At 34.4% G+C, this 72,089-nt stretch overlaps 1 protein-coding gene across 1 annotated transcript; it reads left to right on the top strand.

Annotated features, from left to right (window-relative positions):
* The first annotated feature begins 32,513 nt into the window (after positions 1 to 32,513).
* LOC141392964 (uncharacterized) lies at positions 32,514 to 48,333 on the top strand. Its single transcript, XM_073965928.1, has 3 exons — positions 32,514 to 32,559; positions 47,015 to 47,104; positions 47,180 to 48,333. The coding sequence occupies exons 2-3, from the start codon at positions 47,090 to 47,092 to the stop codon at positions 48,170 to 48,172; spliced, it is 1,008 nt and encodes a 335-aa protein (XP_073822029.1). The 5' UTR covers positions 32,514 to 32,559; positions 47,015 to 47,089; the 3' UTR covers positions 48,173 to 48,333.
* Positions 48,334 to 72,089: the final 23,756 nt, after the last annotated feature.

The raw sequence follows: 72,089 nt of genomic DNA, 5'->3' as shown, positions 1-72,089 counted from the left end.
GATATTCCGTTGCAACAACTTTTTCACTTATAGTTTTCCTATTGGCGAATATTTTTAGAACATTATATTAAATCACAAGGAATTCCAATTGTGACATAACATTAAAATAATGTTATATTGAATATTACAACATTTGAAACGCATATAAACCGCGGAATAGTGAAATGTACATGATGCGCATCCGATTTTCCAGCGAATCAATCCCTTTTATTTGAAGTACACTTTGTGAAATTCCATTTGGCGACCACGATGTAGCATCAGTTGCATGTTAGGGTGCAAAAAACAGTAAAATGCCCATAATTTCCACGAAGTACATTTGCATTTTATGCGCATCCGATTTCAATGATCACCATTAAAAAATACATCATCCTATGTCATTTCAATGCGATCCATCAAGAACCGTGGATGTAGAATCGAACTCAGTTTTTAGAAAAAATCTATTATATCTCCGGATTCGCGAACGTTTTTCAAAATCTGTTTTCGCACATTTTAAATATGCGTATCGCTCTATTTATCTAAGTAGGAATAACACATCTAAAACGCGTATAAATACGCGATATTTTCAAAAATATTTTTTGCATATTTTCGAAATTTGAGGGGTATCATATCCGCCGATCTAGTGGATGGATTTAGACGCGCAAAGGCTTGTTAGAATCAGAACGTAAAAAAACTAAATTCACGCGGGTTTCCACTGAAATCGAAAGGCATTTGTAAGTTTTGAATCCAAAAAACTGGTTATAAAAAAAATATTACGCACAAAAATTTCGACTTTAAGCTGAGATTGTTGTGAACCTTCGAAGGCTACACGTCCGAGTTATACATCAAAAAATGCGTAATCGCGAGTACTACAATCTCATAATCAGTTTTTAAACGAGTACAGTTGCGCGTTCCGATTAGAGCAAAAATTCAAAAAACCCAATTTTTCAGTCTTCAAAATGTCATTATCCGTTTGAGATTGATGCGGTGGTTATATTAAAAAATCATACATTAGAAACTTCATCTCTGAAGTGTATTCTTTAACTTCTTCTTTGAACATTATACTCTACATTGTATTGTAAAGCCACTAATTGAAAATTGACTTAAAAAAACTCGTTTCCTTCAACGATTTTTTTCTATTTTTTTACATTAATATGACCACAGCTTCCGCTCAAATTATAATTTTAAGAAATCCATCGGTGAATCGTGCTAAAACAGTTTATTTTACCTAAATGCGTTCAAAAGTTATGGTATATTACAACAATTCGCGAGATACAATACCCCATACCTCAGTTTCAACAGAAGTAAATTTTCTACAAAAAGGCCGGTATGCTTTATTTATGTTAAAATAAACGGTATTGGACGTATGAAGAATTTTCCGAAATTGATTGTATTCAATTTCAATAATAAATTGCATATTTAATAAGAAAAAAACTGCAATGAAAAACTTGTACGGAATCGTTGCGGAAACTTGTTTAACGGTAGGGGAAATGTGATAATGCATTTCTTAATATTTTTCAATGCTTTATACGGCTACGTAGTGGTATTTTTGATATTTGCAAGAATGCAGAAAACTTATAACCCTAATGAACATGCATATGTACATACATAGCGAATGAATGAGTAAAATATTCGAAAAAAAGACAATAGTGAAAAACAAACAAAAAAATAATTGTTAGGTCTACAATATAATGTTTTTTTATCATCGAACAATATTTGTAAATGGGGTAAATGTAAATAGGTCCATAATTTAGCTGAACTTTGAAGTAAATGTTTACCACTTGATATTACCGACATTATAAACTTTGGTATTCAAACCCATCAATTTATTTCAATCATATTTTGCAGAGTTTTTATTTACCAAGGAAAATTTGAAGGAAGTGGTTCTATGCGATGCAATGATTTCATAGGATCTTTTGCATTGGTTCAAAGGAAGTCGTGAAAGATCCGATCTTTTCATCAGCCTTTGAATCACCATCGATCCAATTGTGATGCATTTTTCCCCTATCTTCGAGCTTAAAATGGAATCGGGCTGCAGTCTCTGGTATAATAAAAATTGCACTTGTCTAATCCAGGGCTGGATTCATGTTCTATTAAAACTTAAAATGAAAAATATTTTCTTTATAATATTTTTCATTTGACATTAATTTCAACAAAATACATGTATTTCAAATTTTGTTTTTGTTTTGAAGAACGCACACGCAACACCCACTAATTTTGGTTTTGCCTTTATAATTTTTTTTAATTTCACATTTTCATAGAAAGAGAATTGAGCCCCAGGATGCTAGTTGCAAATATATTTTATACAGGCTTTCAAATATATGTGTTTGAACCCGATTTGTGAGTGAAATCGGACAATTTTGCGAAAAGTGGTTTTAGATTTCCATTATTTTCTCCTGTGTTAATGCTACTCGTCAGCAAAACATTTCATAATATTTTTGGATTTTTTTTTTTACTAACGGTTATTTGAAAAAGTCGAATGTTAAAACTAGATGCAAATATATACTCATAACTTCTTAAATAATTGTATAGTGGGTGTGTGGTACTTCGCTAGAATTCATTTTTCAATACAATCTCCTTAGGCCATGTTAGCTCGATTAATTCAATTAATTAATTAAAAATTTTCATAAAGCCCTCGACACATAAGAAGCATGCCATTCTTGCTTATGTCACATCTGGTAAATGACTAAAGGCCATGGTAGAACAAGGAAAGGTAACAGCAATACCTAGCTGACTGAACTGGGCTGTAATGTTAGTGGCAAATTCAATACGACATTTTATATTCACAGAAAAAAATCCGGCGATAAAAAAAAATTATCATATTGACGAAATTCGATAAAATTATTTGATCACAAAGTAAAAATACAACTGATTAAATATTTCACATATTGACTAAAATATTTATCGATTTTTGATATTGAACTGAAAGAATATCGTCACCATAAATGCCGGAAGACGTAACCGACATGAAAATCGAAATTCGTTTTATGGTGGAATCTGATACATTAATCTAAAATACATGCTCTGGCAAAATTTCAAAGTTCTGCGTTTAAAAATAGCGATCCTATTCAAGAAATGCCAAAAGACGTAACAGCATACTGTAATTTTCATAAAACACAAAAGGCGTAACCCACATTATTTAAAAATTAAACAGTAGTACAAACAATTTAGTCTTTGATTTTTGCAGCAATTATAATGCCAGAGGGAGGGTATTTTGAGCTGATTACGGAAATGTATAATTTTCTTTGGGGCGGATCCGGCTATCCGGTTATTTGATCCGAAAGTCCGGATTAAAAAACCGGGTTAGACCCGGTTCTACTGAACCTATTACTACAAAGTGGGTGTCGTTTGGAAGCTTTTGGAAATACCTATCACCTGAAATTCTAGGTTTTCGGATTTATTATTTTTAAAAAGTTTAATCGAATCGAAAAGTGACTAAAGTAAATATTGTAGACAAAAAACTTATCTATAAGTTCGGTCTTTATAATTCGTTTCCTAGAAGGAACCATTCTTGAGATATAGTTGTTCTTAAAAACGTATGATTTTAATGCACATATAAGGGAAATATGCACTTACACAGACGAACCGGTTTAAATAACCGAAGTAACCTGGTCTGTTTCCCCAAAAAATATAAATTTCCTTGAAGAGCGAAATTATACCTATCTTTTAAAACAAGTTCCAACAAAATCGGAGTTATTTCATGTTAGAGTAATTTTATGCAATTTAGCCCATTTAACCCACATGTGTAATCGAAAGCCCAACGGGAACGAAGGTAGGGTTTGTTGCGCTGATTACGGATAAATATAGTTTTCATGGGTGGCGGATCTGGAAGTACATAGTGTGGTTATTGTCACCCGTTCGCCCCAAAATGTACTTACGCGGCTAATTTTTATTTGGCCTTTAGATCGCGATATCTAAAAAACGGTAAGTAGTTTTGGAAAATAATACAGACCATTCATGTAGATAATTGTTAAGTCTACAGCTTTTACTCTAGTCGGCTTTTGCTAAGTCTTACCGTTTCAGAGAAAAATTAAAAAAAAAAAAACTGAATAATGCCTCCAAAAATGACCTTTGCCCCCGAAAAATTTTTGTTGCTCACATGGGATAGATGAGGACTTCTTGGACGTTGCTTCTAATGGTAAACCCTAGATCTCCACCAAAATCCAGCTTTGTGGGAATTTTTGCTATTTCCCCCTTATACGCATGTCTATTTTAACTGGGCTATTTAAATGTTATACAAATTTTTAGGTAAAGTATTCTTGGAATACATTACGTGCTCCTAATGGACATTCTCACTAATCATAGTGCTAATGAATTAATCCTTTGGAGGAAAGGAACACTCAACATTAATTGCAGTGCTGGTTGGAATAGACAGTTCTCCTAATTGTGATCCATTGAAATATCACCGTTAAGATTGGGAATTGAACCCAACACCGCCGGATTACTAGTTAAAAGTTCGCTTTGCCGCGTAGGCCAATAAACTAGTTCTAATTTAATTATAATTTTTCATTTATACTACTATCTTCAAATGAATACTCAATAAATTGTGGGTTACGTCGTTTGGCATTTCAGAAAAATGCAATACCAAAAGACGTAACCCACACAGCTTCTAACATTCTGGAAATAAATTAAATTTTTTTCCAAAAATAAATTTCTTCTCTGTCTTAAAACACGATACTAAAAATGTTCGATATTTTATAACACCGTTTTCATTTTATAACGTTTTTTGCTTCTCCTGTAAAGTTTTATTTTTGTGGGTTACGTCTTCCGGCATTTATGGTGACGATATGTGAAATATTTTGATAAATATTTTTTTCAATATGTGAAATATTTTATCAGTTGTATTTTTACTTTGTGATCAAATAATTTTATCGAATTTTGTCAATATTAAAAATTTTTTTATCGCCGGAAAATCGATAAATTTTTGATTGAATCTTTGAATTTTTTTTTAGCAAATGCCTAAAATTTTTTTCTGTGTATTTATTTCTATGTTCGATGTACACTCCGTTTCATGTCAATAGCACATTTCAAATTGCTTTTTGTTACTTCATTTTAGTCGATATCCGTGAAATAACCTCGGGAATGTTTATATATCTTGGTTTGTAATCTTATTAAGTATCTTTCAACAAAAAGTTTGGCTTTGATAACGTACCGTTATATATATACTAGCTGACCCGGTCCGCGTTGCTGGCCCGGTTTTAGTTTTCCGTGTAAACATTTATAACCCATCTACATATTTATATATCTACACCTTTTCAGATTCAATTCGAATCATTTTAGTTATAATTCGAGAATTCAATTTTTAATTCGTAACATTTTATTTGTAATTCGAGAATTGCATTTGTAATTCGAAACATTTCAATTGTAATTCGAATAACTCCATTTGCAATTCGAATTTATCTGTTTGTAATTTGAGTTATTATATTTGTTCCTTTTTGTTCCTTTCCTTTTTATACCCTACACCACACTGTGGTAAGGGGTATTATGTCTTTGTGCATTTGTATGTAACATACAAAAGGAAACGAAATAGACCCATAGTTCCTTTTGGGGATATACATATAATCACTTTCTGACTCGATTTATGCATGTCCGTCCGTCTGTCCATGTATTTTTGTTCGCAACGTACAGGTCGCATTTTTTGTCCGATTCAGCTGAAAATTAGGGACTACAACTTTTTTAGCCATAGGAAGAACGCTATTGCTTTTGGTGAAAATCGGTTCAGATTTGGATATAGCTCCCATATATATTTTCGGCCGATTTCACGTATTTTCTGTACCACACACGCTATATACGTCCGATTTTGATAAAATCTGGAATGTGTGACTGAATTCGGTCTAGAAATAAGTGTGCCAAATTATATCGAAATCGGTTCAGATTTGGATATAGCTCCCACATATATTTTCGGCCGATTTCACGTATTTTCTGTACCAAACACGCTATATATTTCCGATTTCGGTGAAATTTGGAATATGTGTCTGAATTCGGTCTAGAAATAAATGTGCCAAATTATATCGAAATCGGTTCAGATTTGGATATAGCTCCCATATATATTTTCGGCCGATTTCGCGTATTCGCTGCACCAAACATGCTATATAAGTCCGTTTTCAATGATATTTGGAATGTGTGACTTTATTCGGCCTGGAAATAAATGTGCCAAACTATATCGAAATCGGTTAAGATCTGGATATAGCTCCGATTTATATTTTACATATTCACAGTGGTGTAGGGTATCATATAGTCGGCCCCGTCCGACTTTGATCCTTCCCTTACTGGTTATAAATGGAATAATTCGAATTACAAATGGAATAATTTTAATTACAAATAGAATAGTCGAATTACAAATGGAGTAATTTGAATTACAAATATAATAATCGAATTACGAATGAAATTTTGCGATTTTCTAACCGAATTGACTTATTTATGCATTCTCCTTGAAACTTCATAAAATAAAATTTTTAGCAAAACTCTCATGTAATTGTATCTCCAGATTTAAAATAGAAAATTCTTTTAATTATATCCTCCACCATAAGATGAAGGGTATAACTAACTTTTTGTTTCCGTTTGTAAATGAATAAAAATAAATAAAAATGAGTTAATGTAGCGATGTTCTTCAGCTGAATTCAAGATACAGCCCGCAATATTTAACATTGAACTTTGTAATGACTTTCTAATAGGATGTTTGGTATTGGAAATGGGTTATACCGGTCCACGTTTTGATATAAACCCCATGGAACTGTACAACCCGATTTTCGGTATTCGCCATTAAATGGGGTATAAGCATTCCCAATCTGTGTCCAGTTTTTGATAAAGCACCCGATGTTAGGTATTTTCAAGATTTTAGCCAAATTATTAAACTGCAATGGCTATAATTTGGTTTGTTGGTGTCCGCTGGGAGTCGTAAATACTACAGCAGAGTATTGTCGCTACAGGTCCACTTTTCGATAAAGCTCCCATAGAACGGTACCTCATGATTTTCTATAGTAAAGAGGTTTTGCCTAATTTTCCCACCGAAATGGTTGTTGTTGGTCTCAGTCTGGGGTCGTTAACATACCAGCAGAGACTTGTCGGTATAAGTCCTCGTTCTGATATAGGTACCATAAACAGTTTGGAGGTATCCAACCGTCATGGCTACAATTTGGTATTTAGTCTTCGTTGTGGGTGGAAGACATTCCCACATTCCCACATAGAATATTCGGTACATGTTTAGGTTTTTATATAGACTACACAGAACGGTACCTCCCGATTTTCAGTATGTGCAAGGTTTTAGCCGCATTATTCAACCGATATGGCTATACTTGGTATTTAGTCGCCCTTGGAGGTTTCAGCCACATTATCCAACCGATATGGCTAAAATCTGGTTTCAATATAAATTGTGGTGAATGGTAAAAAACATGTAAACATCACTGGTTCATGAAAATGAATTCGAAATGCTAGTTGAATTTATCTAGACTTTGCTGTATAAAAAACGTGATCTTGATCGAGTTTATTCCAAACACTGAAGTCAACGTTCATGGCGTGTTTGCAGTAAGAATAACGTTTTCAAAAATTGGACGTAATCGCTGCATTCTGCTTCCAAAACACCCATTAAAGGCAGAGGCCACCATTGCTGACGTATTGAATACTAATATGTCTAATAATCTCTGAGATTTCGCGATCTGCTAAAACGCGATGTTGGGGAGGTCCCCCACCCACTCCATTTTCGGTATTCTCCAGCTGATTCGGAAGTTTAATTTAGAACATCATGTCAGTCTTAAAGAACTTGACATACATTTAGATAGATTATAGATACACCGCATTGTTGGACCGTCATTTTGGTGACCAATGCTAATTTTTTAGACGTTCTAGTTATTTAACCATCTTTAAAATTCGGGTTTGCCTGATTTCTCAATCGATTTTTGTGGAACTTCGGTCAAGCGACATTTAACATTATCGGGGTTGTACTGTATACCAAAATGTGGGGTTGATCGCGCTTTCCCACTTATGGAAGCCATTGTATATATCGTTTTTGTAGTCACTCTTACTAAAATTATGGATATTATCTACATAATAAATTTTTGAAAAATGGGGCTGACCACGATATTCCACTTCCGAGATGACTATTCAGAATCGAGGCAGTATTTACCATAGTATTGCAAGTAATTTTTAAACAATACGTTCAAAAATATCCTTAATTTCTCGTTTTCTTAAAAAAATTTGTGGGGGAGGTACCCTGGTCACTCCACTGACCAGTATAAAAAATAGCTAAAAACCTATTCTCAGACTTAAAAACTCCACATACAAAATTTCATCGAATTCGGTCCAGCCGTTTCGGAGGAGTTTAATTTCGAACATCATGGCAGACTCGAAGAATTTTATATATATATAGATTTTTAATTTTCTTTCAAAAAGTTTAAAATTTGTACGGTTTAAAGTGTTTCGTCGGAATAGCACATTCTTTAATAACTTGGGTAAAATGCAAATTTCGAATGCTTCTGGTAGGATTCTTTAAAATTGAAACAAATAAAAGCTATTTTAAGTTTGAAACGCTAAAATTGGTCGAACTATGAATTTAATAAAGGGAAAATAAGACCTTATGAAAGATGTGGACCTTAATTGTCTATAATACGTTAAAAATTTGGCATAATTTGACAGTTTCTTGTCAGATTTATAAAGATTTAATGAAAAATGAATGATAGAAGACAAATGGTGCAAAATAAACTTGAGCTTCTACTGAAATTAGGGTACATTTCTCCCTAAAACTTCAAATTCTTATGTGGCAAACAGGTGCTTCTTTCTTGTAGAATTGTGGAAGACTGTGTTCGCAAGGATCATCATAAGGAGCTTCATTTAAAATTCCAACTGGGGACAGGTATGATGATTCCGACCAGGTTATATGCTTTTATGTTTCGTGGATTTCATTCAATAGAAAGTTTTCATGGGTTGCATTTACATCTGCATAAAATATTTCGAGGACATAAAGCAGTTTATCAGTACTTTTCATTCATACATACATGATTTTGTTTGTCTCTTATGTATTTTCCTTCGGTTAGTTACAAGCTTCCCTTGTATTCAGTAAAGTTGTAATAGATCTTGTTTTGACCCATGAAGTCCAACAATGTTGTGGTCGCATGTATAGCTCCTATTAAAGTTATTTTTGGTAGAATTATATAATCGTCATCAAATGAATCTGAATTGACTTTGTCCCAAGGTTTTTGTTATACCATAAATACACAAATTGTTTGAAACGGGAGAATTTCTTAATCAAATTAAATGGAATTTGTGCTTTTACTCCGGATAATGGAGTTTATAACGAATAATAGAGGTAATGAAAAAAAATACCAACATTTCATTTCTATCCCGGATAATGGAGGTTCCCGGATAATCGATTCACGGATAATCGAGGTTCGACTGTAGTTGTTAATGGTGTTCAAATGGGATCTTGCATGGCTCAAAGCAATTGCTGGTGAAGTGCTATTCACATAAATTAAGCAATCATCTGGGTATAAAATTGCTTGAGAATTTTGACCGATGTGAGGAAAATCGCGAAGAAGCGTGTTGAAAATATACGGTGCCAGCACACTTCCTAAACCCATTGACGAAGCTGAATCATTGATGTAGACGAAAAATTCTCGTGAATTGAAAAAAATGCGCATTATCTTTACAAAGTATGGATCTATTCTAATCTCAATAAGCTTGTGAAGAATTCCAACATGGCATACAGAATCAAAAGCTTTTTGAATGTCCAATGATTTCTGCATTTATTGGCTTGATGTTGTCATTAACAGGTAAATCAACAGATATGCAAAAACACCCAACATTATTAAACAATTTCTTGTAGTAATTCCTAATTAACAATGTAAATTTGTTGACTATAACTGTATGTATATCACACCTCAAATTTTTAATTTCTTATTATTTATTTATTTATTTTTTTTTTTTGAAAACAATATTCAGCGAGTGAATTAAGTATTTGGCCTCTTTAAAAAATTGCAAAAATCTTAATAAATTCGTTAAAAATCATCATTTTAGAGGACAAACAATGGCATATTTTTATACAGTATATTTGTAGATAGTTTAAGATAGTTTAAGATACAATATCTGCAATACCCGCTCCAAAAGACTTATTGGTATTCTAGATATTGACCAAAATCTATAACAACACAAATTATTTTACCTCATAAAAGTATTTTGGCTTTTACATATTTTTTGAGAAAATTACTGTTTTGTTACACGCATAATCTTTTTATGGTAAAAATGTGTGGTTATTACATTTTATGAGCGTTTCGCAACGATTACGCCATCCTGCGGAATCCTAAAATTATGTCTTCAGCAATATGCAACATGTATTTTTGCCATTTCCGACATAAATCTCGAAATAATCGAGATTACTCCTCGCTGTCGTCAAATATAGCAAATGCGTTAAAAATAAATAAAAAGCGGAGATGCATCGCAAATAGTGAAATAAATAATAGCTTGAAGCTATGCAAATCAAGAACATGTTTTAAGTCATGTGTTGTTGTACAATAAACGTAACAGCAACCATATAGAAATTTGTTATTGTGCGTAATACTACCCAGTAGAAAGTGTCTTTAAGACAACACTGATGAATCGTGCACGATATTTCCAATTCGTTCACGACTCTTTGCAGACAGTCCTTTGGGATCGTTGACGACATTTTCACACAAGTGTCCCAGTATTCATGCACGACAACTTGGGCGACAGGGTAAGCGAAGTTGTCGTCGACGACTATCTAAATGACTAAAATGCTTAACCGACACTGTCTTGCTACTAGTCATCGATGACACAACTAAAGACAATTTCGTTTATTTTGTCGTGTGTCAAATTTTTATTTTTATTTAATTATAAAATATATAATTTTTACAAAATAAATTAGTTAAATAACTAATAATACTTAGCTCCCGTATGTTCTGCAATCCACCAGTTTTTTGAAGCTTTACCACGCCTTACACTTCTTACCCCAGCCGACCTCCTTTTATTTTTGGATATTGCAAAAAGAAATGATTTTAAATCAATATTGTAAATATCTCCTAAATATTCTAAAATCTTACCACATACCACAGGTGTTGTATTTTACAGTCGCTAGAATTTTCAATGTTCTTCAACCTGAATGCACCTATTCAAAAAATAACTACAGTTAATTTTAAAGTATTTAATTCTATTTATTCTAACTTAACGTTTTCTACATAATTCAGGTTGTATAAATAAAAATTGTTTAATTAATTCCGAATTTTGTGACTTTATAATTTTACATTTATTACAAATCAAAAATTGTATATCTGAATAAATATGTATGTATACAATTGTTTCAAAGCACACTTTGAGCATTTTTCGGTTTGTTGCCAAGACACAATGCAAGACATGGTCATGCAAGTTGTCGTACATGACAATTTCGGAACATTCGTCAACGAATCGTCGACGAAAATGTCATCGAAGACTCGATTTTCTATTGGGAAAGCACACTTTTGAGCATTTTTCGGTTTGTTGCCAAGACACAATGCAAGACATGGTCATGCAAGTTGTCGTACATGAAAATTTCGGAACATTCGTCAAGGAATCGTCTACGAAAATGTCATCGAAGACTCGATTTTCTATTGGGCACAAATTTCAATGTTTTCATTTTGCCTCTGTAGACTTTGAGAAATATTGTACAAGTTTTTTTTTTATTTTATGTTTCAAAATTTAAAGTAGAAGAATTATATTATTTTGACCAAATATGACTATTGATGTTATAATTTGTAGCAAATCAAGTTTGTGACAAACCAAAGTGCGCTGACAAACCAAACACTCTAATTTGCCGTAATAATTTTCGCCAATAAAAATTCGTATTCAGTATCTTCATTCATTTTTTCAGTGTACGCATATAAATTCATAGACAAAATCGAAAACAGAACCTTCCTTATTGAATGTTCAATAGAGACTGATTGGTAATTTTGAAAATATTCAAAACAAAAACAAAAACTCTCTTTTTAAATTGTGTGTGTGAGCAAATTGACACACACCGACCGGGGAAGTGCGCACTTTGAATAGCCTTGTACTAGTGTCATAGAAATATGTAAACAAAACATGAAAAGTATCAATAAATTATTTTAATTTCAACAAGTAAAAAAGCGTTAAGTTCGGCCGGGCCGAACTTTTCATACCCTCCACCATAAAATAGTCTGAACTAAAATGGAATAATTAGTTTTCATTCCTGTCCCCAACTTAAAGTGGGTACGTTAAAATGTCAGATAATGTACATAAAATGTTGACAATTTTTGATGGAGAGGTGCTGTGACCACTAAGAACTTCAAATGTGAAATTACTGCTAGTTCGGTTTAATATTGTAGCTAAATTCATCAAATTACTGAAAATCGGGAGGTTATATGGGGCTTTATCAATACATCGACCTTTCTTGACAATTTTTGATGGAGAGGTGTGGTGACCACTAGGAATTTCAAATGTCAAATGTTTAAAATACAGATAATTCGGTTAAAACTTGTAGGTAAAAATCTCAAAATACCGAAAATCCGTTATATGGGGATACCGAAATCCCTTATACCGAGGTACCGTTGTATGGGGCTATACCAAAACGTGGTCCTATGTCCACAAGTTTTCTTATATAAGTTTATTGGCACTTAAGAACCCTAAATGTCAAATTATAGCCAAATCGGTCTGAAAATGTAACTAAAAACGTCAAAATACCGTAAATCGGGGGTACCGTTATATGGCGGCTATACCAAAACGTGGTCCTATGTCCACAAGTTTTCTTATATAAGTTTATTGGCATTTAAGAACCCTAAATGACAAATTATAGCTAAATCGGTCTGAAAATGTAGCTAAAAACGTCAAAATACCGTAAATCGGGGGGTACCGTTATATTGGGCTATACCAAAACGTGGACCTATGTCCACAAATTTTCTTATATAAGTTTATTGGCACTTAAGAACCCTAAATGTCAAATTATAGCCAAATCGTTCTGAAAATGTAGCTAAAAACTTCAAAATACCGTAAATCGGGGGGTACCGTTATATGGGGGCTATACCAAAACGTGGACCTATGTCCACAAGTTTTCTTATATACGTTTATTGGTACTTAAGAACCCTAAATGGCAAATTATAGCTAAATCGTTCTGAAAATGTAGCTAAAAACTTCAAAATACCGTAAATCGGGGCGTACCGTTATATGGGGGCTATACCAAAACGTGGACCTATGTCCACAACTTTTGTTATATACGTTTACTGACAGTTAAGAACCCTAAATGTCAAATTATAGCTAAATCGGTCTGAAAATGTAGCTAAAAACGTCAAAATACCGTAAATCGGGGGGTACCGTTATATGGCGGCTATACCAAAACGTGGACCTATATCCACAAGTTTTCTTATATAAGTTTATTGGCACTTAAGAACCATAAATGGAAAATTATAGCAAAATCGGTCTGATAATGTAGCTAAAAACGTCAAAATACCGTAAATCGGGGGGTACCTTTATACGGGGGCTACACCAAAACCTGGACCTATGTCCACAACTGTTGTTATATAAGTTTATTGACAGTTAAGAACCCTAAATGTCAAATTATAGGTAAATCGGTCTGAAAATGTAGCTAAAAACGTCAAAATACCGTAAATCGGGGGGTACCGTTGTATGGGGGCTATACCAAAACGTGGACCTATGTCCACCACTTTTGTTATATAAGTTTATTGACAGTTAAGAACCCTAAATGTCAAATTATAGCTAAATCGGTTTGAAAATGTAGCTAAAAACGTCAAAATACCGTAAATCGGGGGGTACCGTTATATGGGGGCTATACCAAAACGTGGACCGATATAGCCCATCATCGAACTTGACCTGCCTGCAAACAAAAGACGCACTTTCCCAAAATTTCAGCGTCCTATCTCCATTTTTGTGGATGCTAGAGTGATTACCACAGACGGACGGACGGACGGACGGACGTGCACAGATCGACTCAGAATTTTACCCTGATCAAGAATATATATACTTTATATGGTCGCAAATGAGTATTTCAATGCGTTACAAACGGAAAAACAAACTTAATATACCCTCCATACTATGGTGGAGGGTATAAAAATAAATATTTTACATTTAATCACAAAAATGTAGAAATCATGAATGAAGATTCGATACATGTGTGATTCTAATGTTTTCCATACATTTTTCTAAATGGATAATTGCTTGGAGATGGAATATTTGTTACCAAAATGTTTGGGATCGTTAAAAATTTGTTTAGAATAGAAAATTAGATAATGTGGATAAAACCAAGGTACATTTATAGAAGGTAGAAGTGACAATCAGCTGTATTCTTACTTTTTTTGTAAATATAGTTTTCAAAATGTAATAGGGTCTACTCATGAAATTTGAAACTTCGAAATTTGCCTCCATAAAATACTGTTTTTCTTCCTAAACTTGTAGTAAAAATGACCTACCACAGTTCTGAATGCTTTATATTTACATTGTCATTCAAATTTGTTCTATTTTGGCGGATTTTCACAATGTATTTATGTTTTTCCTGAGGAAATTTTTGGAACGACCCTATTATTCAATATTTTCTTTGACAATTAATTTTCAATACCAACAATGTTGTTTTTGTAAATTTGTTAGTTGTTGTAATTCATGCACATACCTTCTATAAATTTACCTTGGATAAAACCTTCAAAATACCGAAAATCGGGATCGGATTCTATGGGGTCTATATCAAAACGTGGAACTATACTGACAATTCTCAGCAGTAATATTTTGTATTTCAATCAAACACTATGTACATATATGGCGAAAACCAAAAATGTTTTACAATCTATGAATCCGAGTTTCATCCATTCAGAATTCGCGAACTGTTAACATATTCTATATAGTATGACTGAAATTCTTTAAAATGAAGTGTTTTAGAATGAATCCCATAAGGTCGACCATTAAAAAAAATTTACGTGGAAGCTGTGTTGCCATCAATGTAGAAAAATAGATAAAAATGGGTTGAATCCAACAAGTTTTTTTATGTTCCCTTCCGATTTCTGGCTTAACCTTACATTTTATAGACATATGCCCAACGAAAGACTCAAAGAATACTTCATGGGCAATATGATACTAGTGTATCATTTTTCGATATATCCACTGCATCCACCTATAATTGATGCTGACATTTTGAAGCCGGAATTTCGGGGTTTTTTGAATTTTTTTTAATAATTCGGACGCGCAAAAAGATAATATTCAAAACTCATAATAGGATTATAGAACTCGTGATTTTATATCGTTTAATGCATATCTCATGAGTGTGCTTCTTACAGCATCCCAGCAAAAATCCTCATTACAAACCTCCTTTCCCACCCTTTATTTTAACAAGGGCATGTCGCGCGCGGAATATCTGGTTATTTTGTAACCACTGAACAAAGTAGATGGTAACCATTGAATGTATTTTGACAAATCGGCGTATTAAACCGCTATTTCTTTAAAATTTTTTCCATACATGGAATACTTTATACGCGATTATAATATGTGCGAAAACGCGTGTCATAAATTACAGAGATTCGCGAGTAATATCGGGTTTTTACCAAAAATATAATGTGGAGGCACATCCGCGGTTCTTGAAGAATCTGTTTGAAATATGTGTATATAGACGTATTTTTGACTGGTGCTACTGAAACCGGATGCGCATCAAAATCTTATGCAAATTGCGGGATTTTTACCCACTTTGAGGGTTTTGGCATTGTGAGATGCAACTGACGGCACACAATGGCCGCTGAGTGAAACATCGAAATATGCATAAATATTGAAAGAGATTGATTCGCTGTATCCAAAAACGGATGCGCATCAACTGATTTTAACTAATTCGCGAATAATAGGCTTTTTAATTTCCACATTTTTTGAATGATTGTAATTTCAATATTACTCTTAATTTCCTATCCTTATAAGTTATCAAAGTAAGCAAATAAGCTTTCACGATGGTAAACCATATTTCTTGATGAAGTTTTAGCAGTACACATAATTATTGTATGGGATTTTAGCGAAATAGTTGGAGAACTCCCAAATATTTTTTTCTAATTTTTCCAATCAAACCAAAAAATATATTTGCAACAATATTTTCCAACAATAAGTTTTTCTCTTTTGTTGTTGCTATAATTTGCAATTTTTGTACCCAATCTCTATAAATTCGCGCATCGTCCATTTTTTTTTCTTTACCTCTATGTCAAAAATTGTAGATGTGATCGCAAAAAATTTTTTAATTTTTTTCAAATGGAACTCCAAAGGATTTTTGTTTTTAGCCATATATGGAATTTTCCAATTTTTTTAAGACAATGCAGCTATGAAAATTCCGAAAATCGGACGTACGTCCTATGGGGCCTATATCAAAAGGTAGACCTGTGCTGACAAGTTTACAGGTAAATGTTTTGTGGTCCCAAAGAATACCAAATAACAAAGTCTTTGTGATACATATGTATGTTCCCACAACAATGAGTGCACGGCGATTCATATTGCCTCAATGGTACTTTTTATCGCCGAGTCATGGCTGAAATACTAAGGAAATGTAAACCAACATCACACCGAGGGGATTTGCCACAGTCGAAAATGTTGATGTTCTGGTCGGGGTGTGGGGGTGGCGCGCTTCTATAAACGATAATTTTCCTCCATTCGTCATCCTTCATTTGGAGAATGCGAAATTTGTGCAATTGTTCTGGAGAAAGAAATATCTAATTCTCGGAAAATTTAGCAGATATTGTGTTCATTGCTTTTTTGGAATAGGTAGGTTGTTGTAGCTTTTACACGAAGTGAGATAGTTTATTTCTCCTCTGGTGTTAAATTTTAGGGAAATTCCAATTTTAGTAGACTAAAGCTTTTGGGGAACAGCATGGATATAATTTTCGTTTTCGCAGAACGATAATAGAGTGTAGAGTGACCTCTTTCAGTTCATATATATGTACTTTTGTAGCCGTCCAATGTGTTTTTTCCATACCGTTTGATGAAAAATATGAAAAAAAAAATCAAAATTATTACTGAAAGCGGTGTTTTGACAAAAAAAAAAAAAAACGATTCTGAACCACTGTGTGGCGGAGAATTATCGGTATATTTCCACGTTTGGTATATTCCAATGTGTTTTTTCCATACCGTTTGATGAAAAATATGAAAAAAAAATCAAAATTTTTACTGAAAGCGGTGTTTTGACAAAAAAAATAACGATTCTGAACCACTGTGTGGCGGAGAATTATCGGTATATTTCCACGTTTGGTATATTTTGAAGCTTTTATCTTATTTCTCTAACCGAATTTGCTGTAATTAAATATTGAGAGTTCCCAATTATCAGAAAAATTCTCCGCCAAAAATTTTTCACAGGTCCACCCTTATATACCAGTACCACCCAAACAAATGTATTTTGGCGGTTTTAACCCATAAATTCAACATAAGTTCACATATTTTACTCTTCGTGGGAATAAGCTTGTCGTGGCGGGAGAGCAAAGTACTTTAATAAAAGAATGGAAACTTATTACTTCATTTTACTTCAGTGTAATTGTGGCGAAGGTTAAAAAGAAATTAACGCCGTTTTCCTTGTTTCAATTTTTTTTTGTATCAGTTGAAGAAAATTTAAGGAAAATTATCGTAGTTGTTCCTCTATTGGATTCTTACTATATTAAAACTTGACCTACTAGCAACAAAACATTATGCACAATGTTTTTTGCTTCAATTTCAATTCGTGACAAGTTGTAGCATCTTAACAGATTAGTTCGAGTAGCTACACATGAAATGACAAACTTAATTTCTTCACTTCATGGTGAGGGGGTGGTGGGCTTATGCAACTTTTCTAATCAAAGTAAAAGTATTTTATTTTAATATTTAGACCACTTCCACTTTTCCGCCTAAATTTATAGACGATGATCGTGACAGTCATTGGTTGCTAACATTTTTATCACCGCAAAACAATCCGCTGATAACCAAAGTCAGATTGAAAACTTGATTAGAAGTGTTAATATGTTGGTTATTTATTCCGACACTTAACACGATTCTAGTTCAGAGTTTAGAACCCAGTGTTTAAGTTACGAAGTCTTGTCAAAGTCAAGCTAAAACATACAAACAAACGACTATTAATTTTGTTTTTCGACACGCTTCGCTTAGCCAACAATGTTTATCGTCCGAATTTACTTCTGTGTGGCTATTTGTACATTGCTGCCAACGCTCCATGGGGCAATTTATAATGGAGTGTTTAGTGATAACACGATCCATCCCTCTTATTTAAGTCAATACCAACTGCAGGACTTCAATTTTAACACCTATCAACAACCCCAAAATATTTACAACTCTCAACTGATGCAGCCACAATTACCAGAATCAGGAACTTTATTTTTCCCTAATGGTTATTACCCAAACCAGGGCGTTTCTCATAGTCAAAATAGTCAGCAGCACCATCATCAACTTGACGACCATTATTTGAGGGAATCAGCTAAGGATCCTAAGAATCTAAAAAATGGTGTCTACCAGCAGGGTGCAGTTACATACGACCTGGGCCTGCCGCATTATGAAATTGTAAATCCCAACGATGAACCCGAAATCATAACTTCCGATCAACCACACTACCATAAACATCTGCAGGAATTACAACAAACACAAAACTATACCCTCGAAGATTTTGGAGTAACTGCAGCCACTCCTGGTGCTGTCACCACTGAATCTATCGAAAATACTACTACATATTACAAGAACGAAGAGGTAGACACCGAAACAGAACCTACAACCACGGAAAAGCAGGAAAAAACACTTGAAACTACAAAAGACCTAAAGTCTATGCAAAAATATATTGAAAAGGAACTTTCGAGAACCAAAGAGAAACTTGAGCAGCTAAGTGAACAAATAAAATCCAAATGCGATAAAAAGAAAGTTTTCACAAGTCGGTCGAAGGATGGAGATGTAAGCTTCGATGTTTCCCGCAAAAAAGATAAGCAACAAAACAAAACCAAGCAATCTACATTCCGAACAGTAACAGCCCAGGGGAATAGTATTAATGAAATGGAAGATTGCAAGTCAGAAAGTCAACCAACCGTACTAAACAAATCAAAACCCTACAATTTCTATACTCAAGAGGAGCAACCAAAGCCAACATACCCAAGTCCTGTCGGCTACACCGATTCCAATACACCGCCAACATTACATTCCCAACTGAAAAAAGTAAATAGGCATGATGACCACAGGGTATATCTACAAGGTCGGAGAGAAGAAATTGAAACGTCTTACGATGGTTCGGTGGCAGTGAATCAAAATGTCTACACCGAGCGTTCCAAATATCCTACAGCTAGCGTCTATCCGCCACCACAAAATGCTTATAATGAAGTGTACAATTTCCAGAGCGATGACCCCACCCAATTAAATCTAAGCAATATACAAAGATTGTATAGATCGGCATCCTTTTTGACTACAGCTCCAAAAGAAGAAGATAAAGAGGTGGTAGATGTGACACCAATAACACCAACAACACAATCATCTTCATGAGTTTTTACATTTCATTGCTTTAATTTACTTACATATTTAGTTATTGTTATTTTAAGTTATTTATTATTGAATTAGAAAATATTTCATGTGGATCAACAGGCATGGTAAAATAAAAAGGGTAACACAAGTTTTTTTCCAGAACCAGAAGATTTTACTATTTTTGCCATTTTCCCAACTATTTGCTTTCCCCGTTCCCATACTCCAAAACCTGGCAAAACTTTCTTCTCCCTTAAAACAAAAATGGAGTTCTTTACTTTTTATCCACATCGATTTACCATAGCATTTGCCTATTGAGTCGTCTTTATTTTCATAGTCATTTATTTGGGACCAATATTGAAGTTTTACGAAATCGTTGTCCAATTGTGGACACCATATTTTGAAATATCGGGAGTTATTCTGAACGTAAATTCCCCATGAGTTATCTCAATTTTTCCTTTAAGTTGAAATGGCGGGAAAAAACTCATGGGAATTTTCGTACATAATAAACCCATCAACTTAAACTAGGTCTTTCTATCGGAGTTTTGCCTTGCCGTCAACAGGTTCGTATTCATTTGCGCAACATCTATTTACCAGGCCACGTAAGTAGCACAACCACAACTCAATTTTAGCCGAAAATTCTTCAAGATGTCGAAATGTTTGTTTACGATATCATACCATTTATTCACAAAAAAAAAAAAAAAAAAATTGACAGGTTGAAACCACGACGCTAGCGTTTTACGCCACCTCATAATCTCATCATGCATATGCGTTTCTGTTAGGGGCATAATTATACACTCTATTTACATGACCTAGCCAACGCAAGCGTTGTACCTCGATACGTTTTACAATGTCGGTATATAGCTGATGCAACTCGTGGTTCATACGACAGTCAACGCAGATTGGTCCATAAATCAGCCCTGCTCAGAATGGTTAATTCTCTCTCTTTCGATTTTTGTTAAAACAGAAATAAGTGAATATTTTTTTTTTTAATTTCTTTAATTATACTTTGCAACATTTTTAAGGTATTTGTGTTCAAACAATTACTACTGTGGATTTTACAGACCCAAACGACGAAAACCATATACCGAAAATCGGGAGGTACCGTTTTATGGGGGCTATACGAAAGCGGGGACCTATACCGACAAATTTCAGGTGGAAAATACCTCCTACAAAGACTTAAAACCAAATGTCAGTCATTTCAGAATCTTTCCAAGTCCGTCATCCGTCAGTGCGAAAACTGCACCTACTCTGTAAAGAGTCCAGATAATACGGGTGCAGACCACGGTGCTCATAACGTTTGCTAAGGTCGTCAACTTTAAGATGGTTTCTCTTCTTTCATAGAAACATTTCTTCCAGACATGGAAATTACTATGGAAAAAAGATCGTGCCACCCTTAACCCGGGTGGCACGATGTTTTAACCGATTGCCATAAACTTTTATATATAAGGTTTTTCGATTACATGGAAAAATTGGTCGTCGTAATGTACCTATGTAGCTATTAGAAGGACTTCTTCGGTCCATAGTGACCTACTTTACCCGAAATAAAATACTAGCAGTTTTCTAAGCAATATGAACATTATTCTGAAATTGTTTATTTTCCCCTTGTTTTCTCTTTCAATTTAGTTACAACATTAAATAATAAATAACACCAATAAATAACAATTTTATTATTAGATTATTACAACTGAACTTTAATATTCGTAAAACAAAACAAAGCAACAGAAGAATAAATAATTTATGCGTAATGGTTTAAAAGAACATGTCAACAATGAAAAAAATTGGAATCAGAGGGTTGCTATGCCCTGCCATGTATATTTGTACCATGCATATGCATACATACATACTTATGTATGTAAATACATATTTTATTTTTTGACCATGTTCATATGCAGCTTTACGTGATTTATTTTTGTATATTTTTTGCTACATATTTTTAAACTGAAGTAAAATATATTAAAAAAGAATTATGAATGAAATAAATGCTAAATACGCAAATATTTTGCATAACCTCTTTGTTTTTGAAGTTTTGACATTTTTTTGTTCAAAGTTGGTCATTATTTTTGGTATTTATTTTTTATGTGTGACAATTTCTTATTATGTAATAAAATTGTATGTACCAAAAGAATTACATTAACTATGAATGTGCATTAGGGTGGTTTTATCTCAAAGGGAAGAAATCTATGTTGAATTAATTTGGCGGCAACCTCTAAAATATTTCATATTGTTTGATTTTAAGATGGCAAACGTTTGAGCACAATTGGATGATGTTAACACATGCCACTGGGTCCTCGAAAGTATGACTGAATTCGACATAATGAAGCCAATCCTCACTATTGTATGAGAAGTTTGACTTGGCAGCGCTAGCTATAGCGACGAATTCCTCAGGGTAAATATAATGAAATGTCCCACTAAAATGCGCATCGTTTAGTTATCCTTTACAGCGTATCAAAAACGCTGAAAGAAAGCGTATCGAAAGCGCATTAAAAGGAACGGTTCCGAAGCGCACCCATAACACCCCAAATATAGTCACAGTTTAAAACAAACAAATTTATGTATTTATTTCAATACAAAAGAACAAAAATATAGATATTAATTTTTAGAAACTATATCATTAAATTTATAAGGCATACCAATATGATAGGAACATATATTATAAAATAAATACTAATTTCAATCAAATTTATTCGTGGTCCGATGAAGCGTCCTTCTCAACTTTTGCCTCCTTCGTGATTGCAATATTTTTATGATAAGAATTTTTTATGAGTCGAATGGTCTTTTTCATTAGTGAATACCAACCCACGGCATCTTAAAAAAGAGAGGAAAATATAAGTATAATTCAATATTCAAATAGAAGTCTACTGAACTTACGGTGTATAGCTCGCATACAATTTTCGTAATTTAGCAAAACCTTTTTTATTTGTTTTTCTTTAATTTTCTCTTTTTATAAAACAGCATACATAAACAGTTTAAGAAAACCATGCACCACCACACACATAAATATGTATATAAACAACTGTACTTCAATTATCTAGAGACGTCCGACCGCTTCAAGACTTTAATGATAATTAATTATGTATGTAATCGCCAAAATAACTCTCACATACTCTAAAAGCAAATTTACCTAGGTGGATGAATCAGAAATCTACCACAACACACACGCTCACTTACCTTATTGAGGAAAAGGAAGTGCTTGGGAATCAGCGCGGAATTCATCATTGCAGAAAGCGGTATTGAAGCCATGAAATTATTTACTGCTTCTAATTTCGAGAAAAATTTCTGCTGGGATGTCCCTTAGAACGTGACTAGGTACCCCTTGGGGCGAAAGTGGAATATATTTAAAAAAAAAACATTTTCTTTCCTGTATTATCAATTTCGGGAATGAAAAAAATTACGTACTTAAAAATCAAGTATAAAATAAATGACTTTTTCATCGTATTCTTACGTGGTAGCAGCTAATATATTGAGAAATTGATAGTTCGAGAACTCCTCCAAATTTGTGTACAATTAGAACATCGAGACACCGTGAGTCTTTTAGTAATGTCTGGGGTTTGGTGTTGGGTATTCCTATCCCGGGAATTCCCGAAATTTTTTGGACTGGATTTCCCGAGAAAATTTTTTGAAATTCCCTGGAATATGGGTATTTATATTTTCAAATATATGTACATATGTCAAATATATGTCTTATAGATATTTAATGTTGGAAATATTTATGGCACATATTTCTTACATCGGACGTTATAAGCAAATGATAACAGTAATCTTAATACCAAATCTCACGAATCCAGATCTATCCGTTCATCCAATACAAAATTGTACCATACATGGAACCATTTCGTACCCCTAAGTGTACCTAATTCCACATTTTAGGATTCGAGCGCTATAATTTCCTAATTGTAGAAAATGTAGTACTTTTTGTAAGCATAAGTACGCATTTCCAAAACTAACTCCAACAGTAATATTAACTCCAAATTTCAAGATTCCAGCTCAAAACGTTCGCTAAAATCCAAGTTGTACCAAATTTAGTTTCGTTTAGTACTTTTCATATATATAAGTTTGAATTTCCAAAACTTTCTCAATCCTACACCCCAACAGTAATCTTAATTCCAAACTTCAAGATTCCAGCTCTAGCCGTTCGCTCAAATACAAATTGAACCAAATTTAGTACTTTTCGTACTCATAAGCACGAATTTCCGAAAGTACTTCCATATCTCAATCCTACACTCCAACATTAATATTAATTCCAAATTTCTTGATTCCAGCTCTACCTGTTCGCTCAAATCCAAGTTATACCAAATTTAGTACCGTTTAGTACTCTTCCTACCCATAACTAAAAATTTCCAAAACTTTATCAATCCTACAATTCAACAGGTATTTTAATTCCAAACTTGAGGATGGCAGCTACATCAGATCACTGAAATCCAAATTGTACCAAATTTAGTACCATTTAGAACTTTTCGTACCCATAAGTACAAATTTTCAAAACTACCTCAGTGCTTTGTTCAAACAAAATGATTAATTCCGATTTTCAGGATTCCAGATACATCCGATAACTCAAATCCAAATTTGGTACCATTCGTATCCAAAGTACGAATTTCCAAACCTACCTCTATCAACACTCCAACAGCAATTTTTATTCCGAATTTCACGATTCGAAATGTATCCTCTCACTGAAATCCAAATTGTACCAAACTTAGTACTATTCAGTACTTTTCCTACCCATAACTACAAATTTCCAAAACTTTATCAATCCTACACTCCAACAGTCACCGACGTAGCCAGGGGGGGGGGCCCGGGGGGATATAAGATATTAGCTTATGTTACACATTTTTTTAATTTTTGAATAAAATTTTAAACTGTTTTACATTTTTCAAGAAATATGTAAAGTATTTGGAGGAAGTATTACAGAGAATTATTTAACTACATTGCTATACTTATTGTCCATCATATTTGAAAGTATAAAAATAATAAACACTTTCGGCTTTTTGAGCAATTTTCTGCATAGTTGTTGTTAAGTTTTAAGGTGTTGTTTAAGCGGTTAATCGTAACTTTGGCTGACTGTCTTGTACTGAGTTCAGAACAATACGTTTTTTTATTTATTGAACGTGTTTAGCATATTACGTCCAATACTTTGGCTTATAAACAACATATAGAAACATCTGTTTTTGCAAATTTTGATAAAAGCAATAAGTATATAGTCTCTAACACGTTTTTGTAATGATCTATTTTGAACATCATAACAATTACAAATTCTTTATTATGTTTGAAATTTGCAACAAAAAACTATATCAACCATTTTTTATGATATAATTACTATTCCACAGCAGTGTCGTCCGTTAAGATTATTTGAAACTAGTCTCTTCCTACAAATTAGTAAATATCTATTTTACAAAAATAATTTTTCTGTCGTATTTTTATTTTTTATTCGATCTTTCGAATGCTAATAAAATCAAGATTAATGAGATTGAGTTTAGTGTTTATATTTTATTTATGCATATTATTTCAAATATTTCGAAATTACATTGAATTTTATCTTCAGAGATTTTTTGTCGATTACTCTTTGAATTATATTTTTGCAAGTAATTTCAATGGATGCACATTTCTAGAAATTTTTTCTTTTTCCTTCTTCGGCAAGGGATTTATAACGATAAACGAAATAAAAAAACTGATCCGAAACAGATTCAGATTAGTCAAAATCTCAAGGAATATACCCTGAGTCTGTGTGAACTGAAACATTAATCTATGAACAGATCGAATAGCGGCTACACAAACAAAATCTTTTAACCCAGAGTTATGTATTAGGAGATTTTTTTAGAATTGTGTAGCAATTTACGGACGTATGAACTTACCAACCAAATATATATTTTATCATTGATCACAAATGTTACGGAGGAGGTAACTGAAGAAATGGACCGGACCGGCATAGTTCATTTTGGAAGTATGTATTATTTTGGGAGTCGTTCATTCCAGTGCGTCACAGTATAATTTTCAGTTTCTTCAAGAAGAAAATATAGACTTGTCCACGAAAAAGATAATACCGCTCTAAACATAAAGAATACCGTCCTTAAACTGCATTAAACAACAATTTTGAAGGTTTGTTGGGATGTACCCATTTTCGAGCTAAAACTAAGTTTGGAGAAAATATTACTAAAACCAAAGTTTGGAACAAATCTGTTTCTCCGTTCAAGAAAAGTCGCACTTACCACTGTAGCTAAAATTCTTGAATTTTGAGGGGGAAATACCAGAAGGAGTAGACCGAAAATCACCATCTACGAACTTTATATAAGGCTCGCAGAAATATTGCTATAAATAATGTTTGGACCAACGCAGTATCCGGTTCGAAAATTGTCGTGCACACCAGCCACTACACATGATGGCCGTAGGTGTTCCTTACAGCTTTCGGGCCATTTTCTCTGGAAGTATGGGCATGAAAAGACTTGTATTGAAGTAATAGGGGCCCCGAGAACAATTGTTGCAAAAAAGCAAACCGTTTCAAGAGAGGTATTTTTATTTAATTATTTATTTCATATTCTTACTTATAACTAAATTATTAGCATACAGGAAGTTAAGCCATGACTACTGAGGTCTTAAGCTTACACAGGTATATTTACTAATTATCCAGAGAGGTCTTAAACTGTACTTCTCTGAAAAATGTTCAAATACTCTGTGAAAGGTTATCGAAAGGAGGATCGAATCGGTTGATGTGTTCGAGAATTATCGTGTTCTCCAGGCAGCCAACCAGACGATTTCTTCCAAACACACTTTGGACCTTAAACCATTATTTCGATGAGGTACATTTTGATTAAAGGCTGAGAGTATAAAAATGTAGATTGGGAATTGGCAATTGTGTTAATGGATTTTTGCTAAAATTCTGGGCTTCAGAATTTCGTTTTAAAGGTATTCAGGAGACAGGAGTTTTTTTGGTTCGTGATCAATTTATGAGAAAATCCTGGATAGGAAACAAGAATTTCTGTAAGAGAAGTCCGACGATTTGAAGCCAAAATAGTTTATTGACGGATGCCCAATTGAGCACCAGGATTTGTCATTACATACCCACGATTGCGTGCTAGAATTTCATCATAAATATGACTCACTATTGCTCAGCATTAGTTCTCTATCAAGAAAACCACAATCGGCCTTCAGAAATTCTTTGTGATTAGATCTACGACTGGACACCAAAATATTTTGAGGGAATAACTTCAATGACAGTAACAGTAACAACGATTGGACACCTGAATTTCCGGAATTGAAAAAACTGACCATATTCTGACATTGCAGCGTGATAAAAGACAAAAAAGAAGTCGTTTATTTATATAACTCCTAAATTATCCTGCAAATATTAAAAAAAATACTAGTGGATAACGCCATGATATCCGAACGTTCCCTCTGCATAAATCAATTTTCTACTAATCCCATTTCCTTCCATAAATTACTCAATAAAATTGGAGTGGAAACAAAGAAAGGTTTAGATATTTCTAAGGTTTTCCGACTGTATACTCTTTCTTTTAGTCTTACCGAAGTGATATCACTGAATTACACAACTTTCACTGTAGTTGTGAGTTATTTGATAAATGATACACCCGAAAGTATATGCGACTATTAATATATCTATTGTTTGAACATATCTTAACTCTGATATGTTGTCAAAAAGTTCTGAAAACAAGGGAAAATTGGCCAAGAAGTCTTACGTCATTTTAATAAAAAAATGGAATTAAAAATGTTTTCATCAGTAATATAAGTATAAAATAAGGTTTATATCATTGCTAACATGAACTTTCAAAATTTTGGTCAGGTGGGCCCCCCCCCGAAATGAAATCCTGGCTACGTCCCTGCCAACAGTACTCCTTATTCCAAATCTCGGGATTCCAGCTATATCCGTTCACCCAAATGCAAACTGTACCAAATTTGGTACGATTTAGTGCTTTCGTACCCATGAGTACAAATTTCTACAACTACCTCAATTCTACACGCCAACAGTAATCTTAATTCCAAATTTCAGAATAACAGCTGCATCCGATCACCGTAATCCAAATTGTACCAAATTTGATACCATTTAGTACTTTTCGTATCCAAAGTACGAATTTCCAAACCTACCTCTATCAACACTCCAACAGCAATTTTAATTCCGAATTTCACGATTCCAAATGTATCCTATCATTGAAATCTAAATCGTACCAAATTTTGTACGATTTAGTACTTTTCCTACCCATAACTAAAAATTTCCAAAACTTTATCAATCCTACACTCCAATAGTACTACTTATTCCAAATCTCGGAATTTCAGCTATATCCGTTACCCAAATCCAAATTGTACCAAATTTGGTACTATTTAGTACTATTCGTACCCATGAGTACGAATATCCGCAACTACCTCAATTCTATACGCCAACAGTAATCTTAATTCCAAATTTTAGAATTACAGCTGCATCCGATCACCGTAATCCAAATTGTAACAAATTTAGTACCATTTAGTACTTTTTGTTCCCATAGGTCCGAATTTCCATACCTACCTCTATCCATTACTCCAAAAGTAATCTTAATTGCGAAGTTCAGGATTCCAAATGTATCCGATCACCCAAATCCAAATTGTACCAAATTTGGTACCTTACCTTACCTTATTTGGTACTATTTAGTACCTTTCGTACTCATATGTACGAATTTCGAAAAGATATGGAGGTACCATATCTCAAACCTACGCTCCAACAGTAATATTAATTCTAAATTTCAGAATTCGAACTTTATCGGTTCGCCCAAATTGAAATTGTACCAAAGTTAGTACCATTTAGTACTATTCGTACACATGAGTACACATTTTAAAAACCACCTTCTTATATCAACTCATCTTCTAAACCTTTATTTTCATTCCAAATTTCAAGATTTTTGCTCTATCCGTTCACGTAATATCAAATAGTACTAAATTTAGTAATTTTTAGTACTTTTCGTACACTTATAGTTCGAATTTCCAAAAACCCTTTGGTACACCTTTTAACTCTCCATCAGTGAACCTCATTCCAAATTTCAGAATTATAGCTCTTCGTGTTTGCCTAATGCAAAGGGTACCATATTTAGTACCTTTTAGTACAGTTCTAGTTCAAATTTCCAAAAATCCAGCCTTATCTGACACCTTCGGACCAAGAGTGACCCTCACCCAACATTTCAAGACTCTAGCTTTAGCCGTTTAGTCTGGGCGCTGATTATAAGTCAGTCAGTGGGTTAGTCAGTCATCATTACTCAACTCTTTAAAAGTATAGATTATATAATTTTTATACCCTACACCACACTGTGACACATAGTTTCTTTTAGTGATATACCTAGAAGCACTTTCTGAGTCGATTTATGCATGTCCGTCCGTCTGTCCATGTATTTTTGTAATCAAAGTACAGGTCACATTTACTGTCCGAATGAAATAAAAACGGGGAAGATCATTTTTACCAAATTTTTGGTATAAATCGGTTCAGATTAGGATATAGCTCCCATATATTTTTTCGCTCGATTTTGTGTATTTGGTGCACCAATCACGCTGCATATGTCAACTTTTTATTAAATTTGAAATGTGTGACGGAATTTGGTCCAGTCTAAATTTAGTCTAATCTTTGGTCATACTATGAACAAAATTCAACCACTCTATTTTTATACCCTCCACCATAGGATGGGGGTATATTAAGTTTGTCACTACGTTTGTAACTACTCGAAATAATCATTGTAGACCCCACAAAGTATATATATTCTTGATCAGCGTGCGATTCTACATCGATATAGCCATGTCCGTCCGTCTGTCTGTCTGTCCGTCTGTGGAAATCACCCTAGCCTCCGAACGGATTGACGTAGGTTGATGAAATTTTGGGAAAATATGTTATATTTACGTAGGACTTTTGGTATTGAAAGCGGGCTATGTAGGTCTACGCTTTCGTGTAGCCCCCATACAAAATGACTCGTGACGCGTCGTCGTTTTAAGGAATTTTTAAGATATTTGGCCCATTTTACCACCGAATTGGTTGTAATTTGGTACTTTGTGTCTCCAGAGGCCAAAAAATATTCCTGCCAAAGTTGGGTTATATAGGTCCACGTTTTGGTATAGCCCCCATATAAGGCCCCATATAAAGTACGCGTCATTTTAATATATTTTGAATGTATTAGACCCATTTTGTGTTTCCAGAGGCTAAGAAACATTTCTACCATAAAATGTTTATATAGGTCCACGTTTTGATATAGCCCCCATAATACAATATCTCCCGATTTTCGATATTTTGAACGTTTTAGCCTCATTATCACACCGAAATGGCTGAAATTTGGTATTTAGTCTTCTTTAGGCGTATAAAACTTTCCACCATAAATTTGTAGGTATAGGTCCACGCCATCATATAGCCCCCATAGAACGGTACCTTCCGAATTTCGGTATTTTGAAGGTTATGGCCACATTAATCCACCGAAATGGCTGATATTTGTGGTGGAGGGTATAAAAAGTTCGGCCCGACCGAACTTAACGCTTTTCTTACTTGTTTGTATTGATATTTAGTCTGCAAAACAAGAAAAGAAAATGTAAAGTAAAAAATATAATGTTTTTCTCTCGTACTTATAATGATTCTCACTTTATTATGTATTCTAACATTACTTATAGTTGCTCATCATGTGCACGTAAGTAATATTAATGCTATCTGCTTTACTATGTAGGTAGGGTTTTTTAAGTTTCCTGGACATTGTGCATTCCTGCACAAAAAGTCATGCAAATTTTGAATGTGCAAGCAAAGACATAGGGTCTGTTCCTTTACTTTTAAAAATGGTAAAAGTGGCAAAAGTAGTAAACAAAATACGAATAATTTCGTTATTATTCATTTCATTGATAAAATTACAAGAAATTTGGCGTTCATACAAGGTGGCGCAAAAGTAATCTTCCTATCAGAAAATGCTATAATTTTTGCGATTGGCCCCTAATGTCAGTTCTGTTTTGACATTTGTGTAGTAAACACATGCGAAATAAACGTTGATAAACAATGTTACGCTACACTGCTCCAGAACGCGGAATATTGGTGACTATTTATTTGACGTTTAGGCACTACGTGAATTTCGTCGCAGACGTTTAGCCGCTCGCTTCGAAGAGACTGGCACAACACGAGATGCTGCCAGGCATGGCAGACCCCGGAATATCCGTTCTGCAGAGAATATTGCTACTGTAGCCGAGGATGCCACGGAAGCGCCTTCGACATAGACCAGACGACGTGCCACGCAAATGGGTATCAGTTGACGGTCTTTACAGCGAATTTTGGTACGATATTTGAAGATGTTTCCGTACAAAGTCCAGACGGTGCATCAGCTGTTAAACGCTGACCGCCAATCGCGTCTAACATACGATCAATCCATCCTTAATCACCACCAAGAGGAAGATGATTTTTCATCAAAAATAATCATGAGTGATGAGGCGCCCAGACTTCTTTTTGTGGGGCTTTTTGAAGTCGCGGGTTTATGTCAACAAGCCTCAGACTCTTTCAGCTCTTAAAGACAATATCTGCCAAGAATGTTAGGACCTATCGCCGGAAGTTTTGGCCAAAGTGATGTAAAATGCCATAAAAAGGGCTCAAATGACAGTAAACTGTGGCGGCCATTTGTCTGATATCATATTCTCGACTTGATGTAAAAAAAAATAAAAATAAAAGACCAAATAAAAATAATCCACAAGAAAAATCAACGTTTTTCATTTTTTTTTAATTACAGCCAAAAAACTTCGCAAGATTACTTTTGCGCCACCTTGTAGTACCGAGCTTCCCACAACCACAAATTTTATTATATTACACTGTGCAACACTGAAAATGAAAACAACTTATAATGGGCATTTTCTGAAAGTACATATTAAGACTACAAAAACCTTTGTTGGGTTTTGCATTTTTAGATCGGGTTTGGATTTTACAACCTCATCTAAACCGGGCTAAAACGACCCTTTTCAACATTGTTCGAGGCTTTATCTCAAAAACTAATAAGAAGTTTGCTTTGTGGTCTTCAGCAATATTATATCCCTAAAGTAGTAGAACTTAAGTGTCGAACAGATGAACTAGGAAAAACTGCATGTAGCGGGTGAAAATCAATAAAGTATATGAATGCCTACATAATTTCTGGAACTCTGGTCAGTAGCAGCTAAACTATTGGGAGTCGAACCAAGTAACCTTTCGCAAAAAATTTTCAAATAATGTGCTTAGCATATCTTCAGAACATTCTGAAACTCTAAAATACTTTTTCATGTTTTTTAATTAATTTTTTTAATTTGTTTAGTCGATATTTTATATTATACTTTCTACAATATATATTTCAAACAGTCTTCACAGTGCCTGTTTATTTTCATATTTGGAATTTAAATGCATTGTTGATATATTTATCAAATTGTATTTGAAAAATATTCTAGAGACAGCTTGGTAGAGGCATTTTACAAGAATGGAATGTTCTGAAGTCTTTTGAATAACATTCCAGCGGATAATTTTTCCAAATATAATTCAACGAATAATGTAACAGTTTTGGAGATATGGTGCGAAATATTCAAAATAATGGAGTTTTCAGATATATCATGAATTTTGAGGCAATAAATGCAGTTTTTCGAATTGATTATTTCTCTAAATATTTTTGTCATGCCCTTATCTACAAGTTTGCTTCAGAGGTTTAAACAAGATTCGAATTGGTTTCAGAGATATTGCCTCGATTTGCTGTTAAAAGTCAATATTTAGCCATGTTTAGACGCGGCCATAATATCTAAACCCGATTTAACAACACCAAACCCAAAAATGTTTTTTGTCGACTGGGTCCGTACTTTCCTAAAATCCGCATTAGAAGTTGTTTGCAATTTCAATTACCTTTGGACTTCCCCACGAAAAACATTTTACTGTTGACCTTCCACCCACCCACCAAACTTCTATTATCTTCTACGACAATCGAAAAAAAGTATTGAGATAAATATACCGTGCATTCAAGTTATCTTTCTAAATTGTTTGAAAGATTTTGCTGATTTCTGTTTTGCTCATTAACTTTCACGATCGACGTTAGTACGTGCATTCACATTCAATATTATTTTGATATATTTATAATGGCAACGGTACCAACTTCTTTTGTTTACTTTAAAGTTAGCTATTGAAAAGTTATTGTCTTTCATCTGCTGTTAATATTTAAGGTTATTATATAAATTCAAAAACAATTTTGTTATGTGTTTGATTAGAAATTAGTGACTAAAAATACCGATCGTGCCAATTATAACAGTTTATGTTGTTCAGTATTTAACACAATTCAATTCGGTTATTAAAGATGTCCAAAAGAGAATAATGTTTGTATTAAAAGAATAATGTTACTTTAACTTTGAAGCCGGTGTAAAAATAACATAAAAATTATATTTCATAAAATTACGTGTTGGAAAATAATACTAAAAAGTGACAATTCGTAAAGATAAACGTAAGAATTTGAGTCGATGTATCAATAATGGTCTAATAAAGTGTTCCCCGTGGTGGTATGCCTTGCTCACTGAATGACCGGGTTTAATTCTCAGGCCAGAAAACAATACATTTTCAACGGTGGTAAAAATAACCCTCAGCATAATGTTGCCGATATTTCCTGAGTATTTCAGCCATGTAACACTTTTTTCTATAAGTGGTGTCTTAAGAGAGACTCCGCTCTGACTTGGTGATAAAAAGTAGGCCCCATAGGTGCATTCATTAATATGAGAGAAATCTCCCTTGTTCCATATGGACTGTTTTTGCATATATGTATGTATAACCTCGTACAGTCAAACTTCTCTATAACGTAGCAGTTGGGGACTGACAAATTACTACGTTAAAGAGAGACCGGGGCAAAAACAAACATTGAAAATTTAACGTATTTTGAAACAATTTTTATTGCAAGAGCGTTGATAAATGAGATTTGCTTCCCTGTTTACTGTTAACTTCAATAAAAACAAGTAAAAAAGTGTCAGTCGGCTTTGCCGACAGATGTATACCCTCAGCCGATGTGAAGCGAAACTTTCACCTCCGTACAGATCGAATGTATTTAAGGTCTCTTCAGAATATTGGGGCCGTTTTTGGACATTTGAACTTGCCGACAAAATGTGGATTAGGAATTAACTGCACTAAGACACAAATGTTGAACTTTTGTGGGGGGTACCCTTAGGGAGGACCTATATGGGCAATATAAGAAGTTAAACTAAATTTTGACAAAATATTAGGAGACCCAAGTTTGGACCAAATTGGTTTCCCCATTCAAGTGATAACGTCCTAGCATTTTACTGACATTTTTTAAATATTGCGGAGAAGTACCGAAATTTGTGGACCGGTATTGCCCATCATACTAAGTTTGGATATAATATGACGAAGACCAAATGTTGGGCCAAATCGGTTAAACAGTTCGAGAGTTATCGTGCGCAAAATTTTTCCGAACATTTTTGAAGTTTTGTGGGGGAGGTACCTGAAGGAGTGGACCGATATAGCCCATCTTCGAATTTAAACTATGTTTTGATAAAATATTACGAAGGTCAAATTTTGAACCGAATCGATAGATCCGTTCGAGAGTTATCTTGCGCTCCAACCACTACACAAGGTGTCATAGGGGCTTTTTGCAGTTATTCGGCCATTTTCTCAGGAAGTATGGACTTGCCCCTGATGAAACTCGTACCGTCGTATAGGGGGAAGTGAATACAAGTTGTTGCAATAAAAATCAGAGCGATTCGAGAGCAGGTCCTAAACTGAACTTATCCGAAATTTTGTGTGGGAGGTACCCGAAGGAGTGGGTCGATTGAGTCCATATTGTAACCTCATCTAAGTCTGGTAGAAATTTCACGATGTGCAAAGTATGGACCAAATCGGTTACTCCCTTCAAGAGTTATCGTGCCCATGAATTTGCCGAACATTTTGGAACTTTTGTGGGGGAGGTACCGGAAGGAGTGGACCGATATTGCTCATCTTCAAACTTAAACTAAGTTTGGACAAAATATTACGAAAGCCAAAATTTGAACCGTATCGGATCATCCGTTCGAGAGTTATCAGCCAGCCAGACAGACTGACGGACATTGCTCAATCAACTCCAAATTGTCTGAAACACATTTCGTCCAAACATACTTGGGGTCTAAAACCATTATTTCGATGAGGCACATTTTGCCCGTATGAAAGTGTATATCGTCACCATAAATGCCGGAAGACGTAACCCACAAAAATAAAACTTTACAGGAGAAACAAAAAACGTTATAAAATTAAAAACTGTTTTATAGAATATTAATCTTATGAAGGCGAGTATATGGGATATTATCGATCATATACGAAGGGGAATTAGTAGTGAAACCAAAACCGCTGAAGTGCTTAGTTTTGAGATACTCCATTACAACAAAATCGGCAATATTATCCCATTTTCCGAAATGCCATTTCTTGAATAGCATCGTTGTTTTTGAACGTAGAAGCTTGAAATTTTGCCAGAGCATGTATTTTAGCTTTATTGATCAGTTTACGTCAAAAAATAAATTTCGATTTTCATGTCGGTTACGTCTTCCGGCATTTACGGTGACGATATACACTTTCTAGCCTAAAGGCTGAGGGTATAAACATTGATGAATGTGTTTTGTTTTTCATTTGTTGTGTACACTCCAATCAAAAAAGTTTGACAAAAATTCTTTATAGAAAGATAGTTTTTTGTGAAAATTTCCAATTGTGCATTAAAAACACTTCGTTATAAAGAAATATTCGTTATAGAGTGGTAAAAATAGGTGAAAATTAATGGAAAAAAGTTTTGTTTTTAATTTTTATTCGTTATAGAGCAAAATTCGCTATAGGGAAGTTCGTTATAGAGAAGTTCGACTGTGACCCAAAACAACAACAAAACTTTTGGGTTTCCTACGCCCCAATTTTTTCCATTTGACCCATAAACTTTATATATGAAATTTTATGGCGATCGGTTAAGGTTAACCCGTGCCAACCTGGAATCTTTGTTTCCATGCATACAGAAAAAATGGCCTCTCTTAACATATTTTGCAGCAAACATATATTTGTTTGCAAGCCGTCCCAAACATAACATATGTTTGGGTCCTGCAAACAAATATATGTTTGGGTGCAAACAAATACAAACCCAAAAGCCACAAAAAAAAAAACAAACACATGCACCAGTGGGCGCCTTCTGAGAGCAAGGGAGCGTAAATGTCAATGTGAAACACATTGAAATGTATGCTCACTTGCTCTCAGCAAGCTCTCACTGGCTATTTCTAACATGTAAACACATTTATAAATGGTGGTGTTTTTTATTGAAGGGCATAGAAAAAAAGCAAAGCAACAAAGACACATAGGTACATACAAAATTCCAAGGAAATACATAACACTCTTTAATAAAAGAAAAACTGAATGAAATAAATTATAAAAAGTCGCACTTTTAAAAAGAAAAAAAATTATATAGAAACATCGTTCAACGCTTCTTCTTAGTTGTGAAATAAAACACATTTTCTTCAAAGTTGAAATCATCAGCGGGAAATCGGCATCTGGAATCAAATGATTATATAATGTAATAAATAGGTACATCCATATTTCAAATATTAATATGTATGTACATATATGACACGGTGTGCCTTAACAAATTTAAATGGAAGGTGCTTACACCTCGGAAGTTTTTGCTGATTCTGAAACTACAATGCTCATAGATGAGAAATATCAGGAAACAAAAAAATCGCCGGAGGGATTTTAAAATAAATCGCGATTTAAGTTCACATTTTTAGGGCTTCTTTAGGATTTCATTTAGCTTGGAAACCGCGAGTTCTATGTAAATGGGTCTAAAAAAATGTTGTAGCAGAGAAAATTCTCCACAAGATTGTCCTTTATGATATTTTTGTAGGTTTTACCGTTTTTGAGATATGGAAGTTCAAATTGGGACAATGCACTGACTGTATCGCCCCCTTATAAAACAATATTATGCACAGTGCCCCTTAACTAACTTTTAATGGAAACCGCTTACACATGGGATGTTTTTGCGGATTCTGAAACAGCAATGTTCATAGATAAGAAAGATAAAAAACAGAAAAAATCGCCGGAGGGATTTTTAAATAAATCGCGATCAAAATTCACAATTTTAGGGGTTTTTTTAGGTTTTCACGACTTTGCTTGGAAACCGCAAGTCGTATCGAAATGAGTCTAAAGAAAATGTTGTAGCTGTGTAAATTCTCCACAAGATTGGCCTTTATGATATTTTCGTAGGTTTTACCGTTTTTGATCTTCACGATTTTGCTTGAAAACCGCAAGTCGTATGAAAATGGGACTAAAGAAAATGTTGAAGCTGTAAAAATTCTCTACAAGATTGGATGATTTATTTTTTTCTAGGTTGTGCCATTTTCAAGATATGTATTTAAGTTTAATTTGGTCAATGCCTCCAAAACGAAAGCCATGATTTTTTGCCCTTCCAATCGTTCGTTGGTGAATTTGAGTCTGTTTCTTGGTAGTGATCAACTGGAATGTGTTGATAGACATAAATGTCTGGGTGTAGTTCTAGACACCAAATTAAATTTTAAACCCCATATTGATGGAATCGCTGGTAGAGTCTGGGGCGTTTTGCGGAGAATGAGATCCACTAATATGTTCTTACCGCTTCGTGTTAGAAACATCATAGCTCACTCGCTTTTGATGTCCCAAGTTTTATATGGCTTAGAGGTTGTTTCGGGCACATGTTGGAATAATATTCTGAAGTTGAGGCGTGTAGTAAATACTATAGTACGGTTTGTTTACAACATACCTAGGAGAAACCACATATCTAGTCATGTACAAAGGTTTCTGGGTTGTTCATTCAAAAGTTTTCTGAAATATCGTAATTTGATTTTGTTCTACAATGTTGTGAAGACTGGTATGCCTATTGCCTTGCGTTCGATGTTTATGTTTTCTAGATCCACCAGAAATCCTCAAGTTTTCATAAATCGTATTGCTAGGTCCGTGTATGCTAGATCTTTTGTTGTTAGAATAGCTCGCATGTGGAATGGTTTCCCGCATGACTTGAGAATTTTTTCCCACTCTAACAACGTATTTCGACTTAAATTGATGTCGTTTCTTAACCAATCTCTTGTCCCTTGATTTGAGTGTTGGCAATATCTATCACTGGCATGACTTGTAATATTTTCTGTAGTTTTCACATTCTTTTCTTTATATGGCTGGGGAGCCAACATGTATTTTGAGATCATTTTTATTCTGTATTTAATGAATATGAATTTATTATTATATAAGTATCAGGCGTATTTTACCTTTGTAATATATTATTGGCCACCTAGGCTTCTTTATTACTGAATAAATAAATGAAATGAAATTGCAGTAATGACATTGTTTTATAAGGAGGCGATACAGTCAGTGCATTGTCTCAATTTGAACTTCTATATCTCAAAAACGGTAAAACATACGAAAATATCATAAAGATCAATCTTGTTAAGGATTTTCACAGCTACAACATTCTCTTTAGGCTATTTACATAGGACTCGCGGTTTCCAAGCAAAATCGTGAAAACCTAAAGAACCCCTAAAATGTGAACTTAAATCGCGATTTATTTGAAAATTCCTCCGTCGATTTTTTTCGTTTCTTGATATTTCTCATCTATGAGCATTGTAGTTTCAGAATCAGCAAAAACTTCCGAGGTGTAGGCACCTTCCATTTAAATTTGTTAAGGCACGCCGTAATGAAAAATGTATTGATGTAATTACCAATATTAAATGCGATTTCTTCCTTGTCCAATAAAATATTTCCATTCACCTTTTTGATTCAATTATAAAATGTATTGGACATTTAATTTACTAAAAGCTGAATTTCTTTATGAAAAAACAAAACACTGATTTATTCATTCAATTTACCGTCTTTACTCAACGATGTTCTCTAGAACACTGATGAAAAAAGTCCAACATAATTATTACCAATTTTTGCTTTTCCTCATATATTTTTAATTTGTATGGGGCCAAAGATACATTTTCACGAAAATTCTCTAAACAATTATGGTCCGATCGATGAAAAATCTTTACAAGGATTTTGATATAGCTATATAGGGCCCAAAATACCCAAAATCGTTCAAATATGCATATTGGAGCTATATCAGAATCCGATCCGATCTTCAAATTTTTTTCAAGATTTTAGTTCAAGGGTAAATTTTCTGAAGTTGTGCTGCATTGTGTTCGGGTTGTGCTCATTTCTGCGTAAAAAGTTTTCGAATTTCGAAAAAACAAATGTTTTTGAAAAAAATCTTTTTGTCGAATATCTCAGTCATTGTTTCGGCACAAATGGGCACACTTGCTCCTAAAACCAGTATGTCATTTTTTGACCAATATTCAACCGAATTGAAAACTCCAATAAAACATTTTTTAAAAACTGTTAGATTTAAATGCGACTTTATTGCGTCTGTGCCTAATATCATACGAAAATATCTATGCAGATCGGAATTTGATACATACCATGGAGCTTTCACTACAGAGCGTATGTGTATCTTTTTTAGATTTTTAATCTTTTAGATTTCGGATTGATTTGCTCATCTCCATAGTTGAATACCATATTCCATATGGATTTTATAATTTGTTTATGTACAAGAAGTTTATTATAGTAACGTTTCATTTTGTTGTGAAAATCCAGTTCCTCACGTGCTCTTTCCATTTAATTTTTGTATCAAGACTCTTCCCTAGATTTTTTGCTGTGTTAGCATTTAGAATTTTATTATTGTGGATACAAATGGGTGGTGTATGTGGGTTAATTTTATTTCCAAAAAAGAAATATGTATTGATTTGCTTTCATTTAATTTCAACCGCCACTTTTTTGTCCATGTCATTATTAAAAAAAATAACTGCTTTAGTTTATCGGTGGCGATATCTTCTGTTTTATTCGCTGACTAATATAGTCATCGTCGGCAAATGTATCGACCGCGTATTTATACAAAGTATAGGTGTGGCCCAAAGATGCCTGTTCTTCGATACTTATGTACTACCAAGTTACTTGAATACGTCTACACAATCTACAGTGATTCGTAATCATCTTTCTATTATTATGTTAAGTTTGCTAATTTATTCTTTATACGAGCCCTAACCACTATTAATTCGTACATCAGATATTTTTTCACTGTTTAACATGAAACTTAATTAACATCAAATATATGTCTAAAGAGAATAGATTTTCATAAATTTTTGTAGGATTCATTTTTCAGCCACAATAATGAACTGGTAAACTTTTTTCCATCGATTGGAAAATAATTGTGGCCTGTAGAGCGATTTCGGAAAATTCGTTTTTGGTCCCAATACAAAGTTCTATGAAAAATAAAGAGCGGCCAGAGTGCACGGGTTATCGTTAACCGATCGACATAAATTTTTGTAGAGATCATTTTTTAGCCACAATAATGAACTGCTAAAGTTTTTTCATCGATTAGACCATAATTACGGCCTTTAGAGAATTTTCGTGAAAATACACCTTTGACCCCATACAAATTACTATGGAAACAAAGTTCGCTCGGTAGATACGGGTTAACGTTAACCAATTCCCGTAAAATTTCACATATAAGGTTTTTGGATTAAATCGAAACAAATTTAGGAAGTAGGAGCTCCAAAATAAAAATATTTTGTTTTTTATGGGTCGCACAGAGGGGAAACATAGGCCTAAAGTTGCTCAAAACTCAAAATATGAAAATCGTTTTTTTATGAAAAAAATGTTGATAAACGGCAACCAGACTCTTTTCTACATTTGCTATAACCTTCCTCGACTTTGTAAGATTAACCAATCCAATGCAGCAGTCGATTGAACTCAGCCATACTGAAAACAAAAAGTAAATTTTCGAAAACTAAGAAATTAGGTGAACATTAAAATGACATTATTTTCGCGAACATTTATATTTTTCACGAGTTATTGTTTTTGTACAGTCTCCGAACAAGATTACCATTTAAAATTTTCAGATTGATTTTACATGTTTGCTCTTTAATAATGGTGATACATGCCCTATTTATGAAAATTTTTTATGATAATTTTTAAGCTTACTACAATTTCAATAGTGAAAAAGTCTATTTCCCCGTCGTTTCCCGACCATCGTTTCTTCTAATGTGTTATGCGCTTGAGTCTCAAATATCAGATCCAAACATAAAAAATTGCGCATATTTGCGCCATTCCGAAATAATCTAATTTTTCTCAACTAACATATGAAATATTTTTACATGGAATTGCGAGGTTTACTCACACTAAATGTTGTTCCGCCTTATAACCGGGACTTTTATTTATCAGACTAAACCAACACCTATCAAATATGTTTGCATTATTCAGAAACATTCACGGCTTTTCTCATGTGAATTGAGAAAAATTTAATTTATGTAAGTTTCAAAAAATAAAATTTGGAATGAAATATATGTATATGGGACTATATATACATCTGTACCGATTTGTTTGAAAATTGGCTCAATGTTTTTTTAGGCTAGTTCAGGTTGCATGTGTCAAATTTCAGTGATTTTGGTCCATTTTTATCTCATTTCAGATGCGTATATATATGGAAGCTGCATCCAAATCTGCACCGATTTTCGTTATTTTCTATAGGATTAATCCTTCTACAGAAGTTATGCTTTGTGCAAAATTTTATATCAATCCGACTATAACTGAGCTTTCTAGGGCTTTTGATTAACTTTTAACACAAATTTCCCCTCTGTGGGTCGCCCTAATATACATACTTTAATAACACATTGTTGAAATATGCTCTGTCACAAAAAAACCTTTTTTTGTTTGGAACTCCTACCGCCTATTTTTTCCATTTGATCCAAAAACCTTATTTATGAAATTTTATGGCGATCGGTGCCACCCAAGGGATCTTTATTTCCATAGTAATTTGTGCGAAAATACTCTAAATGCCAAAATGATGGTCCAATCGACTATACCCGTACATTGCACTATAGGTAATTTGCCCTGTTTTTGAGGCAAAAATGAATAACAACGGAATTAAAGGATTTTTAAACTTTTTAAATTATTTATGTGTAAAAATGGGATAAAACAAAGATATCTACAGATAAATTCGGATATAACGAACAACGGTTATAAGCAACTACGTTTATAACGAACAAAGCTATTTTATCTAATGCAATTTTCATTAGTTTTCTTATACACCACAAACTGTTGAAAAAGATCACGGTAGTTAGTAACAAAAATTTTGTCCCCGCGAGTAGATTTTCCAATGAATTGTTACTACAGTTTTGTATATTTTTTTGAATATACGCTAATAAAGACGAGTTTAGTACTTCCTTAAACCGTTTCAATGATTAATATGTAATAGAGAGATAAAATAAAGCTTACTACTGCCGCACCGTTTATAAAAAACCACGGATATACCGAACAATTTGTCGCCATTACTTATTTTACTTGCAATGAAATTGTAAACAACAATATTTTTCACATTTATTGTTTATTTCCTCAAACCAAACTTCCACAATTTTAGGACTTTTATTGAAAAGTAACCTAATAAAATCTCATAAATATCCAAAAACGGGCAAAATCGGGTTTTGAAACCTAGTAATACCAATGCAGAAGACTTTCAGTAATGTGTTCTAGGTTTCAAAATCACGGCCAAACACGGCCAATTTAGTATAAGTCTATATGAAGTGAGTTTAAGAAAATTAAAATATTTATTTCTGACATTTTGTGTTTTTTGGTCGCTACCCAAAATGGTTAAGCTGTATTATATATTAAATAAATTCCTCTCGCAATTGCCAATCTATTCTATTTTACATATATTTATCTCTGGTTTATTTTTCCGCGGTTTTAGATACATTGAAATATCCCTTACAATATATATTTTTTTTAGTTCCTCTTCGAAATTCTCATTTTGACTGCAATTTAAACCGCGATAATGACGCTGTTTTGAAAAATATCATTCATATTAATAACTTTTGACATGTTCTTTTTTCAATGCCAACTAAAAAATTATTATTATTAAAAGTTGCAAAATCGACTTTTTGCCTCAAAAACTGGGCAAATTACCTATAGTGCATTGTTGTGGCTAAGAACGAATCCAACAAACTTTTTTGAACATCGGAAAGGATTTTGATATAGCTATATATTGCCCAAAATCGGCCAAATATGCATATTGGAGCTATATCAAAATCTGATTCGATTTTCACAAATTTTTGTAGTATTTGTTTTATAGCCACAACAATGAACTGGCAAAGTTTTTCCATCAATTGGCCCAATACAAATTACTCTGGAAACAAAGATCCCTTGGGTGGCACGGTTTAACGTAACCGATTGCCATAAAACGTATATAAGGTTTCTGGATCAAATGGAAAAAATTAGGGGGCAGGAACTCAAATAAAAAAAATTTTGGATTGCCCTAATGTAAATATTGTTCATAGTGTCATAACGCAGTTACATTATTTTTTCCTAAATTCAATTGCCAAACTAGTGACAATTCAAGGTATTTATTTATGATCGCAAAATTATTGTTTAATTAAAAAGGAAATTTAAATAAAGAAACTAATAACAAAACATAATGAGCTAAACTACAACACAGTTCGAACTGTGTCTCGAAGAAACAGCCAATATTTAAGATTTTTGGGAATATGGACTGTCCCTTCACCAAATTGCCGAAGAAACTAGTATGTAACAGAATTTGGGCAAAATAATGAAAACATATGATGTGTAGGAATAGGTGTGCTATTTTTAATCTTGAATGAATGAATGGCATGTATTACTGAAGCGGGGTACACACGATCGGTTTTGACTGTCAATTTTTCGGAAATATCGATAACTGTCAAACTGTCCAGCAACATCAAAATATTTTGTGGTTGCCTGATGACTGACAAAAATTACATTTACATGTTCAATTATGTCAATTATCAATTATGCTCGAAGTAAATAAACTGTAACTCGTTGAACTTTTGAGATATCAGCATGAAAATTTAACACAAGATAAATTAGAAGTCGTGGAAAAAATAAAATTGCTAACTCAGAAAACGCATTTTTTGAGTTATGCCACTCTTTGAGTAAATGGGCGATATGTAGTTGGAAATACGTAGGGTATTTGGGGAGCGGATGGATCTAGAAATCTGACAACATCGTATAAAAGAGATAGATGGAAAGGATTTGTGAAATTTGTACTTTAAGTGTACGAGAAGTTCTAAATGGTACTCAATTTGGTATTATTTATTTATTTATTTCAAATTCCATTTATAATACAAAGCCAATACGGCCATTGAAAGTATTTTTCGACTATGATACACCTGAGAGATATAATATATATAAATATATATATTCTTTAAAAAATCGTAAAAAATTAAAACTAAAATAAAAAAATTAATAAAAAAAACATAAAAATGTTACAATATTTTAAATATTTATGAAAATCAAATCTGTTGTTGGCTCCCCAGCCGTCAAAATAGACATTTAAATATGTACATATTAAACTATATACAAATGTCCTGTGAATAGTACCCCAATCAAAATCAAAGTACAGGAAATGCTCAAGAAATATTAAGAAAATAGCTCTTAGCTTTCAAGCGAAATACATTATTACTATGTGAAAAGATACGCAATTCAAATGGCAAGAAATTCCAACACCTCGCCACACGCACTAAAAATGACCTCGCGTATATGTCTTTCCGAATCATAGGAATAAAAATCTGAGGACTTCTGGAGAAGTGTGAAAAAACAAACATTTGTCTCAAAGCAGGAGGTCTGTTACTCCTAATCAAGTTATAGAAAAGAAGAATACAGCGAAATTTAACAAACATCTCGAAAGAACATCCAAGAAAGCGAATAACGTGAGAAGAAATGTGATTAACTCGAGGGATATTGAAAACGAAGCGCGTAATGGTATTGACAACTCTCTTAAGTCTGTCAAACTGAATGCCAATTGTACCCGAATACACCTCAAGACCATATAATACATTTGACAATAAGAGTGAATTAGCTAAAGTTAGTTTAACACGTTGAGGAAAGTATAAATTAGACCCATAGATTCTTCGCAAAGTACCCGAGACTTTGCCTGTCAAAACATCGATGTGACGTTTAAAAGAAAGTTCATTGTCAATAATTAAGCCTAAGCATTTGTGTTGTAACACAAAATCAATTTTATCTTGGCCCAAGAATATGTCAAAAGTTGGCAAAGTTTGGTTGCCACTATTAAACGTTAGTGACATGTAATGAATTCCTAGAGGCCCAATTAATAAATGAATGTAATTTAGAGTTTATAACCGTTTCAAGCAAACATGGGTCATCACGGCTACCATTAAAAAGCAGAAATATATCGTCTGCAAACAATAACGTGGAACACGCAGGTGAATCGATGTAAGATGTCAGATCATTCATATATAAAATAAATAAGAGTGGGCCAAGAACAGAACCCTGTGGAACCCCAGAGAATAATGGAAGAGTATCAGATTCAATACCATTTAGTGCGACAAATTGCCTTCTATCGAAAAGAAAAGAATAAATTAGCTTACACGCCGATTTTGAGAAATTGAAGTGATCTCTTAGCTTACCAATAAGTAGCGAATGGTTAATTGAATTGAAAGCTTTAGACAAGTCCAGAGATGCCAGAACACATAGCTGGTCATTATTAATATTCTCACGAATCGAGTCTGTTAGCTTGAGAAGTAAATGTGTTGTGCTATATCCTTGACGAAAGGCATATTGGGACTCATTAATCATACTATTATGTGAATGAAATAAGGGTTCAAGGTCTCTGATGAGGTAAAAAAGAGTTCTGTTTTGGGGGAAATTCATGCTTAAAATGTACAAAAATTATCAAATAGTACTAAATTTGGTACCATTATGTATTATATGTACAAATAAAGCTACATTTCTGAAATTTGGTGTTAGAGTTCATTTGGTACTATTATGTGAACTGTGAGCTCTTAGCGTAGAGGTAGGGAAGTAGTTTGGAAATTAGTACTTCATATTTACGAAAAGTACCGAAACTTAGTACCATTTGTTATTTGTGTTATTTGTGTTATTTGCTATTTGTATGGTTGTTATAAGTTGGAGTTTTAGCAATTTTTACTATAGGCCACCGGTAACTGGATATCATTTTCAGAAGACGTGAAAAAGGGAGAATTATGATATCTTGATTAAGGTTGAAATACTGTCCACTTGCGAAAATGCCTTTTTTATATGTAAATCTTATATTTCACTTGCATTTTGCGTAAGGTGTACAACACCGAAAAGGGGTCAACATAGTCCATCTTGAAGGTTGTCCTAACTGTGGGATTTTCTGTTTTGTGTAAAGGTCATTCCTTTCAAGACCACAAGGTCTACCCATAAGCGAGTCTGTTAAACTTTTGCGAGAGAGGTATCCGATATAGACCTTCCCGGAAGTTGCAAAGTTTCGGCCAAATCGGATATTCCATTCTTAAGAGGTTTTTTTGAGCTTTGGCTCTGGACGCGGCTAGATAGATTACATATTTCCCGGAGTCTAAAACTATTATTTTAATGAGGTACATCGCTGATCGTTCCAAAGTATATATGGGAAATGTTGTCAATCGTTTCATATTCCATTACAAAAAAAGAATAATTTTTTTTTCAATAAAGAAAAAAATTCCCAATTACGAAACCGCTTGCAAGAAATTTTTGTTTGTTGTGGACAAAATTAATGGCGGTTTCGTTTCTGCTTTTAAGAACAAATTATTATAAAAACGCTCATTATTTAAATCAGTACAGTTATCACTAAAAGATTATCACGTAGTGACTTCAGTGAACAGATTGCATAATATTTGTAAAATGTTGCGTAGTATCTGTAGAAAATACTGTAGAAAAGACTGATAAATTATTGTATACAACTTAACATTTTTCAAAAAAGGTTTCTGAAATGGAAATAGAGCACATAATTTATATGAGTTTTAAATTTAGTGTATATCACAAGACATTGTTTTAAGCAAAGCCTGTTGAAATGCCAATAATTATGTTCGTCACTGTATTTAAAGGGTAAATGAATAAATATAAAATGCACCAGCAATACAAGCTATCTATGTCTAAAGTAATTTAATATAACTATATTTATGTCTATCAGCAGAACTAAAAGTTACAGTTTCTATTTCCAACACAGATTGTTAACTGCAGGCTAAACTGAAAATCTTCATAAGCCGTTGTTAGATGTTTACGTCAAGTTTACATCGTTATCACTTGCTGCTTTAGCTAACCTTTTACAACATAAAGTCGGCTACGGCATAAAACGAGTAGAAAAGCTAAATATACGAAAAACTTTTCAATCACGTTCATTCGCTTAGAACTTCAGTTTTAAAAGAACGCCAACCGACTTCGTTCAGTTCCAATTTTAAATTGTATTCGAAGAGGTTAAAACTGTATTTTCGTACCCAACCAGTTAAGCAGGAGAACGGACTAATTTTAATGGGCTCTTCTAAACCCCCTGCTGATGAGATGGGTTAGTTGTTACGGGGGTTCCAGGGGAATACTTTTGTATGAATGAAGTTATTTCACACGCACACTATTATGTGTGTGTGTGTTTGTTAAACATTTAAATTTGTTTTGCTAAACCATCGAACGTGCTTCTTTATCGAACTTCCGTCCGTAGTCGAGTGTCTTCTTTACGATCGGCTAGCTGGAGCTTATAAAACGTTTAATTTTCTCATAAACATAGTTTAGAATGCTATTAGTAACGAATTGTTAACATACTTCTTTCTTTAGTTGGTGGCCATTGTATTGCTTGCTTTATCGGTAATTCTTTGTTGATTTCTTGTTCATCTATATGGAACGTGCAAAATGCAGCTAAAAATGGTGAGTAAATCGGAATAGACCACAATCCGATAAGATTAAATGTTCATGATATGTATTTCTTTAATAAACTTCCAGGTACGTGATAAAAAAATCTTGACAGCGATTTTTTACTTGTTAACGCTCACGCCAACTTGGGCCTATCCCAGCGGTGGATGTTATGAATGTGAAGAAGAAATATGGGAAGAAGTGCCATGTGATCAAATTCCATCAAATAGAACAACTATAGCTCCACCACTTAGTACTGCAAGTCCTGAAACCTCAACTACAGCCACAACACCCACCGCAACAAACTCAACAACTAGTACGACTCCTTCTACCCTTACTACGACGACAACACCAAGCAATGATCCCTACAGGAAGTGTTATTGTGAATGTAAAATTGGTTGTAAGGAATTCTGTCGGAAAGTTCAACTTAATCCGCAAGGTAAAAACGAGATAATTCAGATAACGGAGGTATCTGAGCCACTACCGCAAGGTCGTATTGAGTCGACATACTACCATCAGAGAAAGTTGATTCCATCGACGTCACATTCACACAGTTATCAGCCACATAGTAGTTATGAGCACTCAAGCACATACGGAACTTCACCAAGTGTCCCAGTACGAAAGCCATTACCTAAAGTTTATAATTCTGTTGCCCACTATAGAACATCTTCTACCGTTGATCCCTATACATATGGTCGTGATTACAACAGTGGCTACAACAAAAACAAATATTCACCACATCACTCATATCGCAATAAACAGCAAACCTATTTTTACTCGTCTTCTGAAACTGACTTATCTGATTTACCACCATATTATCAGAATTTGTACTCAAAAGCAATCTATGATCTGGAAGATGAACCCTTTAATACGAATAACGTACCCAAAGTACACTCCCATGACTACAATTCACATGCATGTCAAGGAGCTGACAGATTTTCATCGCCAGTTCCGGTCAACAATGCGGTGATTCACTCTGACAAATATTATGATACTCATTATCCAAATGCCGAAACTTATGCATTTTACGATGACTATGGGTCTATAGCAGAGACGCCCCATCATTCTCTGTTGTACAAGTGATAACAATGCCTTATAATACCTTAGCTATAATATGTGAATATGTATTTATAAAAAATATAAATCTAAGTAGTTCTTAATTAGGTGTACAAAGTATATATAACTATTTGAATTAATTAATTATATGAGACCTCAAAGTAATCCATTTGGATTTCATTTCAACATTATTTTGGCGTTTTACTTTTCCAGTACAAATTATTCAGGTACTTCTTGTATTGGAATATTTGGAATGGACGAATGGAATCTTTACTAAAGGAACAACATCAAGCAACAGTAGGTACGAATTATTGATTAAAGGGTTTGTAGTTGTTATTATTGTTGTAATGTTGGATTTAGCGTAAAGTCTTTTGTTATTCATGGCGCGAACAGTGGTCAGATGATTTTTTATAGATGTTACCTTGAGCCACGGTAGGTACTTGTCCTTTCGAAGAAAGTTCCCATAAGACTATTACAAATTGTCCCCAATTTGGGATTTTGTTGGAATCTGAATGACCGATACGTTGGTTTTGACATTTCTGCTTGGATTTTTTCCAAACTTTGTCATATTTCCGTTCCCCTACTTTTTTAAGCATCAGCACATTATGGACTATTTGGACGCCTGGACTTACCTAAGACCTATAAATAGTAAAAATTACCGCAGTAACTGCAAATTACAGTTTTATGTATGTATATTGGAATGTGAATTAGGAACATTAAATTGATATTTGCTTGGTTTCAATACGAGTATTTTCACATTTTTGTCAGCAGATATTTATAACCTACACCACATTGTGGTAACATACAAAAGAAACGAGATAAACCCATAGTTCCTTCTAGGTATATATATAATCACTTTGTGAATCGATTTATGCATGGCCATCCGTCCATTCGCAATGCACAGGTCGCATTTATTGTCCGATTCAGCTAAAAATTGGGGAAAATCATTTGCATATAGCTCCTATAAATATATTTTCGTCCGATTTCATATATTTAAATGGCGAAGATAAATCTAACGTAGTCTATCGCATTAATTGCAAGGTTGACAAGTCCAACATAGCCAGAAGGTATATGTTGGCACTACAAAAACCATTCTAAAGACCAGGACATCAGCACATAAATCAGATCACAAAGCTCGAAATAAACCATTGGAACAAAAACAGCGTTAGAAGCTCACTGCACCCTCACAGCACGCGTCCCTGATTTCGACAACATCAAAATTTAAGCTCAATAGAATAACTGCCACAAACGCTTCACTCTTTAGATGTTGCATATAACACTGCTCAACAAAATTAAAAAAGTTGAATGTTTCAACCGAAGTTGTTGTTGTTTCTAAATGAAATCGGCGAGCTATTTTCAAATACGATTTTAAGGTTATGGGCGAATCGTGGGCGCTATGAACTTTGAATACAGGATTATATAGTAGACACCCTGAGCATATCCGGAGTGTCATATGAAGCTTCTATTACTTCCCCCGATGACGTTATTACAGCTTAAAGTACTCAAAATATGCAATTTTTACAAGATCCAACGTATGTTTTCTATATTTTTTGATATATATTCGCCATAATTATTTCAAAAAACGTTTTGTATCGAGCGTACAACATCTTCTTAATACTAGTGCCGAAAAATCCGCAAAAAATATTTGTTTGTATCCGAAAATAACGAAATTCTGGGTAAAACTCGTAAAAACCGATTTTGAGCTATATCTCAAGAACAAGAGCTGATGGAGGAAAACTGTGACCGGATTTGAAAATAACTCGCCGATTTCATTTAGAAACAACAACAGCTTCGGTTGAAGCAAAAGTCGTGTTGACCAGTGTAATCAACACACCACAAACAAGCGATTAAATTATAAAACAGACACTGACAATTGCGTTACAGACATGAAGTAAATAAATATCGATGTGTTAAACTTTAGTTAAGGAAAGTATTTTGTACTGTGAACAACGATCACTTCCTTTAAGTAAGTTTTAATGTTCAGAAAATAGCTTGTAAAATGTAATTTATTGTAGTTCCCTGAAGATGACTAGAGATTCCATTCGAAATATAGGAAGCAAATAAAACTTGAAAACTAAAAATATCAAGTCTTTTACATCAAATCCGCTTGACCTTCCAATCTGAGAACGCGGAATAACAAATTACAGGAATTTCGGTCATGAGGAACCGTTTTATAGGGGTTATACCAAAATATGGACCTATTTCTAACACTTTTATCGATAACTTTTTTAGTCACTTGCAACCTTTAGCGACAGATTAGAGGTATTTTGGTAGGAAAATATACATGACAAAGTCCACAAAGTAGGTAAAGCAGTGAGGTATATGAGGGTTATACCAAAAAGTGAGCATATGGCCTCAATTTTTCGTAAAGAAGTTTTCTGACCTCTTGAAACATGAAATGTCGGATTTCAGCTATTGTTTTGTGAAATATTAGCTTACTTCTCAATATAGCAAAAAATCGGGACATATCGTTATGTATGTGCCATACCAAAATATGGACATATGTCAACAGTTTTTCGTAGAGTTTTCTGACCACTGCACTATAGGTCAAACAGCCCATTTTACTGGCCAAAAGTCAGTTTTCGCACTTTGTATTTTCACTTATTCTGTGTTACTTTCTTGTAAGAAACACTTCAAATATAATAAAAATACATTTTGTTTTTGTATGAGAAATTATACCGTTACGTGGCAGGCTGCCAAATATGTATTATCCAAATATCTTTAAAAACTTGTTAACGAAATATGTTTACTTGTATACGTTCAGAGTGAAACAAAATCACAATATTAGCATAAGTAACGATTTGATTAGAAAGTATTCGATATCTATTTATCAAAAATGCCCTCCTAGCATCATTTATGTGTATAAATAGTTATTAAATGGGTGTTAACTTTGAATTTTCGAAGAAAGTAGAACATTTTGAGGTTAAGTACGCTTTTAATGTCTCGGCAACGTTCGGCAATGAAAGTGAAAATTAAAATTGGTTCATTAACTCGTGCCGAATGCAGAAAATTTTATGTGGTTTTGCGTAAATTTGCTCGACAAGAATTACACAACTTTTTTTAGGTTACCATATTTTCTATAATATTGAATTTTTGAAGTCAGGGTTAGACCTCTTACCAAATAATGTTAGCCAAATTGGAGTCTACATCATTCTGCTGTGTTCTAAAGTCAAATTATGTACAAATCTTTTATAAATATATACAGTTATAATCAAAATATGTCCCATCATGTTGTGGGATTTTCAAGGTAATAATTTTAAGTCATATTCACATTAAAACTAAAACGAAACACAACAAAAAAGCTTCTGAACTTATCGGACGTCGATGCCTTCAATTCTGTTGACAAAAAAAAAGACCTTCCAGTTTTTGTCTCCAAAGGGTTAAGGTAGCAGTTGTGTTTGTGGTCCATAAAGGGTTAATTTTTTGGCCCACGTTGTTCCATTTTTCTCCCTGAATCTAAAAACGCTATATCAACTTAAACCAAATACTTGTTTTAACTTTAATACTTTTGGCCAATAAAATGGCCCGTTTGACCTATAGTGCACTGGGAACCTTAATTGTGAAATTACAGCTAATTCAGTTAAAAAATGGAGTTTAAACCTTAAAACATTAAAAATACGTCGTTATATGGGGGATGTACGAACATGTTAACCCATTTTCAATACTTATGACTACCACAAATGACTACACAAAACTTCATTAATTTATCTTAGATATTTTGACGTCTACCTTTATTTCAACAGAAAGACGGACGGGCATAGTTATATCGAATTGGTCAATATATATATTCTGGTTATATATACTGGTCTTGGATTCTCAGACAAAAAGTTGCAAACGGAATAACAAATTTAATATACGAGGAAAAGACAAAAATTTTTAGATTTCCATCGAAAAAAATAGAAAAAAAAATTTTAAGCTACACGAAAGATTTTTGGTACATGGATTGAGAAAAAATTCCCATTCTCAAATCTGTTCGAGATACTCATTTCGGTTATTGCGCGTAAAAGTTATAGCGGTTTCAATTCTGATAATAAAAAAAATCTTAAAAAAGCGCTACTCATTATATTGAGAAGCATTGTAAATTAATGGCTTCCTACATACTATATGATTACTGAGGTCCCATAACTTTAATGAAAAATATGTAAATTTTAGCGGAAAATAAGAAAGAATTAAAAAAATAATATTTTGCAACATGTCTTAATAAAATTGAAGCTGTTTATGCATCTTAAATATATTTAAAAAATATTTACGTAATCTAAACATCGCGAAGATTCAAATGAAATCAAAACTTTACAAATCTGTTTAGCGGTTCGAATATTATAGCAAAAAATATATTGACCAAATTTAAAAAAATTTTATAAGAAAAAATATTTTTTCAAATTTATTTTGTGAGTTAGTTGAAGAAAATGTAGGAAAACTAGGTCGGAGATATTTATCTATTTTAGATAAAATTCACGCGAAAACGTACATTTATCATTGTAATCACTTCCCGAATACACACTAACATCTTGAGGAAGATAGGGAATATGTTCATATAAATTTTGGGTACCTTTCAATGGGGAATAATATTGAAGGAAACTGTATGGGGTAATATACATTTTTAAATGCGTGTAAATCGCGAAATCCTCAAAATCACTTGATGCGCATGCGGTTTCCCGATACAACGAATTGTTTTCTTTTAATTTGCAAACATTTACCAAGATTTACTTTGGCGGCGGCCGTTTTTACGTTTTACATTAATTTTTCAATAATGTTATCTTATTTTTCAATAATTAGAAGGGTTGCCGTTTTTTGTTTGGGATGATGACTTCTATTTTGTTTTTCAAAATAGTCAGGCTTAATCCCATAGTCGTTGTTTTAATATTTTATTAAAACAACTTTAATTTATTAGTCGGAAAAAATTGGCGATGTTTACCAAGGGGTAAGGCAGAGAATACTATAGTTTCAGATCTCGCCATAGATCTTCATCAGTTCCCTTATTTCTTGTTTTTCAACAAGAAACTTTTTATACCCAAGTGCCAATTGCTAGCTCAAATAGATACGTGCGCAAAGAAACACTCTGATCGAGAATTTCTTTGGCACTACCTAAACTCTAGCAACTTCACTTGCAAACAAAACCAAATCTTTCCCACTGCTATGCGTTCGTCGATTCTCGACGAAAAAACACATAACTAATTTGTTGGTATTGCATACTACAGCAATAAACAACATTTTGACGGTGCCCGGTCTCACAATTAGAAGGGTTGGCGTTTTTTGTTTGGGATGATGACTTCTATTTTGTTTTTCAAAATAGTCAGGCTTAATCCCATAGTCGTTGTTTTAATATTTTATTAAAACAACTTTAATTTATTAGTGGGAAAAAATTGGCGATGTTTACCAAGAAGTAATAATGTTATCTTATTATATAAAAGAGCTTAGTGATAAGTGAGTGAGTGAGTGACAGATCATCGCCCAGACGAAACGGCTGGAGCTAGAAGCTTGAAATTTTGAGTGTGGGTTGCTGTTGGTGTGTAGGGGTAAGATAAGGCTGGGTTTTTGGAAATTCGAACTGGAAGGGTACGAAAAGTACTAAAAGGTACTAAATATGGTACCCTTTGTATTAGGCAGACCGGAAGAGCTAGAATTCCGAAATTTGGAATGAGGGTAACTGATGGAGAGTTAGAAAGATGTACTAAAAGGTTTTTGGAAATTCGACCTATAAATGTACGAAAAGTTACTAAATTTGGTACCAATTGTATATTTTGAGCGTATATATAGTGGTGTTGATATAAGGACATGATTTTGGTAGTTTGTACTTATGTGTACGAGTAGTACTAAATGATACTAAATTTGGTACAATTTGGATTTGGGTGAACGGATAGAGTTGAAAACCTGAAATTTTGAATTAAGATCACCGTTGAAGTATACGATTGAGATTTGGAGGTAGTTTTGGAAATTCATACTTATGTGTGCGAAAAGTACTAAATGGTACCAAATTTGGTACAATTTGGATTTAGATAGATATTGAAACCTGAAATTTGGAATTAAGATTACTGATGGAGTGAAGGATTGAGGTAGTTTTGGAAATTCTTACTTATGGGTACGAAAAGTAGTAAACGGTACTAAATTTGGTACAAATTGGATTTGTGCAAACGGATAGAGCTGGAATCCTGAAATTTGGAATTTAATTACTTTTGGAGTGTTGGATTGAGTTAGTCTTGGAAATTTGTACTTATGGGTACGGAAAGTACTAAATGGTACTAAATTTGGTACAATTTAAATTTAGTTAAACGGATAGAGTTTTAATCCTGAAATTTCGAATTAAGGTTAGTGATGGAGTGTAGGATTGAGGTAGTTTTGGAAATTCATACTTATGGGTACGGAAAGTACCAAATGTACTAAATTTGGTACAATTTATATTTGGGTGAACGAAGAGAGTTGGAATCCTGAAATTTGGAATTAAGATTACTGATGGAGTGTAGGATTGAGGTAGTTTTGGAAATTCATACTTATGGGTACGGAAAGTACTAAATGTACTAAATTTGGTACAATTTATATTTGCGTGAACGGATAGAGTTTGGATCCTGACATTTAGAATTAAGGTTACTGTTGGAGTGTAGGATTGAGGAAGTTTTGAAAATTCGTACTTATGGGTACGAAAAGTACTAAATTTTGTACAATTTGGATTTGGGGGAACGAATAGAACTGGGATCCTGAAATTTGGAAATAAGATTACTGTTGGACTGTAGGATTGACTTAGTCTTGGAAATTTGTACTTATGGGTACGGAAAGTACTAAATGGTACTAAATATGGTACAATTCAAATTTAGGTGGACGGATAGAGCTGGAATCCTGAAATTTGGTATTAAGATTACTTATGGAAGTTCGAAATTATGGGTACGGAAAGTACTAATTGGTACTAAGTTTGGTACATTTTGGATTTGGGTGAACAGATAGAGCTGGAATCCTGAAATTTATAATTAAGATTACTTATAGAGGGTAGCATTGAGGTACAGAATTTGGTCCAAATTGTTATTGTGTAAAGGAGTAGAGCTGAAATTGTGAAATTCGGTATTAGTATAGCAGTTGACGTTTAGAGAGGAAGTTTTGGAAATTCGTACTAATATATACGAAAAATACTAAATCGAGGTTGGGATATAGTTTTGGATATAAGGAAGTCATTTTTGAAACTTATTCACACTATAAGTACTAAATTTGGTACCAGTTTTGTGTTGCATGATGGGATATAAATGGAATTTCGAATTGTTGTATGAGGGATTGTGTTGGTGTTTAAATACGGATTTTTTAAAATGCATACAAATTTTAAAATTAAGCTGAGGGCTGTATGATTTATTGAGAAATACGAAATGTACTAAATTCTATTAAATTTGACGTTGGGTGTAGCAATGAAGATGGAATTATGTCATAAGTGCGTGAAAAGTACAAAATTTCAATAAAATAGAAGGAATAGAAGTGAAATTCTGATATATTATTGATTCTTCAGGCTCATTGTTAGATGTGGTCGTACAATAAGTGTACTAGAAGTATTAAAAAATTCTAAATATTGAAGCACTGGTATTGGGTGAATCGATAAATGAAATTTGTTATGAGGATAACTGTTGAGATTGGATCAGAATGTTTATTTAAATCCGCCTTTAAATGTATGAAATGTATGATTGGGTGAACAAGTAGAGCTAAAACTGTAACATTTGAGCTAAGGTCCTGGATTTTAAAAATTGTACTGAATAATGTACTATTGTTTCTATGTTAACACGAATTCGGTTTCTAAATAATGTACTGAAATCAAAAAGTCAAACGTACATTTTCAACAAAATTGTTTTTATCATTGTTGTCTATTCTAAACGTTATAGTAAGTTCATTTGAAAAGGTAGATCCTGAGAAAAAAATGTCCGCTGTTGAAGTGTAGAGGTCTTTTTTTGAAATTCGAACAAAACGTATACGAACAGTTCTTGAAAGAAATTAATTAAATTAAATCAATTCTACTAGGTATTAATTAGTACATAAACATTTTCAGTGTTCTCCATATTAAATATTGTTTATTTATATATTACTAGCGGACCCAGCGAACTACGTCTCGCTATTAAGGACAAAATTTCATACAATAACTCAATTTTCGATTTTTCCAATTTTCCGACTTTTCCAGAGAGATTTTCCAAAATTTTCTTCCGTAAAGACCTTCTCCTCGAAAATACGAATAACTGACAAAAAATTTTACAGAAATCGGCCTAGCCGTTCTCATTTTATGAATTACTATACATTTTTTACACCATTTTTATATATATAGATTCTTTTTCCGCTTACGAAGTAGCGGGCATTTTGCTAGTATTGAATATTACAACTCTTGAAACACATATAAACCGCGGAATAGTGAAATGTACATGATGCGCATCCGATTTTCCAGCGAATCAATCCCTTTTATTTGAAGTACAGTTTGTGAAATTCTATTTGGCGACCACGATGTAGAATCTGTTTTATATTAGGGTGCAAAAAACAGTAAAATGGTCATAATTTCCAAGAAGTTCATTTACATTTTATGCGCATCCGATTTCAATGATCACCTTTAAAAAATACATCATTTGATGTCCTTTCATTGCGATCCATGAAGAACCGTGGATGTAGCATCGCACATAATTTAAAAAAAAATCAATTGCATCTCAGGATGCAAGCTGGCATATCGCTCTCTTTATTTGAGTAGAAATAACACATCCAAAGCGCGTTAATTACATTTTTGCTGATTTTCGAAATTTGAGGGGTATCATATCCGCTGATCTAGTGGATGGATTTAGTTGCGCCGTGGCTTATTAGATGCAGAACTTAAACAAAATAAATTTACGCGGGTTTCCACGGAAATCGAATGACGTTTGCAAATTTTAAACCAAAAAAATAGGTTTTTTAGACAAATTTACGCACAAAAATTTTGGCTTTGAGCACATATTGCTGTGATCCTATGAAGGCTACACCCTCATGTTATACATTAAAAACTGCAAAATCGCGAGAACTACATTCGAATAATATGCTTTTAGATAAATCCAGCTGCGCGTCCCGATTAGAACAAAAATTCAAAAAATTCCATTTTTCAGTCTTCAAAATGTCAGCATCCGTTTGAGGCACATACGGTGGATATATTAAAAAATCACACAATAGAAACTTCATCTCTGAAGTGTATTCTTTAACTTCTTCTTTGAACATTAAGCTCTACATTGTGTTGTAAAGCCACTAATTGGAAATTGATACAAAAAACTCGTTTCCTATAGCGCTTTTTTCCTATTTTTTTTACATTAACACGAAAACAGCTTCCGCTCAAATTATTATTTTAAAAAATCCTTCGATGAATCGGGCTAAAACTGTTTATTTTACCGAAATGAGCTCAAAAGTTATGGTATATAAAAACTGTTCGCGAGTTACAATACCCCATACCTCAGTTTCAACATAAGTTAATTTTCTACAAAAACGTTGATATACATAATATCGTAAATCTGAAGGTACGTTCAATGAAGACTATATCAAAATGAGGATCTGTACTCACCATTCTCAGCGGGAATGTTTTGTATATCCAACGAGGATTTAATACCAAATTTCAGCCATTTCGGTAAAATAATGTGGGTAAAACCTTAAAAATAGCGAAAATCGGGAGGTATCGTTCTAGAGGGGCAATAACAGAACGTGGACCGATATAGCCAATTTTCAGTACCAAACATCCCACGGAATACAAGTAAAGCCTACGAGTACTTTAAATTCGACTAAGCCGAACTTTGTATACCCTCACACGTGACAAAACCTTCAATCTCTCAAAATATTTCAAATAGTGGGGACTATAAAAACTTGGACCTTTACACATTATAAACTCATTCGATTGGATACCACCCTTCTTACCGAATTTGAAAGAAATACCTTGATTTCAGGAGACAATCGGAAATGGCTAAATCGATTAATTGCATTTCCCAATTGAGTATTGATTTGTCAAACAAAACATACAAGAAAATGACACTATTTGGTCTCATACATGAAGAAATAATTAGAGTTGTGCCAAAGGAACTATATGGAACTATGTATCTCGTTCACTTCCCAGTTCCAATGGCCCACATTTTTTCCTTAAACAAACGGCGTATACTTAATATCACACGTTACATTTCATGATGTTACTCATACCTTTTGGAACTAGTGCAAGGAACTAGGAACTAGATTACCCAACTCTATAAATAATAATGCAACGTATAACGGCCAATTGATTGGTTTCAATTTGTCAAATTTTTTGTTATTGTGAATAAATTGTATGAAAACGTAAACCAACATTTTGACACCTTGAAGAAATTTCGAGAGAGTTGTTGTTGTGCTCTTTACATGACCTGGTAAATAGAGCTTAAGGGTCTGTAGGCAAATATTTGCCTACAGTAGGGGTGAGCACGCTTGTGTGCTAGCCATAGATGGGCTTTCTTGCACGCCAGCGTTGCTATGTTTTGTTTCTCTTTTTCGTTGTTACAACATAAATAAACATTTACGGGTAATTTTGCACATTTTTTTTAATATAACAGTTTTTTGGACTTGTTATGATACCGTCTGTGTTTAAAAAATATTAAAAAAGCAAACAAATTTTAACAAAAACCCCGTTCTAATTTTCCCTTAAATTCTATTTAAGAGACATTTTGCCAATCTATGGTGCTAGCACACAGGTAAATTGTGAAAACGTACTCTTAGTTTTTTGTGAACCACAAACAATTAAAAGTTTATGCAATTTTTTATTTATATTTTTTAATAATTTGCATTGTGGACGATTTTAGACAACATTAATGTTTAAAAAAATTTGAAATAAGTAATGAAACATCAAGAAAAATTAAAGTTTAATTTTCTCTTAAATTTTCTTCTCTCTCGATTTTGCTCAGCTTTGGCCTACAGAGGGCGTTAGGAAATAAGTCCCCAATGAAATAACTCCCCAAACAGAAAATGAAATAAGTCCCCAAAATTTTGTACACAAAACAACAACAACTATAATTTAAATTTTTTGGATTTATTTCAATTTTCTGGGGATTTATTTCATACAAAAATTTGGGGATTTATTTCATTATGAAATAACTCCCCAAATTTAGAAATGAAATAAATCCCCAAAAATTAATTTGGGGACTTATCTCATTTTTCTAAAATTGCAAATTATATCCCACTGGACTTACCACGCAGTCGTTGTGCTTTGTCATATAGTTATTGCTTATCAAGCAGTTTTTTGAGGAGCGTCTACTGATCAGTATGGAAGCGAAATTATTGCCGCTGAGAAAAAAGTTCGAAGGTATTATATATTCCAAAAATGATTTACACACAACACCTGCATTTGCAGCATAAAAGGTTGCAAATCAAGAGTGAATGTGGAAGATGGAAAGTTTGTTTAACAAAAATATATGGAGCTTAGTCATTAGAATGAAGAAGGAATATATATAACTAAAAGCATAGGGAAATATTATTGTGAAAGTAAATCGTTTTCGATGAATGGTAGTACGAGTAGTTGTTTGTGGGAAAAAGGACGTGTCTTGGTGTCAAGTTAAAAATTGTATATGTTATCAATTACTATTTTTGCTGCATACGAACAAAAAAACATAACAATCGATGAAAGTTTTTGGAAAAATTATTTCATTTTTAAAATTGGGGACTTTTTCATAATGAAATAAGTCCCCAAATATGGGGAGTTATTTCATTTTATTTTGGGGAGTTATTTCATTCGCGCGTCAAAATTCGCGCGAATTTTTAACTTGAAACCAAGACACGTCCTTTTTCCCACAAACAACTACTCGTACTACCATTCATCGTATTTGATCGTAAATTGTTTTGTTGTGAAAATAGGTTGATATTTTGGTATGAAACCAAAATTCGCGCGAATTTTTGTTCTGTCAAGTTAAAAATTCGCGCGAATTTTTAACTTGAAACCAAGACACGTCCTTTTTCCCACAAACAACTACTCGTACTACCATTCATCGTATTTGATCGTAAATTGTTTTGTTGTGAAAATAGGTTGATATTTTGGTATGAAACCAAAATTCGCGCGAATTTTTGTTTCATACCAAAATATCAACCTATTTTCACAACAAAACAATTTACATTCAAATTCTTAATATTCAAAGAAATAGATAAGTCAACAGAGTTATTGGAAAACGTTAAGATAACGGTGCAAATCTTTTTAACTTGGATAATATATGAGAGAAACGGTACGTGTACAAATGTGGTGCCAAAAGTAAATATTTCCCAAGAGGAAATTCAATTTTCAGTACCAAACATCCCACGGAATACAAGTAAAGCCTACGAGTACTTTAAATTCGACTAAGCCGAACTTTGTATACCCTCACACGTGACAAAACCTTCAATCTCTCAAAATATTTCAAATAGTGGGGACTATAAAAACTTGGACCTTTACACATTATAAACTCATTCGATTGGATACCACCCTTCTTACCGAATTTGAAAGAAATACCTTGATTTCAGGAGACAATCGGAAATGGCTAAATCGATTAATTGCATTTCCCAATTGAGTATTGATTTGTCAAACAAAACATACAAGGAAATGACACTATTTGGTCTCATACATGAAGAAATAATTAGAGTTGTGCCAAAGGAACTATATGGAACTATGTATCTCGTTCACTTCCCAGTTCCAATGGCCCACATTTTTTCCTTAAACAAACGGCGTATACTTAATATCACACGTTACATTTCATGATGTTACTCATACCTTTTGGTATGATGTTACTCATACCTACTCGTACTACCATTCATCGTATTTGATCGTAAATTGTTTTGTTGTGAAAATAGGTTGATATTTTGGTATGAAACCAAAATTCGCGCGAATTTTTGTTTCATACCAAAATATCAACCTATTTTCACAACAAAACAATTTACATTCAAATTCTTAATATTCAAAGAAATAGATAAGTCAACAGAGTTATTGGAAAACGTTAAGATAACGGTGCAAATCTTTTTAACTTGGATAATATATGAGAGAAACGGTACGTGTACAAATGTGGTGCCAAAAGTAAATATTTCCCAAGAGGAAATTCGAAAAGTTTGTTTTTCAGATGAAAATAAAATCTTTGAAAAATAACTCAATTGCAGAACAAAATAACGCCTTCAAGTGGCCTTGTTGCCTAGAAAATTTGTATCGTAATTGATGTTGTATAACTGTATATGTTATCAATTACTATTTTTGCTGCATACGAACAAAAAAACATAACAATCGATGAAAGTTTTTGGAAAAATTATTTCATTTTTAAAATTGGGGACTTTTTCATAATGAAATAAGTCCCCAAATATGGGGAGTTATTTCATTTTATTTTGGGGAGTTATTTCATTTCGTTGGGTAGTTATTTCATTTAAATTTTTGGGGACTTATTTCATTATGAAATAACGCCCCAAATTTGGGGACTTATTTCATTTTCAGTTTGGGGACTTATTTCATTGGGGACTTATTTCGTAACGCCCTACAGAGACCGGCAGTGTGCGCTTACTGAGAGCAAGTGAGCATAAATTTCAATGCATTATTTACGCTCACTTGCTCTCAGTAAGCACACAAATATTTGCCTAATGTGACCTTACCTTTAGTCTCATCCTTCCTCAGCATAAATCTATTGGCACATTATCCCCACAAGTCTAATATGAACATTACATTTAATCGAAAGTTGATCTGATTTATGAGAACAAAATGTTTTCTTTTAAGATCAGTAGCTATTCTCATTGAAGAACATCAGGATCTCTCATAGAATACGAGTTAGTATTTTCATAGAACAACAAAAGTTCAAGTAGAGTTTCTTACAGAATAAATCTTGGTCTTCTCTTATAACAGTACGCTACTTCACAAAGAATCCATGATTCATTAATGGAGAAAATTGGTCAATCTTCTAGAAAGGCCTACTCTTAGGAGGCCAGTACCTTTCCTCATAGTATACGAACAGGGTTTCTCTTAAAAATGACAGGAAAATGAAGAAGATCATCATATAGAAGACCTTGCTTTTCTCATAAAAATTAGGAAGAAGTCCTGTAGGTTTCCCCTTGAAGATCAATTTCACTTCTATAAAATACAAATTAGCCGGATTGTTTTGGATGCCCTGCATCCAGGTTCCAAGAGCTTTGATGTGCCTTCTCGCTGTAGATCTCACGAAGTTTTCCGATGAAGTTGCACATTGGTGGCCGGACAGTCTCATCAACTGGTAGGTCGATATACTTTGAGCCACCTCTAGCTAGTTTACCGGCTAATTGGTTTTCCATTATATTACTATAACCCGAACAAAACAAAGTTAAATAATATTGCATATATGATGCAAAGCTTTCCTGCAATCAAGGATAGCTCCAGAGTTAAATGGTCCGTGACTTGAGAGCCTTGAGGGCCTCTATCAACGGGTATAGACACCGGTCCAGTAAGATTACCTTTAAGCCCATTCACCAATTCTGTGTTTAAAGCGATCTGAGGGGTGTTTTTAACTGAGCCGTGTGTGTTGTGTTTCCTTGTGAATAATGCAAGTTTCGTCTTCTCCGGATTAACTCTAAGAACATTTTCATGGGCCAAGCTGGTCAGTTGTACCACAGCTCTTTGTAAAAGGTAACACAGGGTTGGTTAAAATTTGCCACTTATCAGCACTACCATATCATCGGCAGAGGCCGTCACCTATGTCTTCGGCCAGTTTAAACATACAAGAATTCCACTTATCACCAAAAACCATAACAGAGGTGAGAGAAGGCGGTTTCCACTGATTTATGTTTTGGATCTAATTGTGTCTTAATTTCGAAATCCAGCAACCTTTCCATTGTTTTTAATTGAAAGGAAGAAAGACTAATTGGTCTATAGTCTTTGGGGAATCTTTGAGTGGCTCGGCTTCCCTGCCAGCAGGCCTTAAAAATCACCCTCAGGATCGATAGTACTGACTCTGTCGCATTCTGAAGCATTGCCGGAATTATACCATCCGGCTGATAAGGCTGAGAGGTTAGTTAAACTGTCCATCAGCTGCTCACCCTCGACAGTCCGGGTGTTACAGTGACTTTTTGTAGGCAGGACACGATCAAAATACACACAACCGGAAAATTTAACCCCTGATAGCAGATCCAGATTCTCTAGTCCGGAGTTAGTCCAGGAACCGTCGCTCCGCTCGATATTACCTATGGATTTGGTAGCTATAGGTAGTATCATGCGAAACCTAGCCGCTTCATTAACTCCCTCCATAGACTCACTAAAACTAACACAAGAGCTCCACTTAGCTTTCTTGATTTCACTCTTGTACTTATTGAAATTAACCCTGTAGGCCTCCCAATCCGTACTGAGTTTCGTCCTACTGGCTTTATTGTAGGAGTTCCTGGCTATTTTACGAAGATTGGCTAATTGTTTACTCCACAATTGGGATTTCTTCCCCAGATAGGTGATCGGACATGAAAGAAAAGAAAAACAAACCCTTCTAAAGTTGACGAAACCCGTAAACGTTTTAAGGATCATGATCTGCGAATCTGCACCTGGAATATTCGCACTCTTTATAGGGAAGGTGCAGTTTACGCATTGGCAGATGTACTTGAAAAGTGCAAGGCCGACATTACTGCCATACAGGAAATACGATGGAACGGGAAAGGCGTCACAACAACACTTAAAGGTGACGCACTGTATTATAGCTGCCATGACACAAAGCATGAGTGTGGTTGCGGATTTTTTAGTTGGTCGGAGGTTAAAACATCTGGTCTCCAGCTTCACCCCAGTGAATGAAAGACTTGCTACAATTCGATTAGAAGCAAAATTCTTCAACATCAGCTTAATTTGCGCTCATGCTCCCACTGAAGACAAGGACGAACAGACCAAAGATATATTTTACGAGCGCTTAGAAGAAACTTATGACCGTTGCCCTGCCCATGACATTAAAATTATACTAGGCGATTTTAATGCCAAAATTGGAAAGGAGAATATCATTTTATCGGGAAATTCAGTCTCCACAGTGAAACATCTGACAATGGTATGAGGATGATAGACTTTGCAGCTCAAAAAAACATGGTAGTTAGCAGTACCAGATTTAATCATCTCGATATTCATAAGGGCACCTGGCTGTCTCCAGATCAAAGAACAAGTAATCAAATTGATCATGTTGTGATAGATGGAAGACATTCATCGAGCGTGTTGGATGTACGATCGTTCCGAGGCCCAAACATAGACACGGACCACTACCTTGTTTCAGCAAAGGTACGTACCAGATTAAACGTAGCAAACAAAGTGCGAACAGACACAACACGGAAGTTGGACATCGGTAAGCTGCAATCACAACAGATAGCCACAGCATATTCACCTCAACTGGCCCAACTGCTTAATCAAAGCATTCCTCGTCCCGATAGCATATAGGGCTACTTTACAATCAGTAGCAACGCGTAGCGCACGAGAAAGGTATCGGGAGAAAAGGAGATAAGAGAAACGTCTTTTCCGCAGGAAAAAGAGAGAGATGGAAACGCGGGAGTGTGAAGAAATCCAGATATAGACAGAATGAAGTCCGAAAATTCTACCAAAGAGTGAAACATCAAACTGATGGCTTTGGAACTGGCACATCCTCCTGTAGAGACTAGCAAGGTAGTCTGGTAACTGATACAGATAGTGTGCTAAGGATATGGAAAGAGCATTTTCCAAACTGTTGGTATTCAATAGCAGCGAAGTCGACGAAGATACCACAGATCCAATCCCAGAAGATGGTGTTGAATGTATACCACCCGGCAGATGAGGTAAAGACAGCAATAAACCGGCTGAAGAATAATAAGGTAGCAGGAGCTGCTGTCCTACCAGCCGAGCTGTTTAAATCCGGAGGCGACACGCTTATAAGGTGTATGCATCAGCTTGTTAGCTCCATCTGGCAGGAAGAACGCGTACCCGACGATTGGAACCTGAGCATCCTGTGTCCCGTCCATAAGAAAGGAGATAAGACTTTGTGCTCCAACAATAGGGGCATAGGTCTTCTCCCTATCGCCTACAAGATAGTGTCAGGGATATCGTGCGAACGACTAAAGCCCATGGTCAACGAAATAATAGGACCATACCAATGCGGCTTTAGACCTGACAAGTCCACCATTGACCATATATTTACCCTGCGGCAAATCCTGGAGAAGACCCAAGAGATGCAGATCGACACCTACCACCTTTTTGTCGATTATAAAGCAGCCTTCGACAGCCCGCTACGTCCAAAGGTATTCCAAGCCATGTCTGAATTTGGTACCCCCGCAAAGCTCATTCGGCTTTGTAAAATGACTCTAATTGACACAAGATCTTCAGTTAAAATAGGAAAGAACCTCTTCGAAGAGTTTTGTACTAAAAGAGGTTTCAGGCAAGGAGACAGCCTTTCGTGTGATCTTTTTAACATCCTGCTAGAAAAGGGTATGCGAGAGGCAAACGTCAAAAGAAGTGGCACAATCTACACCAATAACCACATGTTACTTGCTTATGCTGATGATATAGACATCATGGGACGATCAGTAAAAGAAGTAACCGATACATTTATGATGGTCGAAGGAGAATCTGCTAAGTTGGTTCCTATAATTTTGAGCTAGTAAAAGACTTCGTATACCTCGGCACCGTCGTAAACACAACAAACGACATCAGTTGTGAAATAAAAAGAAGAATTGTATTGGCCAACAGATGCTACTTTGGCTTAAGTAAGCACTTCAAATACAAAGCCACAACTCGTCAAACAAAAATAACGCTTTACAAAACACTGATACTACCTGTGCTAATGTATGGTTCCGAAGCCTGGGTACTTACGCAAACAGTTAAGGCAGTGCTTGGCCTGTTTGAGAGAAAAATTCTTCGAAAGATCTACGGACCGATCTGCGTTGACGGTGAATATCGACGTCGTATGAACCACGAGCTGTATCTGCTATACAACGACATCAATATAGTTAAACGTATCGCGATGCAGCGATTGCGTTGGCTAGGCCATATAATAAGAATGAGCGATGATGAACCCGCTAAAAAGGCCTATAAATTCGAGCCACATGGCGGTGCACGCAGAATTGGCAGGCCAAAGAATAGATGGCGCAAACAAATGGATGAAGAGATGACAAGGCGCGGTATTCCAAAAAGCGAAGCACGAAACAGAGAGATTTGGAGATCTTTTCTTAGTTCGGTCTATGGAACAAATGTTCTGTAATGGGTCAGCTAAGTAAGTAATAACAATGGTATGTATGTTCATATAAGTACGACTCTATATGATTGGTGCCACCGTGTTGCCATTGTGAAGCCGTGTACTCAAAAGGTCAGCCGTGTAAAAATTCGTTATTAACGGATTTGTTATATGATCAACACGCATTTCGAACCATAAGAACATACGCTATCGTTGACTTTAAAAATATAATCGGACAGCACTCTTTGATATCAAGAAAGTTTTGCTAAGATGGTAGTTGGAAAAAGATATTTTATATAACCTCCGCTAATTAGTCAGGAATAATTGGATTTTGACCGCATACATATAGATATTCTTGAACAGCTGCCATATGCCATATATGATTTATTGGTTCTTTCAAGGTTTTGGCACAACGTCCTTTAAGATGTTTGCTATTGTTTTTTGACCCTATTGCTATTTTACCCTTAATATTGTTCCAAAGAGATAACTAATGACACAACTACACATAAAGGGAGTAGGTATTTCATGTTTGCTTACTCTCTGTCACGTCTATGCCCCACGAATTCGATTTACCATAGTCCCGGGAGTTCCCCGTTTCCCGGGAATGAAAAAAAGTCGGGAATTCCCAAACTCTAGGAACATATCACTTTCATTATGATGCAAATAGGTTGGCGCACATCCCACTTTCCCATTTTTTATTTGAATTGTACTGACGAGTATCTCAGCTTTGTTTGGATGCGTTGCAACAATGAAGACATCCCACTTTCCCATTTTTTTATTTGAATTGTACTGACGAGTATCTCAGCTTTGTTTGGATGCGTTGCAACAATGAAGACATTCTGAGTTTTAAAATGTCCCGAATTGCGTTACCAAAATTGGTGAAGTTCTTAGAGACACTGGGATATCCCAATTTCCAATTATGGCATTTTATTTCCATGTCAGATATTTCTGCTTCTGTTCGACATATTTCAAGGAGGGAGCTTGATAACGAAATTAAACCATTTGAACTTTAAATTAATACAAAATGTGGCATTTATGGTAAAATATCAGAGTTATTTGGCCTTAGTAGCCAACTAGTTAATGTAAATAAAATAAATAATCAGAGTTATTGCAAAAGACGCTGAGCTATTACAATTTTAATATTTTGAAGATTTTACTTTAATGAGAAATACCTTTGCTTACATTTGGTGTATTAAAGACATGTAAAATGTTAATCAAGAAGACCAGGAAAGCTTTCAATGAGTACCAAGTAGATGTCGACAGTAGTCAAATATAAAATTAAATATAAATTATGTGGCTTCAGTTCGCCTAAAGTCATTTGGTATAAATGCCGGATAGGTGAAAACTTTGGTATCTGCAAAAAAGAAACGTTTACGAGTGAAAAGCTTATGCACAGTGGTAGTCGTGTATCACATAGTTGGCCTCGTCCCGACTATATCCTTTGCTCACTTGTTTTACTTTAAGTTTGTTAAGTTTGTCATTCCGTTTGTAACTCATCAAAGTATTCATTTTTGAACCCACACAGTATATATATTCTGGGTCAGCGTGCAATTCTACATCGATATTGCCATGTCCGTCTGTGGAAATCACTCTACCGCCCGAACGGATTGAAGTAGGTGGATACAATTTTGGTGAAATCTATCGTAGACCGTAGGACTTTTGGCACTGAATATGGGCTATACAGGTCCACGTTTTAGTACAGCCCTTATACAAATTGACGCGTGACACGTCGACGTTTTAAGGTATTTTGGCTATATTAATCCCATTTGAATGGCTTGTAATTTGGTATTTTGGATTCCTAGACGCTAAAAAACATTTTTAGCATATAACGCCCCGTATAAAGTACGCGAAAGTAGTCCTATTTGACCAAGGAATTGGTTGCAATTTGGTAGTATGTATTTCCAGAGACTAAAAGACTCTTCCACCAAAAAATGTTTATATAGATCAATGTTTTTGATATAGCCCCTACGGAAAGGTGCCGTCCTGTTTTCTGTATTTTCAAGGTTTTAGCCACACTATCTAACTTAAACGGCTAAAATAAAATTAAAATGATCTTCGCCCTAACAGGCAAACTTTCAAATTAAATGGCTAAAATTTAGTATGTAGTCTTCATTGGTGGATTGAAACACTTTTGCAGGGAATTGTCGGTTTAGGTCCCCCATAGAATGGTACCTCCCGATTTTCGATATTTTGAACGTTTTAGCCTCATTATCACACCGAAATGGCTGGAATTTGGTATTCAGGGTTCGTCGGGGGTATAAAACTTTCCACCTGAAAGTTTGTCGGCATGGGTCCACGTCTTCATATAGCTCCTATAGAACTCCCGATTTTCGTTAGCTAAAAGGTTGAGACCTATATATCCCTCCGAAATGGCACTATATCCTGCCGAAATGACTGAAATTTGACATTTAGTCTTCGCTAAAGGTACAAAAATCCCTTGAAAAAAGCTACAGTGGCTCCAAGCGAAAGTCGTACACCTAATGAAATTTTTTAATTGACTTATATCTCCGGCACATAAAGGGATATGAAGAAAGTATTTACGCAGCCTTTTAGTGCATTTAGTCGACAATTTAGAAACACGATATAATAAAATAATTAACCCGTTTACATTGTTGAAAAATTAAATTAGCTGAAATACTAAGAATTTTAGCACCAAGCGAAAGTCGTACAGTAATTATAAAGACAAAGTATTTGTTAATATAATTAATTCTAGTACATGTTCCTGTTTTTTGTTAAATCCTACGATCGATTTACTGTAACATCAGTGCTTCTTTACAATTGAGAGGGTCAATTCTGGAAACTTGTATCAGATTAAATGGGAAAGAAGCGTAAAAATGAAATAAAAATTATTTTTATGAAACCACATGAGAGAATGATTTATTCAACTTTACAAAAACAATTTTTTTCGATTCAGCAGATATCGAAAATTAAAACTGCAAAGCTATTCAATACTTTGATATCTACTAATAAGAAAAAAACACATTTGAAATATTTAAAATAACTCAAACATTAAATAAAAAATATTTTCTTATGGATAGTTAATACACGAAGTGCAAAATGAGTTGATTTTTTAGTGTCTCGACACTCTAATCGATTGAGAAAAATATTTGGAAGCTTATTTTTCCAATGTGCAGTCAAATTTTTACAACATAAATACCTTGTCAATTAGTGATAAAAAAGGCGTAGAAAAGCTATACATAAATTTATCCAAGTGTGATGTTTAGAATATCAAAACAATAGCGATAAATGCATAAATTTTCTTAAAAGAGTGTAGTTTTCATAGATGCAATAAGTTCTGTGCGAAACTTGACATTACATTGTGAAAAATCCCACAAATTGCTTCATGACTAATACACGAATAATAGAACATAAAGCATCAGTGTATCTGTGAGTGTGTGGGGCTTATCTTTCAGATTTGAATCTTTGTTTTATAATTTTTTTGAAGTCATTGGGAATCGAACTATGAGATTTTATAATTAAAGTGAGTTCTTACCATCTGTCGAATAATGTATTGGTCAAGGTAAGCGGTGATCCTTCCGCCAAAACTATGACCTCAAGCATAAAAGCTTATTATTTGCGACCACTGGTATTAAATAATTGTTTCAATAACATGGGTTGGCTGGACTGTAGTCCAAGCTTGAACAATAAATCGTCTATAGTGGTTCTATAAATGAAAAATGTCTCCAGACGACTTATACTTCCAGACATCCTTATAGGAGAGATTTTCAAAACAAGCGGCGACATATTTTTCACTACAGCTGTACAAAACTGGTCAAAAATATTCTAAACCGATTGCAGAATTCAACTGAAAACAGAAATATGCGGAAGGGTTATTTATATTATTAAATATTTTGTCTTTATAATTGCTGTACGACTTTCGCTTGGTGCTAAAATTCTTAGTATTTTAGATATTTTAATTTTATAACAATGTAAACGGGTTGATTATTTTATTATATCGTGTTTCTAAATTGTCGACTAAATGCACTATAAAGCTGCGTAAATACTTTCGTCATATCCCTTTTCGAGTCGGAGATATAAGTCAATTAAAAAAATTTCATTAGGTGTACGACTTTCGCTTGGAGCCACTGTACGTCTACGTTTTGGTATAGCCCCCATATAACGGTGCCCCCATTCAAAATTTTTTGAAGATCGTGATCACATTTTTAGGCGAATTGGATGTTAATTGGATATTTTGTTCCTGGGAGGAATAAAAGGAAGAGCTGAACGCGTTCATCAATGGAAGGATACTAATTGGTCCTATTCACTTCAATACACTTCATTGTGGAGTGTATAAAAAGTTCGGCTCGGCAGAACTGAACGGCGCGCCGTTCTTACTTGTTTGTCTTCCTCTCAGACTTATTTAAAGGTTGCGACTTTACAGCTTTGGATGAAGGAGTATAATTTTTCGAACAAAAGGTTTCTCCTGTCGTCACCTCTCGATGGCAGTTTCCCTTCGAACTTCCTTACAAACTTGAGGTTAGATCTTATCAGCTGAAATTACCTTACAGTGATGTTGTTTGATAAATAATTCTTTTCGATATATGTATTATTTGTCACACCTCCACATTTGGTGTCTGATCTGTGTTGCGGCTACAATTTCTTTTTCCTGAAATTTGTCGGTGCAGGTTTACGTTTTGATATAGCCCCCATTGAACGGTACCTCCTGATTATATGTATATACATATATGAATATATACCCTGTTGCTGTTCTCAGGGCAGCATTCTGGCAGATTTGTAAGTTATCCCCTTGTACATCACTTACGTTAGCAAACCACGCTGGCGCCGCATAGCTTACCACAGACCGACCTATCGATAGGCGCTTAGCCTGTCACAAACGTTACCAATGTTACCTGTCGCCAGGAGTGTACAACCACCCGCGTACGTAAATAACTCAACGCCGTCGAATGTGCGTGGAATTTGGACTTCCTGTCTTTGAATTCCACGTATGACTGGCGACCACACAAATAGTTGATGACCCAGCGTTTCAGACATGGCCGGTGGGTAGTATTCTCGATATCCTCGAACAACCCAGCATGGCTGACCGTATCAAACGCTTTGGTCAGATGCTACCATCACTGTTCTGTGGTATGTTTTTTTTTTTTTTTTTTTTGAGTCCTCGGCCAATATATGTGGATATGGCGTGCAGTGCTGTTGTGGCACTATGCTGCTTCCGGAACCCGTGTTGATGATCCGCAACTGGATAACACGCTCTGATGCTGGGCGATAGAAGTGAAAACGGGCTGTATGATTCACCTTTCCTGGCATCCTTGCCAGGCTTCGGGAACTATTAGGGTTGCTAGTTGAGGACGTTTGACCTGACTGAATTTTAATGGTGATGCTAAAACAGGTTCAATCGAGTATTTGATTGACCCTGTTTTAGCATCACCATTCAAATTCAGTCAGGCCAAAACGCTAGGGATGACGGTGCGCCTTGAATAACATCTGCAACATCATCCATCGTAAATTGTGGCGTAAAACACTTCTCTTCGCCAGGTCGCTATGATGATGTTTCCGAATTTCCTCTCTGCTACCCGAACATTAGAGCGATTGGGCAGTTCTCTGAAGCGTTGGCTAGTGAACTCCCTGAAACTTTGCTAATTAGACTTCCCATGGTTAATGAAAGTACGGCGTTCAGAGGTTTTAAAGTTGAGTTGTCTATTGATGGAGATGAGGATTGGAGATGGTCCTACCCAAGGGAAATGACGGGTTGACAAGTCACGTCATTCGTCAGACCGGGTGACACGATGGATATGTCAGGCGAACTATGGCACTCTCTTCTAATCCTGTTGGGTGCGTCCTCGTTCGCAGTGCAGAATGTGGAGTTATCTATTTGCTTAGCCAGA

The sequence above is a fragment of the Musca autumnalis genome, unplaced genomic scaffold (assembly GCF_047663935.1).
Source record: "Musca autumnalis isolate F117 unplaced genomic scaffold, ASM4766393v1 scaffold_2, whole genome shotgun sequence".
Lineage (NCBI taxonomy): Eukaryota > Metazoa > Arthropoda > Insecta > Diptera > Muscidae > Musca > Musca autumnalis.
Note: the sequence above shows the minus strand (reverse complement) of the source record. Positions and strands in the feature narration are given on the sequence as shown.